Below are 58,579 nucleotides of genomic sequence, written 5' to 3' on the forward strand. Positions count from 1 at the left end.
ATTACTTACTTGTGATTTTGTTGAATAAAGTTGGTTGGATTTGGTTGTGTTTTTTAGAGAGATTTTGAGAGAAATTTGAAGAAATTATTTGGAAGATAAGATGAATAATGGATGAGAGGAAATTCTGCCAGATTTTGTAGAGCAGATCCTCGGCAGTTAACTACCGAGGTTTTCCTCGGCAGTTAACTGCAGCCGGATTTTTCAAAATTTCGGCAGTTAACTGCCGAAGAAAACCTCGGTGGTTAACTGCCGAGGAAAACTGAACATCCAAAACTTCACAAAATTCTCAATTTCTCTCCAATCTTCGCCAAATCTTCTTTCACGAATTGCAAGCAAATCAACGGGACACTTATATTATATAGTAGTGTGTAGGTTTGACTAGACAACTAAAACTTTGTCATTAGTAATAAAATACTACTTCTACACTCTAGAAAAAAAAATAACAATCACGTCTCATTGAAAATTGCTTATTATCAATACATAAAGTTACAAGAACAAACTTTAATTTTCATGCCGATTAAATCTTCATCATTCTAAAAAACATTTCAATATAATTCTAAATTATTTTGAAAGCCGGATTTTTACACAAACGTTTAAAATTCATCATAACGGTTCAAATAGCAAAAAAATATTGGTGCAAATGCACAACTTAATTAAACCAACATTTTTGTACATTAAACAAAGTAAAAAAAGCCCATAAAATTAAAAATAATGTCATCAAAGTAGAAATATACAAATATACAAATATACATAACTCAATGTGATCAAAAGACTAAAACTAAAAAATAAGTCCTAAAAAAGAAAAATAGTACTACTGGTCCTGATCCTGCTGATGGTGCCTCCTCCTCGGCCTCTGGGCTCTCCTCCTGGTCAAAATCGGCGCGATCTGCTCCCTCATATGGGTCATGGCCTCAAACCACTGCTAAGGGGTCATGCTCATGACCTCCTCCTGGCCTAACTGCGCATCAGCGTAGGCAACAGCGCCACTAACCATGTCATAGGTGTCAGGCGAGCTTCTCGCCTCATACCGCTCCCATTGGTCTGCAATGATCTGCTCTTCATTTGCAGGCCTCGGAAGATCTCCTGGAATAGGTGGCAAGATCTGAGGGTGAGACACCCTAGTGTACCATATGACATAGCCATCCGCCACCCGCCATGTATCCTCTCCTGCGTGTGAGTGCGGAGAAACAGGTAAGAAATATGTTTTTGCAAGGAAAATACAACATCCAAATGCATTTTGCAATTATAGAATCCCTCAATTATCCATTTCACTACGCTTCAAAATCACACAACCTATCCATGTTCTATCAAGGCAAACAACAGACAATAATAAAGTCAGAGACAGGTTTATCCTATCTATTCCAAACATATAGGTTTTTTACCGTCTAATTTAATTCCAGAAGAAATAATCAAACAGAACTTAAGAAGTTAAATAACCCTATAACTATTACCCTTTTCAATCCCATCTTTAGCAAAGCTCCAGACCACAAAAAGAACCCGAGCAATTCTGATTTTGAATAACCCTTCCATTGAAACAAACAAACACAGCCAACCTGAAAAAGAGACATTCCAACTATTACGTCATAAGGAGTACTTTGAGGCTTAAGGTGCAATTAAAATTACAAACACAATAGTGAGACATTATAAGGTAGAACTCGTATGGAAAGGATTTTCACTACCATCTCAGAAACTATCAATCATATTCGGACCATTTTACCAATGTTATGAATTGTACAATGTGCTGCATGTGTTAAGAATTTAAAAATATTATTTACACAACAATATAATGAATATATCTTTGAAGCAGAATTTTAAAACGCCTGCAAATGAAACACCAAAATATAAAAAATTCATTTTCAGATTAATCATTCAACAAGAAGAAACCGTTATCTTGTGAATTTCAATCCCACAAATATTATCAAAAAAGCAAGAGCTAAAACATAAAAACCATAATACGCTCCTTGTCAGTTTGAAATAGTGCATACTATTAATGTTATCAAAATCGCGATTTAGATCCAGATCTTATACAAGATCATTTGCATCTCGAAAAATTGAAGTCAAGATTGTAAAAGTAAATTGTGTTTTTTGTGCAAGGAGGAAGTGTAGCCTCTCATTCTGTCTCTCTCAGTCACATGCAACAGTGCGGCCATTTTTCTGTAAATTGTGAGTCGTGACGCTCTGTCTCTCCCTTCTTATGATTCATTCAGTTTCTTTCCTCGCTTCCGTAATGCGTCACTAACACATCGCTCTACCAACACACCAGACATTAAATACTAAGCAGCTCGGAAATAAATGCAAGGCATAAATCATATTGGCATTTCAACTCAGCCAATCAGAAAACTAGACACCACTAAGCAGTAACAACAAACAAAAAAAAATCAATCATCATATGCACAATTAAAAGATCAAATATTGCATCAAAACAGAAACCAAAATGTTTGCAATTATAATTACCCTCAAAACAAACATAGTGGGAATGGTAACCCTTAATTGAACACTGAATGCACTATATGATAAATTAAGCACCAGCAAGGCATAAAGTTACCAAGAAATTAATAACATGTAAACTTCTTTAGAAAATTGATGATAAGCATATGCAGCGTTCCTTCTTAATCTCAAAACCAGATAAGTAAAAATGAGGCATAGAATTGCATTTCAATCTCACCAATGGTGCAAGAACCTGATGCTCACAAAAAACAGTGTTTGGTGATTTTAAATTTGCAAGGTCTAGAGAAATTATTAGCCAAAAAGTAGCATGATATGAAACAAGTTTAAATTAACCAACATATGCAAGAGAGTCAAACCATTGCAATACTAGAAACTAGCATTTCTAGAAGGTTAACTAATATTGAAAGAAAACCTGTTAAACAATAAGAAAAAAAGGATTCTAAAATCTAAGAAAATGAATCTTCTACTCCTATCTTTGTTGTCTCGTTCCATATAATTAAACCCAACCAAACTCATATTGTCCTAAGCAAACATGCAACTCAACTGTACTATGAGTCGTATATACTTTTTATTTATTTATTTTATTTTATTTTTTAGAAACAGAAAATTTATTCTTGTCGAGTAAATGCAAGACACAAAAACCCTCGTGGCAGACAGAAAATTACAATAGGTACTGATATACCGGAAAAACCTACGACCCACTCCACCCCACAAAACCTCTCGGCCCAAACAACCCAGCTGACAGTAAACCAAGAGCACCCTTCAGCAGAAAACCAGAAGGTGGCTGCCAAACACTGCAAACCAACAGCAGGACAAGCCCTCTTGGCCAAACCACCCAGATGGCAAAACATAAAAACACCCTGCAGAGTCTAGTGGGTACCTCTTCTGCACTTGAGAACATTTGCAGAAGGTCTGCACTATAGCGTACCTCTTCTGCTGATGGGAGATTGCCACGAGTTTGGCTACCAACAACATGAGATTTCGCCTGTACGGATGATACCGTTGCAAGAGCCAACAATATCAAGTCTATCAAAATCGGTGAAAGGATAAGTGTGTTGACTTACATTGGTGGTTAAGTCGTTGGTGAAAGCAGAGTCTAGTGGGTAGCGTGAGTGCACTTGGCGAGTGGTTGACAGGGAAAGATTTTCATGATGAATTTGTGATCGGAGATAAGAGAATTCCATGGCTTGCAGACACATCGAAGTTGAAAGAGGAGCTTTACCGGTAACCTACGTAGAATTTCTTGAATAAGGTCGAAAGGAAGAGTGGGCAGTGGCGGTGATGTCAGTGTTAGCTGGTTGTTGACAGCGGTAGATGTTTCCTCCATCAATCTGTAAACAAAGATAGTTTTCAGCTAATTTAACGTGAGAGAACGATATATAATTTCCCTAATAACATGGTTCCGGGAGTATTGTGTGTAATTTCATTAATAATAAGAAGAATATGAGAAACACTTAATGAAGATTAATTTGATGATGATTCTCGTTTGTTCAAAGTTGATAAAACCAAGCTGGTGGGTTCAAAGGTTATTAATCTGAAAGAGATAGATAGAATTGACAGGGGTGGCGGCTGGCTTGAAGAAGAAGAAAAGGAGAACTAGGGTTTAGTTTGAATGATTTGTTGTGATTAAAACAAAACAATATAAATAGTGGCCGAGGGAGAAGTTAAATAAATAGTCTGGTCTGGCCCATCTTTTTTTTTTTTTTTTTTTGAGAGAAAGTGAATTATATCATTTCATTAAAAATCAAATCAGTAATACATGCAGGAGTATCATCAAAGACCTGGAAGCTAGTACTAGATGTGGCTGCCCTAGCTAGTGTATGTGCAACCTCATTCGTTTGCCTCCTAATAAACTCGACATGAGAGTTTGTTAAATAAGTGTTAGAAAAGTAAATATTGTTGTCCATAATAGAGCCAAATTCGGTAGCATCTCCGCGGCCTTTGTTGAAATAATCAGCTACTCTTTTATAGTCAACTTCAAAATCAACAATTGTAAGTTGAAGTTCTTGTATCCACCGAATTGCGTGGTGTAGACCCAGGGCCTAAACATGGTTTTAGACCGGACATGATTCCCATCAGAATCTCGGATGCACATCCCAAAACCTACTTTATTGGAGTTGTTTGGAAAGGATGCATCAACATTGCATTTATATCTGCCAATACTCGGCTTCCTCCAACGAACATTCATGTCCCGATTATGTTGAGGGGCATTCAACGTGGAAACTGAACTATCGTGCCTTAAAAGAGGTTTATTGCGATTAGCACTACGCCAGCCTTCCAGAAGATGTTTTGCTCTTTCTGGCTTGGCCCATCTTGTAAATTTATAAATCAGTTTTTTTTTTTTAATTCTACTTTTTACCCAAACTGTTTTGCTCGTTTCCAAAGTAAATGTCTATATTGCCCCTACGTAAGTTAACTTGCGCTGCGTGAGTTAACTCACGCTAGTGTTAAATTTGCATGACTTAACTCACGCAACGTGAGTTAAGTCACGCCGCTGAAAATTCATACTAAACCCCAACCCAACGTGAGTTAACTCACGTTGGTTTTTTTATTTTTATTTAACTTCTTCAGTAGTGTTGTCATTTATAATGATATGCTTACTTTCAAATGAAGTGACATTTCTTTATTGGTATTTGTGCTATTCAACTTCAGAATATATGGCTAGAGGTATTTTATTATGGCTAGAGTTATTTTATTATGATAGGGTTGCTTCATGATATAATAAAAAATGTATAACCAATGTGTAAGGCTAGGTACTTTATTATGATAGGGTTGCTTCAGAATATATTAAAAAATGTACAACCAATGTGTAAGAGAAAGAATATTGCCGACACTCATAATGAAGCTTTGAAGGAAGCTAAATAAAAGTAAGAAAACCAGCGTGAGTACTCACACTGGAGTTCAGTGTGTGTTTTTCAGTGTGAGTTAACTCATACAACGTGAATTAACATGCGTAGGGGTATTTTGATCATTTACTTTGGGAATAGGCAAAACTATTTGAGTAGAGACTAGATTTTTTTTTTAGCATTCTATCTAACAAATAAAAACAATAACTATCAAAAACTTGATGGGACAGACAATGTTGAGGAAGGAGAAGTCACATAAGCTAAAATATTACCTTTCTATTTTGCTTCAATTTCCTAAGAAACAACACTACCCAGACCAGAAAACACATTTCACTCTGTGTGACTACCAACTTGGATGTCTTGCTTAGACACACTCAAAACACCTTAGGCTCAGCAACATCACAAACGTCAATCCCATCATAGTATAAACATTCTCAACTGAATACAACTTCAAATGTCTGTCATTTTTCGTGAATCATAGATGATTCAATTTTGTAAAATAACACAACATTCTATCTGAACAAGAAAAAACTGAACGTTGGAAAGGATCCTGCTATAAATTACCATAGTGAGTAATATGAAGGAAAGAGAAGAACATAGGAAGGGAGTAGCAAACAAAAGTTATATTGCAATTTGAAATGAATTAATTTTCATTTAACAGAAAATTTAAAGTCACAAATTGAAGTTACTTAGTCTGTTGTAATCATTGATTACATATCCACAAAAAATAAATTGATAAAATAGAAATAACATCAATCTAGCTATTCCAATTGAGTTATAAATGTTTACTGCTTACATAATTAAAATCCTAAATCTAAAACATCAAGTAAGGATTTGAGAAGATGCAATTTGAAGCAACATTGAGATATAGATATATATGCACAAGCAATATACAGAATCTTTGTTTAAATACCGCCTATCTATCATTTTCTGCAGATTTCAAACACCGTTTTATGTCTTAAAAATTTACAGATTCCGCAAGGAAAGTGACCAAATAATAAACATACTGAAGTTTCCAACTTTTGGACTTGAATTCCTCATTGTGGAAGACAAAAAAATCTTGTACAAAGGGTCCTTAATTTGTTTTTATTGTATCTTTCTTATTATAAATCTGCGGAAATGAGATTTTGCTGAGCTCAATTAAATTAGGAAAAAGATGCAGTTTCTCTCATTAACTCTTAGTCATTAGTATGTACGTTGCAATGTTTGCTATAAGATGCACAAATTTCATACTGTTTTCCTCATATCTTGCACAAAACAATATGAATTGAACATAACTTTATCATGGATGTGGTACTTAATGAAGGTTACGATCGCTTTGAGTGGTATCACGGTGGTCACTATGTCTATATAAAGAATTACCACGCCATAGGAACGTCAAAAGAACCGCTGGCAGACATCAAAATTCTAATTATGATTTCGAAAATACAAGTAGTTACCCTCTAATGCAGTGCATGATTGTGAATTATATAAATGTAATACAATATTAGGGACCAAACAACTCTAATAAACAGATAATACAAGTAAAAATAACACCAATTTCTCAAGCTTCAGATTTATGATCATTAATTAACAATAATCCATGAAGCCACTTATAATCAGTGCAAAAACATAATAAAAAACATATAGGTTGTGGCTAAATTTAATGCTCAAGTGATATTAAGCTGTCAACGCTTGCTTCTAGGGCACATTGAAATATAGTAAACTTTAAAGTACCATTCTTTGAATCGTAAACAACCACATTCTTTTTCTGATTTTCTACATACTCCAGCAACACTTGGTCAAGCGATAAGACTTGGCAGGATCTGGGATGTTAGAGAAAGTGAACATTATGTTCTTGAGCCTGCAGTTACACTATGTTCTGATTCACGCACTCTGAAATCAAGTTTTGTTTTAGGCTCTATTATCGTATTTGGTTATTATTATATCATGTCAATAAAGTTGTGCCTTTTTAATTACTCAAATGTCTAAAAAATGGGTTCCCTCCTCCCTATGCTTTGGGAGAGTTTGTAATATTGCAGATATAATTAGCATCATAACTTGAATAATATTCACACTGATCCATTCAATGAGTTGATATAATTTTCCAAACACTTTATGTAAACCATATATAATCTAGTGAGACCTGATGGATTAAACCATAATCTAGTAATAGTTTCTTTTTTTAATGTTTCATACTCATTAGAAACTTCCTTACAATTGAACACCAGAGAGAATTTGAACATCTTAATTATTCTGCACCAAAAGCAGAACCATTCAATGCCCCTTCCTCAACTAAATATATGTAAATAAGAAAACTCACGAAGAAAATAAGAGAACCATTTTTCAGGAAAATATCACCAAAGGAATCAAAACTTTACCACCAAAATTTTCTCTATTTTTCACAACATGATTTCATGAATCTAAAGACAAGACCGGTTTCACCGCAATGCTTCTGAGACCATTAAGAATAATAATAAGACATCAAATCACATCTTACATAGGTCCTAGGCGATCAAGACCGGTTTCACCATTTTTTTGAGTGAAGGTAAGGAAGTTTTAGAATCGGTGTTGAGTTTTGTATTGGAGAAACTCTATTTGCAACCCATACATAGGTCCTAGGCGATCAAAAAATTCATCTTACATGCATCAGTGCCATTGCGATAAAAAAATTAGGAAAATACCTGGGACTCTCAAACACAAGGTGTGCAAAGACATATCAAAGCTTTCACCATAGTTAATAAATCTGCCGTGGGTATTTTTTGTGGGTGATCATTGAGCTTGGGTCCAATTTCCATCCCTAATCGGGACAAGGTAGGGATGGACCTTTCTACCTAAGGTATGAGTTACCGCATTCATTTGTCTTTAAAGAGTTTACAAAATATAAATTGCCACATCTTTTGCATTCATCGTTTGCCCGTGCCAAAATTTTGTTGCAACTTTCATTTGGTTGGTACCATACACGCAAGTTTCGACTTTTGCTTTTATTTAAACCCTAAACATTTAACTCCTCAACTCTTTAATCTCTTAAGTCAAACCACTTGAACTACCCAACCACTATTTGAACACCCATAAACATGTAGAATTACACATACACATAAATAGCAGCAATTTGACTATTTCTATTGGAAATTCTAATTTGTATATAAAAATAAAATAAAAATTTTAGACAAAAAAAAAACCCAAAAACAAAAAAAAACAAAAAATTAATCACTAGCACAAGACATGCTAGCGACAATCATCACACAATAATTAATAACAGTTCACAGGCTTAAACAAGTCATCACCCCTTAATAATATCAAAAACATATCTCAAGCTTTAGAATTAGACAATAAGATCAATCACAATTGTAATTAGAATAAGCACCATCACAAAGACTTCACATTATCTTGGACTCACAAGAAGAAATTGGCAATGACGTATCAGCCTCCAAAGACTTCACATTATCAATTGTAATTAGAATAAGCACCATCTTTTTCTTATTCCACCACTTCTTCCAATCTTTAACTTTGTAAGGCCTATTTTTGTATTCAAGTGATCGTGTTTCTGCAGCACCTCTTTTTGGTGCTTTATTCCCTTCTGTATTTGAAGATTATTGCATAGGTGTATACATGCCTCAAAAGTGATAGCATTGTCTTGATCATGTTGGAAACATTTCTTCACATTTTACTATATAAATTCAAGGTGGGGAAAAAAGAACCCTTAAATAGAACTTGAAAGCCCAAAAGAAAATGAGTAAAGGATTAAGCAGGAGATCTAAATGTCCAATTGATCACAAAAACTTTCAAGAGACTCTTTCAACTTATTTCTTGACTCAGTTGACTTAACTTATTTATTTAGCATGAATAAAAATCACAGATACAAGGTCACTTTCATGTTAAGCTAAACCCACTCAACCTGCATAATTTTGCAGGTCACTCTAAATAATGATCGTTTCATGTTTCTTTTATATAAGAGGCCATTCCTTTCCTTCCTTTCCTTTCTCCATTCCCACAAAAAAAAAATTAAACTAAACCAACAGATTTCCTTTCCTTCCTTTCCCCATTCCCCACAAACAAGGCCAACTACATAGGAATAAAATAGAAGCTTTTAAATAGATATTGGATAAGAGAGTGATTTCATCTAAGAAAATGAAAGCCATCAATATTTATATGGGCACAGAACGAACTCTTTACCTTGTACACAATTCAACCAAAACAAAATAATTAAAACAAACACACAGACAATAGTAAAATAATGCACAAACAAGAATTCTTTCAGAACTGAAAACACGCAGAAATAGAACTGCAAAACCACCAGAATGCTGCAGCAAAGTATAATCAAGGTATTGTTATAAAACTGATAAAGACAATAATGATAAGTGCAACAAAATAATAAAACCAATACGACATTTCCTACACAAGTTTTTTGCTAAATTATAAAAGTATTAAACATTCTAATGATAAAAGTAGGATAGAGATTGAACGCAAGATATTCAGAAACAGAAAGTATTAAACATTCTAATTATGACAAGGATTGATTCCTCTGACTGCAATAAATTTACAAGGATGGCTGAAAACAGAGAGCCCAGCCCGAATTCATTGAAAAAACAAGGCATTCCTCCTACAGCTGAGGTTGAATAGACTCCGAAAAGACCTGCTGAAATAACAAGCCAAAATAACTTATTCATTGAAGAAATAAATCCAGAACATGACAACTAACAAGTTCAACAAATCTGAAAAATAAAATGTAAACAAACATACAATGTTAACAAAGTCAAGGCAAACAATAGTTAGAATCTAACCACTATTGTGTCTAGTCTAGCATTAAGAACAGGCATGTAAGACATGAAAATATATCGATAACATAATACATACGTGCCATTTAAATTGCAAATCTAAAATAAATGCAGCCATCAAAAGATTATCATATAACTGCAATCCTACATGAAATAATAAAATCCAGAGTCAAATAAGGCATAATAGTTAATAATTTTATCTGTAACGAGTAATTACCAACACAACCTTATTCAATTTATTACTACTATAATCAGCCAATACATCAGATTCTTGTATCAATACATATTCCAGTAGTCACTACTAATAGGATATAAATAATGTACATAAAAAAATGGCTTTGAAGTCAAACTCATAAACTGAGTGCTCATCTTTATCTTTTACTTTAGTTCTATATTCACATTCTGCAGTGCACAGGATGTAGACCGAGACTTATGTTTTGCACGGTTTAGCATAAGTTTTCCCTTCCAATAAGGATAACCGAAACAGTAAGAAAATTAAAACAGAATCAAACGTCCTTGTATATCACCAACAAAATCTTTCAACTGTGTCTTATGAATCAACATTAAACCCTTTAGAGTATTTCATCACTAATTTATCCCTACCACTTCAAATCAAGACTTCTCAAAAATAAAATAAAATCAGTGTCAGTGTCATTCAGAATAAAATAACTGAAAACAAATCAAATACCCTCTTCCACCTGGAGGATCAAGTAATGAAAATGTGGGATATACATAACTATAAGATAACTATCCATTTACAAATCAACACTTTGGTACATTGGTTATTTGCATATGTTATAGTCTAAAAAACAGTTCACACCATCAGTGGGAAAATTAACTAGGTTGAAAGTGAAGATCCAATTTGTCAAAAGGCTACATCTAGTACTATATAACTTATGTGGAGAATCATCGGCGGCATGAGATCATTCAACTGTGTCTCTTTTTCAGTATAGCGTGTCTTTTTGTTACAAGTTCTACAATAATTATCTTCTTTAAAAAAATTACATCACAATAGTGTTATATAACATATTCAGTTTGGTTCATAATGCAGTGTGCAAGATTTGAAGCAAACATTAAAACATTTGTGCAACACTAAGCAGACATTATTACATCTAATTCATAACGCAAATCTTAGAAAAATCCAATGACAAACCATTTAATGTAATTCATGACTAACCAAAAAATAAAAAGCAATGTTCAACCTATAGATTCCATCAACCATTAATTAACAATGATCTAACAAGTCACCAAAATCAGAGCAGGCATAACATATAAATAACACAAACAAAAACTAACCATATATATGTTGCAGTTGAATCAATGCTTAAGGTGATATGAGACTCTCAATGTAGACTTCGGCATGTGTATGTTTATAGTTGTTTCGAAACACAGGAAAATTCAATGTGCCAGCTTTAGAATCATAAACAACCAACTTCATATCGTCACATTCAGCCCAATCCTGATGACATTGTACCAATAGTTGGTCATCCTCTGAAATATATAAAGCTCTATCGGCTTCTAAATCCTGATCTTGCAGGTTAGGAATAGTGTACAATTTAGTCCAAGACTCTTGATTTCCATACTCCTTCATAATCCAAACATCCCAATATTCATCACTACTTGCAAAGACACACAAGCAATCCCTCACCACACCCACGTCCCACGAATTATTTTCATTGTCGAAATCAGGTAGCCGAAGCTTTTGATACGACTCCTTCTCTAAATCAAGAGATATAATGACATCATATGCAAACCAATTAACAGTGCCACTAACAAATAGTCCATGTCCAGAAATGGGGTTAGAATATGGAATGTCCTTTATTCTTCTCCAATAATCAGTCCCCAAAGTATTAACACTAATCACTTTTTTGAAAGAATGGGCAACAACCTTATAATTATCAATAAAATGATCATATCCAAAGCTTAGTAATGACCATTTGTGATTCCGCAAAGGAGGCAATAACTTAAACTTTCTAATGGAAGGGTTCCATAAGAAATAAGAACCATTATTGAGCTTACCACAAAATATGCCATCGCAAGAGCTCATCATCAGGTCGATGCAGTGATGTCCATTTGTGAGAGTATTAGGAATGTAAAGTTGTGTTTGTGTAACAACGGTAGAAGTAGAGAAAATTGAAGGGATTGGAGAATCGCACATAACTATGTCACGATCATAATAATAATCATAATCACAAGAATTTGTTAGCATGAGGTGGTGGCGCTTGGTTGACATACGAAGATGCTTCTTTGCGAAATTAGGATCAGAAATAAGAGAATTGAAAAACTTACAAACGCATCGAAGCTGTACGAGTAATTTCACCGGAAGCCTACACAGAATCTCAGGCAGGAGATCAAAAGGAAGAGCTGGAAGCTCCGGCTCCGGTGGGCATGTTAGGGTTCCGGCGGCCAATCGCTGCCTCTGAGTGTTGGTTGTTTCCACCACGAGTGAGTCAGAAGAATCGACGGCGTTTCGGTTGTCCTCACCTTCGTTTCCTTGCGCCATTTCTCTAACTCAAATGTAAAGTGAATTGTTTGCTCGCGAGAGAAATAAAGCAGAAACAGACGCTCCACCCTAGTTTCACGTATCTCGAATTTTTTTTGTAGATTTTTTTTAGACTACCTCAAATTCGTCCTTGAATTTTGAAAAATCGACCAATTTCGTCCCTGAATTTTGCGAAATATCAAATTAGTCCTTGAATTTTACAGACGTCCATCAAATTCGTCCCTCCGTCCAAAAGGTCTGTTAATAACGATGATGTGGCTTCTTGCATGCTTTGTTGTCCTCTACACGTGTCAGCAAGTCAGCCACTTGTACAAGGACTAAATTGATGGAAATTGTCAAAATTTGATATTTAACATTTCAGTCTCTTTTTTCCTGTGTTTTCAATTATACCCCTCTATTACATGTGTTGTCCTGGATCGATTTGAGACTTACTGTCATAATTTGAGGATTAATTTGATGGATTTTGTTATAATTTAAGGGCTCATGTGATTGATTTTTATTTGCAGAGAATGAGTACAAGGAGATATGGCATGAGAGGACCAATGATTTCAAATGACATGCATAAACAAACACCACTTAGGGGTCCTGCTCCACAAGATCCAACTGCTCTTGGAGTTATTAGAATTCTAAATCCAAATTACGGGTCATCCGCTTCTACTCAACCCCAATACATGGAGTTTATCTCAACTCCAGGATTTCCAAAGCATTGATGCATGTTTAAATTATATTTTTGGACTAGTTTAATTAATGTTTTTTGGACTTGTTTAGTTTACGCTTTTTTGGATAAGTAATCACTTAAGAACATCAAATGATTTGATGTCTTGATGACTATGTAATGTTATTTTTTTTGGCTATGTAATGACTTATGAACATCAAATATATGACTTATGATGGTATGAAAATGTCTGTCTTTTTATAATCAAAGTGTCTGTCTTTTACTTTTTACTTTGTTCAGCAAATGTATGCACCAAGGATCACAGTGATATCTGTTGTGAAAATTCAAGGACCTATTTGATGGTATTTAAACCAATTTGAGGATCGATATGATGAATATGTATATAATTCAAGGACCAATTTGATTAAAATATTTTGACAGAAAGGTTTGGTTCATTCATTGACAACCTCTTTTCATTACAACATTACATGGACATGGCACAATACAATATCATTTTAAACAACTCAATCAAACAAAATACCCCTATCAATATCTTAATCAACCTAAGCTCACTTCCTACACAATCAACTTTATCCATCAACCTTGTCCTCCAAAATACACCTAGAGCTTGAAGATGAATACCAGTTGTTGTAGTTGTTTTTGCCCATTCGCGCACCAGCCATCAATCCTGAACACCGAATCTACAAGGCAGACCACTTAATTTATGAATTTCGAATTTAATAAAAAAAAATTAGGGTTCTAAGTTTTTTGAATTGGGGAAGAAATTTGACATCAATTCATGGAAGAAATTTTGGGGATTTTGAACTCTATGTAAGGAATTATAACATTAGGGTTCCAAATTTATATATTTGGGGAAGACATAGCCCTTAACGAGGAAGAGGAGAAAGAACCGTTACTCACAAAGAAGGGAAAGAGCCGTTGCCAATTTTCTGAAAATCCATCAATTTGGTCCTTGGAAATTTTGTGTAAATCCATCAATTTGGTCCTTGGAAATTTTGTGTAAATCAATTAGTTTGGTCCCTGCTTGCATGGCATATGACGTGGTAAGCTTTGTCAGAGGTTAACGTTACACGTCACCTCTGTTAACAGACCAACTTAATGGAGGGACTGATTTGATTGACATTTTGTAAATTCATGGACTAATTTGATATTTCGCAAAATTCACGGACGAAATTGGTCGATTTTTCAAAATTCAAGGACGAATTTGAGGTATAAAAGTTTGAACGAAATTTTTCAAGGACTAAAAATAAAAGTTAATATATTTAGAGTGGCAAAAATTACAACTTAATTAGATGTTATGGGCATAGTCCTCATAAGTTTAGCTCAGTTGGTAAAGACAATGCATAATATATGCAAGGTTCGAAGTTTAAACTCCGGCCACCACCAAAAGATGTTATGGGCATAAGTTCGACCATAGAAAAATATTATACCTTAATTAGATGTTATGGGCATAAGTTAAATCTTAAGAAAAATAGTTGTTACCCATTGTGGCAATGCACCGTTCGAGGGATTAGTCTATGCAGAAGCTCGTAGAGAAAACCGATTCATATAAAAAATAAATAAAAATATTTATAAAGTATAAATTTTAAATAAGTTTAAATAAAATAAAATGTGTCTGCAAAAACTTAATCCCTCCATTTTAAAATGAGTGTCGCTTTAACCCATTGCACAGATTAAAGAATCAAATGAAATAATCATTAGACATAACACTTTTACTAAATTGCCCTTATTTTATAAGAAAAAGACAAATTTAAAGTTGCATTGAAAATTGTGTGAGAGAAAAAAGTTGAAAGAAAAAAATTAAAGTTGTATTGAAAATATAAAGCGACAGCCGACATTCATTTTAAAACAAATCTTTTTGGCTAAAGCGACACTCATTTTAAAACGGAGCGAGTACTAGCGAAGTCTTTCAATTTTTTTTTTCTAGCCAACTTAAATTTTAATTTAAATCTAGAAAATGGAGTACTGTAGTAGCTTCCTTGAAAAATTTGATGAAGACAATTAAGAACCATTTAAATGATTTCTATGTATCCCTAAAAAAATGATTTCTAAGTAATTCTTTAAAAAAATTGATTTCTATTAATGAGAGTACAATCAGATGATTTTTCCTTAAAAAAAATATCTGATATGATCTGCTTTTAATTATACAGTTTTGAATGCATTCTTATGTTCTCATTACTTTATTTATTTTGTATTAAATTTATATTAAAAAATAATTAACTACTTGAACTCTTTTTAGTGATTAGATTCATATATTTGTGTTATTGTAAGTTTAACTCAATTGATATAAACAATGCACATATATGCAAATTACATGATTCAAACCCCGTTACCAAAAAAAAAAAAAATCATACATTTGCGCAGAGAAGTCACAAATTTTAGGTTCAAATTCAACCCTACAAATGTCATGACAATAACGTTACAATTTGTGCATATAAATATGAGATATTCTTGTATGAACTCTCACTCAACACATCATTCTTACACCAAACCAATAAAAAATGACATATGTTATTAACTTTAAAAAAAGTGTGATTTTAATTAAGGAAATGGAAACATAAATGGTGGTGGGTGGTTCTTGTAGGTTAAAAAAAGTGGAAAAAAGGAGAGAGAAATATTAAAAATAACGAAAAAAAATTCTGATATTAATTCTTTTTATTATTTTAATGAGATGTTAGATTTTAATTGGTTGGGTGTAAGAGATCACCTAATAATTTCTTTGTAAATATACAACCTTTTCATAAGATTTATTTATTTTATTTAAATATTAATGATATATCAATTATTTCAATAAGCAAATGATCGTTTTTTCTATTAGTTTCAAAATAAAATTGACGTACCAATATTCAGAAAACAATTTTTTTTTGACAAAGAAAACATTTGTTTATTAAACAATATTATTATTTTTTTTTTGGTCAAGATTAAACAATATTATTTAAATCGACATTATATATTTTTTTGGAAAGATCACGTTAAATATTGATAAAACACTGATCATTACCAATTAACATTAATTAGTACCATTAACGTTTATTTCAGAATAATTTTTTTGGTTTCCTTTGGTTTTAACTGAATTATTTGTAAACTTTTGAGCTCTTTGTTGGCACACCTTGTATTTAATTTTAAGGGCTCTCTGCATGGTGTTAATATTACCTTGTTAAAAAAATTAATTAGACTATTATGACGGAAAAGGGGAATACTCTCCTGCTATCAAGCATAGTTTTTGGGCATTTCACTTCATTTCTTTTATGTAAGGGAATGTATGCATTAATTGTTTTTAAATTTACTTTATATATCATGCGAAATTATAGCCGGGCCTTCCTACAAATTTCCGTAGTCACACAATAGTAAAAAAATTGGTTTAAATATTTTAAAATTGGATTAACTTAATGACGTAACATCACTTAGTATAATTTCTAAAATATTCTATATTTTTATGATAACTAAAATAAACTAATCTTAACTGATGAGCTTTTTCTTTAAAAAAAAAAAACTAATGAATTTTCCTCAAAAGAAAAAAAAAAAAAAACTAATGAACTAATCCTTCAAAACAAAAACTAATGAACTAATAACATATAATGAGGCAGTATACTTTTGAGTTTATCCAAAAAAAAAAAAAAACAGATGGATTTTTAGAATGTGCTCGTTTTTTTTACATTTCAGCATTCCCTTCCCAAAACTTGCTTATATTATTTCGTTGCAGTAAAATGCATAAAAAAAGAAACAATTTTATTTACAATTCTACTTTAATATTTTTATTATTGTTTACTACACATTAACATAAACTCCTATGATTATGCACATTAACACCTATAAATAAATCAACCTCAAACTAACACTCTCACAACATCTCAAAACATCTCACACCACCAACATCACTTCCTCTCCCTGTGTTTCAAGGTTACTTTATCTTGCACAGAAAAATGATCAAATTTTTAGCATTGGTGTTATTATTACTCCAACTAATCTTTCTCACCACATTTGCTCAAGAGCTTGAACCTGTTCTTTATGAAACCGATGGTTTTAGATTTAAGCCTTTTGTCCCCTCTAAGCCTTTTATTCCTTCTAAGCCTGGCCTTTTTAGGCCTAATCCAATTTCCGTCGATGTCCCTATTGTTATGCCCATTCCTGTTACTCCTGTCCCTATTACGCCTGTCGTTGTTACTCCTCCTGCCCCTGTTACGGTTCCCCCAATTGACCCTCTTGTTCCTGTACCACCTGCCCCTGTTGAGCCCACTGTCCCTGTTGAGTCTTCTAATCCTGTTATGCCCTCCCCTGTTGAACCTTCTACCCCTGTCCCTATTACGCCTGTAGTTGTTACTCCTCCTTCCCCTGTTACGCTTTCCCCAATTATCCCCCTTGTCCCTGCTACGCCTGCACCTGTTGAGCCCCCTGTAGACCCTTCTGCCCCTATTATTGCCCCTGTTGAGCCTCCGGTTATTCCAACATTCCCCCCATTGGATGTAGCTGCTCCTTCTTACTCATCATTGCCACTGCGCCCCACTTACATCTCTAGAAGATTGATGGCTGTTCACTTTTAAGTCTCTTGCAATTGAGCCTATGTTCGTTCATTAAGAAAATAATTTAAAAAATTTCGAGATTATATAGATTTGTTGCCTTTTAGTGTTTAGGGCTTGATTTTCACTTTAATGTGAAAATATGGTGTTGAAAGCTTGAAAATGTAAACAAAAAAAAATCTTGAATTATATGAGTAGTAATTAAAGAGTGACATTATGTGTAATTGATGGTTATTGTAAGAGTTCAAAAATAAATAAATAAATAAATGATATTTATCGTTTTTGTTTAATTTTCTTAATGATGTATTCTTTATTGCGTGAATAATATGTCTGTTAGTATTATGGATGCTACGCATGGTATATACAAAACAGAGCCAATATAATACATCTTGTTGAATTTTAATATTCTAAAATTTTAATGTTATTTGTGTGGAAAAAGTATACGTTAAAATTTTAAGTGTATTATAAAAATCTATTTTGTTCATTTTTTTAATAGACATTTTTGTATAAAGGATAAATAGACATTGAACACTGTAAAAAGTAAAAAAATAATAACAAATCGATTGTTTTATGATGTGGTTTTGGTGCTGTATTTTGGGTATAGTGGCTATTTTTGTTAAATTCTTTTATGTTGTGTTATTTGGGGTTGGACTTGTATTTTGCCCACGGTTTTCCTTGGAAACTGTTTCAATATAGTATTGGTTTTTTCTAGATTACCTTTGAAGAATGGTGGGTAATTTACCCACCAACCAATGAAAATGAGCAATTTGTTGGTGGGGTCAAGATAGTTCATGGATACCACTTAAAACTGTGCTTATGTGGCTAATGTGTATTGGTTATGGTAAATTACCCACTATTCTTTCATGGGTACTCTAGTTGTCACCTATAGTATTTGTTAAAAAATAATCGATAGGATCCAGAAGTCCTCACACAACTGGCAAAATCTTGAAATTGTTAGGCCGTATATCATGAATGGGGTTCAAATCCCGATACCTCCACTTGTGTGTGAGTTTATAATGGCTTTGCCATTTCGTCTATCTACCAAAAAAAATTAAAAATAATCGATAAGAATATGTTTTGATCTAATCTTAAAAATGATTAATATTTTTTTTTTTTGTGTTAACACTTTGATTTTTAGAGGAATGGGTTCCTAGAAATCCAAAGTTTGACGCTAAAGTAAGTGCAGTAAAAAGTTATTGAACCTACGAATTGAACCCGGATTCTTCCAAAATATTTGTCTTTTGGTGAACTTACTTGAGTTCAATCAATTGGTTTAATTAAAATGGTAATAAACTAATCAAATGAAAAACTCTTGTTTCTCAAATATAATTTTCTTAGCAAGTTTTGAAATGTAAAACAATGATAATAGATATATAAAAAATATTTTAAAGAGGAAAACTTACTTATTTTATAAAAAACTAAAGTATGCCCTCAAAAGTAATAATAATTGTCTTTTTAACAAGGTAAATCCTTTTGCACACCTTGTGTTAGTTGAGGTCCCATTATTATTAATATATATCATTTTGGTTTGTTCAAACAAAAACAATATTATTATTATGTTTTTGATAAATCAAGAGCACAATAACATCAAAAAAGGAATAGAAGATATTCCAATAGTAATAAAATATTAATCACTCATTAATCAAGTAATAACTTTTTATTTCTTGTAAAAACTTTTTTTTTTTATCAAATAGTCTAATTGATAGAAATTTACATTTTAAAGATGAATAAGTTAGGTGTCAAGATTCGACCCCGACTTCAATATATATTATACAATATCTGAACTAAACTCGACTAAATCTAAATAATAAATTATCGGCTAAACTCAAAAACACCAAATATAAAGAAATGAGAAATTTCCATAAAAGAAAAAAAGAAGAGAAATTACAAGTTTTTATTTTTTATTTTTTTATTTTTATTTTTTATTTTTTTTATAGATTAGAAACTACAAGTTGGAAATTGAGCACAACATATCATACATCTCTGAAATCTTTTATCATCTCTTTATTGTATTATCAGACCATCAAGTCATAACCGTTTGCAATTATAATAATTAATGTCGTATATTTTATACTTAAAGTTGAATTGATGATGGACAATAATAATTTATCACTGCTACATCCATAAGCCGCGTAAATCTAGCCATTTAAACTTGGATGTTTTATGGTTTGCTTAATGACATTAAGGCAAATTCTATGGTACACCCAATAAATTAGGGTGTATCGGTACACCAAGTCATAAAATTAATAATAAATGAGTTGTTTTTTTGAAGAAAAATTATTATTTTCTATCATTGACAACTAAGATAATTAAATTTTATATACCAAAAGCTTCGACGAAATAAAATTTAATTTTTAAGAATTTTTATTACTCATAACAATGAATATTGATTATTTTTTATGATAAAATGTAAATTTTGTAATATTATCCTTATAAATAATGAAATGATGATTTTTCTTATGAAATGATGTTTTCTAAAATATAAATATTGACAATTACCTTTTTATTTCATTAAAGTGATCTTTAATTTATATATTTTGTGAAACAAGAGTACCGGTACACTAACTCATTTGGGTTGGCCTGGTGGTATTGGCTTGGGATCTGGGAGTGTGCTCTTCCTCGAGGTCTCAGGTTCGATTATCTCTAGTGTCAATTTAGGTGGGCTAGTTTAGCTTCTTCAAAAAAAAAAGAGTACCGGTACACTCAAAATTGCGAGTGTACCGTAGAAGTTCCCTGACATTAATTGTGAATATTATTGCAATCATAATTATATATTTTTGTTAAGAAACAACACTTGGCCAGTGCGCATGCCTCTACGCAAGAGCTGGATTAGTCGCTCACCTTTAGTGGGTTGGAAATCAGTGCGAAAGCAAAAAAAAAAAAAATTAGGCCACGACACCTCGAGGTTAATTGTAATCTCTAACCAATCATAATTATATTTTGTTTTTCAGATCTCAAACCAACACCTTCCTGCTAACCGTAATCATAATTATAACTACAATTAGTATTCCCTTAGATGAGATTTCTTTGAGTTTAATTAGTATTTTATGTGAGTGTATAATTATTTTGCTAGTTTACTCATTTGTATGGTTTATATTTATTATTGGAGCATATAATTGATGCATGTCATAGAAGTAGAATAATATATATTTTTTGTCATAGAAACCAATTTATTTGATTAGTATCAGTTTCAAGAGGCATTTTGCACATAATTGTAAAATTTTAAAGGCGGTATTTGCTCATAACTGTAAAAGAAATTCAGTTTTTTTACCTTATGTGATGTGGCATAACACATCATACACGTTGCAGTGTCACATAGATAGTAAAATGTTATGTCATATTGGCTAATAGATGAAATTGATAAAGAGGACGAATTGACTAACGTTTGACAATTTTTGAGGGGGGTTTGATGTTTTGCAAAATTCAAAAATATTTTTTTTACGAAAGTTGCAATTTTGAAAGGGTGTGCATAGATATATTAAAAAAAAGTCCTCTCCATTTGGAATTAAACCTGGTTCACAAAAAGGTTGCAGTTCTTGTCCATGTCCAACAACCAATTGCAGAGTCGTCCTTCGTTGTCTTGTTTTTTTGTTTAACCAAAATGGTTTGCCCTAGGAGGACAGTGACCTAAATATATTGAAGAGAAAAATACATCACTCTTTATTTTATGGAAAAGAAAATAAAGAGTAATGACATAGTTGTCATTTCACAAACATAAGTTTCTATACTTAAGACTAAGTCAACAATTGGGTGAGAAAATCTCTCACAACTTCTCCATGTTCTGATTCACATTAGCATAATCAAACCCCACCCCCCCCCCCCCCCCCCCCCCCCCCTTCCATTTGACCTCTCTAAGAACAACAAGAAGAATCCCAATCTTTCTCTTCATTTGTTAACTCTCTTAACAAGGTGAGTTCTAATCAAGTATTATTTTCTGGAATGTGTCGATATGCTATTTTACTGATGAACTATGAATTAATTATATATATATATTGATATTTAATCCACTGTTTCCATTATGTCGTGGTTATATGGGTTAATCGGTTACTCTGTCTATGTGATTTGTGGACTGTGAATTGATGCCCTGCCACTTATACACCGTGTATGTATATATGTTTGATCGTTGAGAAATTACTACTACCTCCAATTGCTACTTGATGCATTATAGTGTAGTAGTAAGTCTCTAGTTAAATGATATGGATCCTGATGGTGTTTCACGGATAGTGGACATTCTCATTATTAATATGATGATTTGGTTCTTTGTTTTAATTTCATTTCATTTCTTCATATTATAAATTCAATTAATTATGGAAAGATAGTTTTGGATTTGTTTGTGGATTTATAACTAGTGAAGGATAGGTGCTACTACAATTGCATATGAGTATATATATAATTTATGTTTCAGTTGAATCATCACTAGGGCCGTCCCTATATATTTGGAGGCTCGGCTCTCAATCAAAAATAGATCCCTAATAAAATAAAAATGTAATTTTTTTAAAAGAGCAGTCATCTATTTAAATTGAAAATAAGATTCGTAAAAATAAAAACACAGCTTCAAGCTAATATCTTTATTGATCTTTTAGATTGTTAATTTCCCTAATTAATTTGCACACATGTAAAAATAAAAGGTTTATAAAGGATGATTTGACTTGAAGCATTTGCATATCTTTGAAAGAATTGAGATAGAGTTTGCATGTTAGCAGCGGTTCCTTTGCAAAACACATCACATCATCTGCATAAAGGATGTGAGAAGGGATTGGAGCAGCTCTAGTACCTTTTATAAGTTTCAGTTTTCCCTGATTAAACTAATTTGGTGAGCCCCCTACTCAAAACTTCTTCTGCAAGGCAAAACAATAGAGGTGATAGAGGATCACTTTGTCTGACCCCTCTTTTGTAACTGAAAAAACCTTCTTGTTTGCCATTAATGGAAATTGAAAGCTTGGCTGATTGTAATATGGTGTGGATGCACTTACAAAAAAATTCATTAAAACCAAAAGTGTTGAGAACTTTTAGCAAGAAATTCCAGTCAATGGTATCAAAAGCTTTTGCAATATCTATTTTGATAGTCAGATTTCCACCAAAAGATTTTTTATGCAACAAATTAATGGCTTCTGAAGAACTTGTGCTAATATGTCTGCAAGATTTTAAACTGGAAATTGGTCATTGCAATTGGTCTATATTGACCAATAGAGTCAACATTTGGAACCTTAGGAATGAGCACAACAATGTTGGAGATGAAAGTTGGCATGATCCAATTATTTGTGAAGAATTCAAGAACTGCATTACAAACATCCTCTTTGATAATGCTCCAATAGGTCTGGTAAAAGAAAGGTCCAAAGCCATCAGGGCCCGGCACTGTCTTTATTCATTGAAAATACTGCATTGTGAATCTCATCAATTGAAGATAGCAAAGTCAGAAGCTTGTTGGTATCTTCAGTCACCAAAGAGGAAATGATCTCATTAGTGATCCCATCATCATGAACTACATTCTCATTAGAAAATAAATTAATGAAATGAGAAACAACATGATGTGTAATCTGATCTTGATCAGTGATTAAGCTATCATTAATTCTAAGAGTATTGATCTTCTTGTATGCGTGTTTGATCTTGGCAGTTCTATGAAAGTGAGCAGTATTCCTGTCTCCATCACTATGCCATTTGATTATAGCTTTCTCACCACCAATAAGCTTCTTCCATATTCAATTCAGCTTCTAATTCAATTTTTGCATCTTTTTCTTGCTTCATAAGAGTATCATCGTAGCCAAATATGTTTATAGCTTCTTGTATGGTATCTAACTTCTGAACTGAATTCTTCACATGAATGTGACACGATTTTGGCATCGTGACATGATTTCAAGGTGCCGTGAGCTAGTTTGCAGGATGCCAAATCGTGGCACGATCTTGGGAAATCGTGACACGATTTAGAAACTTGCTCGTTAAGTATCCTTGATAAGGACTGGTCATACCTTGGGTTGTACGCAAATCGTGACACGATTTCTTCAGAGGAAGACTAGTATATATTGTGTTCTTGTGCAGATTTGTGAAAGAGCTTGGAAGAGCTTAGAGAGAGAAACTTGGATTACAAAGGAGGGAACCAAAGGGTTGAGTGTCTTTGTAGAGAGTGTCTCTTGGGTTGGGAAAAACATTGTAATCACCTTGGGTAGTGAGGAGTTCATTAGTTGGAAGGATCTAAAGCTTCCTCTAGTGTCTTCTCTTTTAGGGTTCATATTGTGAGAGTGGGGAAACACATATGGGTAGAATCTAGGGCTTGGTCTTGTGTAAGCTTGCAATCTATTGTTTCTTGTAACCCTTTGTAACACTTTCATCATATTGGATTGGAGAGCTGCTCTCTCCCCCAGATTAGGCCATATTGGCTGAACTGGGTCAACAATCTTCTTGGTGTTTTGTTCTTCCTTTCTTGCTTATCTTGTTTTGCTTTGTTATCTCTTTGTGTGGTTTTTCTCTACACTAGACTAGGGCTGTTTTTGTTGTTGTTTGCTTGGAGACCATTTGGCTCATAGATTACCACTATCTCTTGCTCCACACATCTTTGTTTTCATTGGTGTGAGTTTTAACCGGATTCACAACAATCTAGAGAGTTTTTTTTTTTTATCAAGAATTGATCAAGAAAAGGTGTCAGCCAATTAAATTTGTTATTGGCTGAAAATCAGAGGAGATAATGATGTGTAATTAAGGAAAGATGTTAACAAATACACTGTCTTAAAATTTTCTTGATACATTTTGTCACTTTATCAAGCATTTCCCTGTAATTAATTGACCATATCATGAATGATGACATTTACATATTTCACAATGCAATTCAAATTCTTTTGACAACTTGTCATTAGTTACTTAAGTTAATTGAGAACTTCATATATTAGCATAAGAGTTAAATGTGCATTAAAACATTGTGCCCAGCAAAAGACTCAGTGACAATGACAGGCATTATATGTGAGATTTGGCACCATAGTTTGAAAGAAACATTTTATCTTAACTAATGTGTTAAAATCGAAAACCAATTCAGTTATAAGAATTAATTCCTATAAATTGGTATTGGTGCAGTCAAATCTCAGTTACATTAATCCTTATTATTTTTCACTTTTATGAGAATGTTGATTTTCTCAAAAATTGTTGGAATTTGGCTTCAAATTTGTGGTCTGGAAGAACAGAGGAATCGTGTCACGATTTTGTAATCGTGACACGATCGGAGATGCCGGGAGCCAAGTTTGCTGGAAGCAAAATCGTGCCACGATCTTGGGAAATCGTGACACGATTCAGAAACTTGCTGGTTAAGTATCTCTGATAAGGACTGGTCAACCTGGGGACCGTTGCAGATCGTGACACGATCTAGGGAAATCGTGGCACGATTTCTTCAGGGCAGGACTAGTATTTAAAGTGTTCTTGTGCTTTTTTGAAGAGAACCTTAAGACAACCTTGAGAGAACTTAAGAGAGAAAACTTGGAGGTCAAAGAGGGGATCCTTTGGGGTGTGTTCCTTTGATGAGAGTGTTTCTTAGGTTGGGAAAACAACATTGTAATCACCTTGGGATTTAAGGTTCATAGTGTGAGGATGGGAAAATACCAAAGGGTAGATCTAGGGTTTTGTCATGTGTAAAGCTTGATAAGCTAGATTCTTGTAACTCTTTTGTAACACATTCACATATTGGATTGGAGAGCTGCTCTCTCCCCCAGATTAGGCCACATTGGCTGAACTGGGTCAACAATCTTGCTTGGTGTTTGTTCTTTTCTTTTCATGGTTTATCTTGTTATGCTTGTTAGCTCTTAGTGTGGTTTTGCTATACATTAGGCTTAGGCTGTTTTGTTGTTGTTAGCTTGGAGGCCATTTACTCTCATAGATTATCTCTATCACTTGCTCCACACATCATTGGTTTATTCTCATTGGTGTGAAGGTTTCATTAGTTGAGCCGGATTCACAACAAAAATAATATCATCAAACAAGTGAAAATATGTACGGCACATCCTAGGGAAAATGCATTTGAAATAGAAAAGTCATGCTACATATCTAGTTTTTCTACGGTTCAAGTTGCGGAGGCTTCGAATGAAGAAGGTTATGAGAGTGCGGGTGCGCTAGTGGTAACAAGTTGGGAACCGGAGAAGAGTTAGGTTTTGGACTCGGGATGCTCTTATCACATGAGCCCTAGAAAGGAATATTTTGAGACTTTGATTCTAAAAGAAGGAGGAGTTGTTCGACTCGGAAATAACAAAGCTTGCAAAGTCCAAGGCATGGGCAACGTTCGTCTAAAGATGTTTGATGGCCGTGAATTCCTTTTAAGGGATGTGAGGTTTTTTCCCGAACTTAAGCGAAATTTAATTTCCATAAGCATGTTTGATAATCTAGGTTATTGCACTAGAATAGAGCATGGGGTTTGTAAAATTTCGCATGGTGCATTGATTACGGTAAAGGGGTCTAGAATGAATGGTTTATACATTTTAGATGGTTCCATAGTAATTGGTAATGCATCGGTAGCTAGTGTTGCATCTCATAATAATTCTGAATTGTGGCATTTGAGATTGGGGCATGTTAGTGAGAGGGGTTTAGTTGAACTAGCTAAACAAGGTTTGCTAGGGAAAGATAAATTGGACAAGCTAGAATTTTGTGAACATTGCATACTAGGCAAACAACATAGGGTGAAGTTTGGGAGTGGCATGCATCATTCTAGTAGACCTTTTGAGTATGTGCATTCGGATCTTTGGGGTCCTTCTAAGACTCCTACTCATGGGGGAGGTTCCTATTTTCTTTCTATCATTGATGATTATTCTAGGAGAGTGTGGGTCTTTGTTTTGAAAAACAAAAGTGATACCTTTGAAAAGTTCAAAGAATGGCACACTCTCATAGAAAATCAAATGGGAACTAAACTAAAAGGTTTAAGAACTGACAATGGCCTGGAGTTTGTTTCAGAGCAGTTTAATGAGTTTTGCAGGTTGAAAGGAATCAAGAGGCATAGAACCGTACCAAGAACACCGCAACAAAATGGTCTTGCGGAACGCATGAATAGGACTCTTTTGGAGCGTGTGAGGTGTATGATTCTAGGAGCTGGGTTACCTAAGAGTTTCTGGGGTGAAGCCGTGACAACGGCTGCTTATTTGATCAATAGATGTCAATCAACGAGAATAAACTTCTAGACACCTATGGAGGTATGGAGTGGGAAACCGGCGGATTACTCCTCTTTGAAGGTTTTCGGAGCTTTGGCATATGCGCATATCAAGCAAGACAAGCTTGAGCCTAGAGCTTTGAAATGTGTCTTCATTGGTTATCCGGAAGGTGTGAAGGGATAAGAGTTGTGGAAATTGGAATCTAGTGGAAGATCAAGAGTCTTGATAAGTAGGGATGTTACCTTCGATGAGACCCGAATGGGGATGAAGTGTAAAGACTTAGAGACTCAAGTACCGGAAACTATGGTGGAGAAAACTCAGTTTGAGGTGGAGCTTCCAAATGAAGAAGAAGAAGATGTAGAAGATGAAGCTTCGACATCGGATACAAGTGGAACTCAACCGGTAGTGGATCCTGAGTATCTATTGGCAAGAGATAGAGAAAGAAGGACCATTACGGCTCCTAAGAGATTCGGTTATGCGGACTTGGTGTGTTTTGCTCTAAATGCGGCGGAAGATGTGCAAGACTCGGAGCCTAGAAACTTCAAGGAGGCATTTGAGAGCAAAGAGAGCAAGTATTGGTTGAAGGCGGTGAATGAAGAAATGGATTCATTGGAAAGGAACCAAACTTGGAAACTTGTGAAGCTACCTAATCACCAAAGGGTAGTTGGATGCAAGTGGATCTTCAAGAAAAAGGATGGCATTCCGGGTGTTGAAGGTCCAAGGTACAAAGCAAGACTTGTGGCAAAGGGTTTCACTCAAGTGGAGGGGATCGACTACAACGAGATCTTTTCACCGGTGGTGAAGCATTGTTCCATAAGGATACTTATGGCTATAGTGAATCAATTCGATCTTGAGTTGGAACAAATGGATGTGAAGACCGCTTTCTTACATGGTGACCTTGAAGAGACAATCTACATGGAGCAACCGGAAGGTTTTGTGGAGGACAAGTCTAAGGTGTGTCTTTTGAAGAAATCTTTGTATGGGTTGAAGCAAAGCCTTAGGCAATGGTATGGTCGGTTTGATGAGTTTCTTTTGAAGACCGGTTTTGTGAGAAGCGGATATGACTCTTGCGTGTACATGTTGAAGAAGAGTGAGAAAGTCATTCTCTATCTTCTTTTATATGTGGATGATATCTTGATGGCGAGCTCTAGCAAGGATGAGATTATGAAGCTCAAGGAGAGGCTAAATGGTGAATTTGAGATGAAGGATCTTGGTCCGGCAAAGAGAGTTCTTGGGATTGATATCAAGAGGAATCGTGACAAAGGCGAACTTTTCTTATCTCAACTTGGGTATTTGAAGAAGGTGGTGGAGCGGTTTAGAATGTCAAACTCTAAAACCGTGAGCACTCCCTTGGGACACCACACAAAGTTGTCCATACAACAATGTCCTCAATCCGAGGATGAGAAGCAATTGATGGAAGGTACTCCCTATGCAAGTGGGGTTGGAAGCATCATGTATGGAATGGTTTGTAGTAGGCCGGACTTGGCTTATGCGGTTAGCATTGTGAGTCGGTTTATGGCAAATCCGGGAATTGTGCATTGGCAAGCTTTGAAGTGGGTTTTGAGGTATTTGAATGGGTCGTTGAAAGGCGGTTTGAAGTACACAAGGGCAGCTCAAGATGAAGACGCTTTGGAGGGGTATGTTGATGCGGATTATGCGGGCAACGTGGACACTAGAAAATCCTTGTCGGGTTTCGTGTTCACTCTTTATGGCACGGCGATTAGTTGGAAGGCAAATCAACAATCCGTGGTGGCATTATCTACAACTCAAGCGGAGTACATCGCACTTGTTGAAGGTGTGAAGGAGGCCATATGGTTGAAAGGGATGATTGGTGAGTTAGGAATTACTCAAGAATGTGTAAGGATACATTGTGATAGTCAAAGTGCCATTCACTTGGCAAATCATCAAGTGTATCATGAAAGGACAAAGCACATTGACATTCGCCTGCACTTTGTTAGAGACATGATTGAAACAAAAGAGATTGTGGTTGAGAAAGTGGCATCGGAGGAGAATCCGGCGGATGTGTTCACCAAGTCATTGCCTCGATCAAGATTCAAGCATTGCTTGGACTTGATCAAGTTTGTCGAAGAGTAATTCCCTTTTGGAGAGAGCAGCATGGTGGTTGATGGTTAAATTGACATCACCACCAAATTAGAAGTCAAGGTGGAGAAATGTTGGAATTTGGCTTCAAATTTGTGGTCTGGAAGAACAGAGGAATCGTGTCACGATTTTGTAATCGTGACACGATCGGAGATGTCGGGAGCCAAGTTTGCTGGAAGCAAAATCGTGCCACGATCTTGGGAAATCGTGACACGATTCAGAAACTTGCTGGTTAAGAATCTCTGATAAGGACTGGTCAACCTGGGGACCGTTGCAGATCGTGACACGATCTAGGGAAATCGTGGCACGATTTCTTCAGGGCAGGACTAGTATTTAAAGTGTTCTTGTGCTTTTTTGAAGAGAACCTTAAGACAACCTTGAGAGAACTTAAGAGAGAAAACTTGGAGGTCAAAGAGGGGATCCTTTGGGGTGTGTTCCTTTGATGAGAGTGTTTCTTAGGTTGGGAAAACAACATTGTAATCACCTTGGGATTTAGGGTTCATAGTGTGAGGATGGGAAAATACCAAAGGGTAGATCTAGGGTTTTGTCATGTGTAAAGCTTGATAAGCTAGATTCTTGTAACTCTTTTGTAACACATTCACATATTGGATTGGAGAGCTGCTCTCTCCCCCAGATTAGGCCACATTGGCTGAACTGGGTCAACAATCTTGCTTGGTGTTTGTTCTTTTCTTTTCATGGTTTATCTTGTTATGCTTGTTAGCTCTTAGTGTGGTTTTGCTATACATTAGGCTTAGGCTGTTTTGTTGTTGTTAGCTTGGAGGCCATTTGCTCTCATAGATTATCTCTATCACTTGCTCCACACATCATTGGTTTATTCTCATTGGTGTGAAGGTTTCATTAGTTGAGCCGGATTCACAACAAAAATAATATCATCAAACAAGTGAAAATATGTACGGCACATCCTAGGGAAAATGCATTTGAAATAGAAAAGTCATGCTACATATCTAGTTTTTCATAATTTCTTTACCTAAGAACTCCTTTGGTCATTACTTTTCTTACAAAACTTCATCCATTTCTAGTTTGTTTTATCTTTAAAATTATAAATATAAAGATTCTCTTAAATTTTGCTGAACTAAATTAAAATGGAAAAAAAAAAAAAAAACAGGATCGTGCTCACATTCATATAATTTTGCAATTATGTGTGACCATTGTGATGCCTTTCAACTTATTCTAACCTTCACAACGAACAACATGTGTGATAAGAAAAATAGATTGTTCATTTAATAATCTACTGTGCAAGATTTGAAGTAAACATTATAAAATTTGTGCATCCTTAAGCATACATCTAAAAAAAGTTTGATTTTGCAAAACATCTAAATCATAATAATTAGGACCATAGAAACTCAAATGGGAAACCACATCTAAATCATAATACATCATTGTGAGCTATATAATATCCAACTCAGCATGTCATCCAAAACTCACCCAAATAGCAGGAGGTGAACACTATTTAACCGAAAACCTATAACAAACATAATAATGATGCAAGAAGTTTTAGTAACAATGACAAATTAAAAATATAAATAAATAACATAAAAAAACTAATATAAGTTTATCAGTTTAATCTGAAAGGATGTATCAGTTGAATCTCACGCTCAAGTGACATAAAATTAAGAACAGCACTTGATCATACTCAAAAAATTAAGAACTACATCCTAGCATTAAGAACAAGGCCATATTAAACTCTCAATACAGACTTCTGGATTGTTTTTAAGATTTGTAGACTTAAGAGTACCATTTTTATAATTGTAGAGAATCAAATTCAATCCCAAAGCACCTAAAATGTGCAACATCACCACTTCATCATCCTCAAAAACATATATTACCTTGGCGTACATGTAGAATCTATTAGGATCACGCTCGTAAGGAATAGTGAACAATTTAGTCCATGACTCTTTTTTTCCATATTGTTTCATAACCCAAACATCATCACCACAAGTCAAGCACAAGCAATCCTTCAAAACACCCAAGGTAGGCATTTTACCCACATTTGCCCCTCCATAACTAGGAGGTGATAGCTTTTGATAAGACTCTTTTGCCAAATCAAAAGAAACAATAAAATGGTTACATCCCGGATAGAATTTTCTGGAAGCCAACCAATTAATAGTGCCACTAACAAATTTTCCCGATCTTCCAAAAGGGAAAACACCAAAAGGAAACTCTTGAATGTTTCTCCAAATATTAGAACCCAAAGTATGAACTTTTACTTCAGATTTGCGGACCAAATTATCACTACCTGTTCTATCATGAATAAAGTAGTCTAGAACAACAATTACCTTGTAATTATCAGTAAGAGAATCGGAACCGAAACCAAAAGTCTTTCTAAGGTGATCAGTAGACACCTTTGGCTTTTCAAAAACGGGCAACTATTTAAACTTTCGTAAAGAGGGGTTCCACAATATAACTAAGCCTTTATAACCACCTCCTATACAAAGGATTCCATTGCAAGAGTCAATGAAGTAACGGATACTATCACGAGGATAATCTCCATCAAAATTGTTTGCAAAATACTCAAACCGTGTGAAGTTAGTGTTAGTGCTTGCTAAATTAGAGTGGAGTGGGTAAGACTTGAGAACATACTCGCGAAGTGAGCCTTCTTCGTAGTTTACGAAGTGCAGACGTCGGATGGTTGACACGCTAAGGTGCTTCTTAGCAAATTTTGGATCGGAGATCAGAGATTTCCATGACTTGCAGACACATCGGAGTTGAAGGAGGAATTTCACCTGTAACCTAGACAGTATATCTGGGATGAGGTCGAAAGGAAGAGTGGGAAGTGGCTGCGAGTGAAATGAAGGGCCAGATGAGAGTAATTTTAGGGTTTGACGACTCTCTCTACTGAAAGCCATATTGATGGTTCGTCTCTCTCTAACCTAAATTAAATAAATATACGCCATTTTCCATAACGAAAATATGTTGTTGCTTTGCGGTTCTGACGGCGCTACATAAGAACAGGTTTCGACGGTCCTTCAAAAAATAAAAAAATAAGAGGTTTCGGTGGAGAAAAACAGAAAAGATGAAATTTTTTTTTTTTTTTGATGATGTATCAACTGTCACCATACATATAGGGTTATAGACAAGCTTCTTCAAAAAAAAATAATAATAATAATTCCGTAGGCTTCATAAGAAGAGAGGGTTTCCGTTGAGAAAAACGAAAAGGTGATAATTTTGTTTTGATGATGTGTCAGTCGTCATATATATATAGTAAATATTTTTTCTAAAGAAAATAAATCATTAAACTATTCATTTAAATACACGGGTGTACCGGTACACTCAAAATTATCGAGTGTACCATAGAAATTGCCATCTTTCTCAAATCTATGGTACACTTTCAGATTAAAAATATATGCCTTTAATTTATTCTTTTTGAACCTTTAAAATGCAATTTCAGTTTTAATTTTAACTTCACCACCATTGAAGCAGTACGGAAGAAGATTGGAACGTGATGGAAGAAGGAGGTTTAAGATGAAATTGAAGCTTGTATATTCATCAGATCTGTATTTTGTCATATTATTTTTTTAAGGGTTAATGGTGCTTTCCCCCTGTAATATAGGTCATTTTTTGTTTTTTCCCTGTAAAATATTTTTTTTGATTTACCCCCCTGTAAATTTTATTTTTTTTGGAATACCCCCTAATAGGTCATAAAAAGACGAAAAATTCTGCAAAAAAAATAAATAAAGTCGTAAAGCAACACCCTGCATAAATCCTCATTTTCAAGGACTGATATATGAGCAGATTTGCGCATCAACTGGCCAACAGCAAACACCCTGTAGTCGAAATCCCTTCGGAGTTTGGAATGCAATATCAACATTGCACTTTAACCATCCATGATATGGCTTTTCCCACCGAATTTGCGCGGGCAATGGGGAACTGCACTCCTCCCCGGACTGTTCATCTCTTGGGCAAGTTTCCATTGCTGCAAATTGATCAGCGCCAACCCCCCAATTCCCAAAGGTGTATCACGACTAGAGTTCCAAACAACATCATTCCTTGCTACCTATAACTGCCATAACAGAATTGCGACACATCCATCCGTATCAGCACTCTCCTTGCGACAAATATAAAAAATAAGCTCCGACATGGACTGAAATGAAATCATTTTTTTTTTAATTTTAAAAGTTGTAATTTTCAATTTAAACCTACTACTTTTAACTTCCTTAACAAATGCCCTTATGACACTTGTTAACATAGACGTGTGTGTGAACGATTTAAGAATGGTGATGTTACATCTAAATGATATAGGAGTCAGTTTCTTCCACAAGCTATTGCCACAATCATTCTGACAGTATTGAGTCTTGCCACAAGTACTTAAACTTCTGAGTAATCAAACCCATGCTTTTTATAAAACCTCTAGCAACTAATCTTGTTTGAAGCTTAGATATCTCTCCATTTGGTTTCAATTTCAACTTGAAAGTCCATTTTACATCTATAGCTTTCTTATTTGTCGGAAATTTGGTGGGTTCTCATGTATTGTTTTTATTCATATCGTATAATTCTTCAATCGTAACATTTTTCCAAACTTCATCGGACAATGCAATCTCATAGTTAACATGTTGAGAATCGATTAATAATGCAAAATGTAGAAATTCCCCTTCATCATTCACTTTACTTTTAGGTATTACTTCATGACTAGCTAGTCTTGTTGACACATACCTTTGTCTTGATGAATTTATGAAACCTTCATTAACTACAATGGGTTGTTCTTCATATGTGTTTCATCAGTTTTCTCAGCTTGTTCTTCTTCAAATACCATTAAAATGATGGGATTTTAGAAGGTTTCTTTCTTGTTTCAATCCTAAGCTTCTGATTCACATACTATAACATCTATATAATAATGGTTATACAATGATTCATAGGATTATAATGTCGTTATTTCAAAAAAAAAAAAAAAGATTATAATGTCGTTAGGCACCTGTCTCATGATAACTAACAAGAATCGTTGGTTCACTTCTATTACCCAATTTCTTTCACTTTGCTTCAGGAGCATACTTATAGCATAAGGAACCAAACACCCTTTAGTGTTTTTGCAGATGACTTCCTATCTTTCCACACTTCTTCTGGCATTTTGTTAAGTTGTCTTGTTGGACATCTATTTAGAACTTATGTTGTGTTGTCACAACTTATCTCCAAAATGTATTTGGTACTTTCTTCATTTTCAACATGCTTCTTGTTATATCCACAAGGGTTATATTCCTCCTTTCATCCAAACCATTGTGTTGTTGAGTGTAAGGTGTTGTAACTCCATGCACTATAAAATTTTAATCACAAAATTGCACAAATTCCTTGGAAGTATACTCTCCATCTCAATTGTTCTCAATATCTTTATTGACTTGCCACTTTCCTTCTCCGCCAGAGACTTAAATCTCTTGAATATGAATACACTAAAATCTTCATTCATAGTTTCAATCAGAAATAACCAAGTCTTTCTGCTAAGTTCTTCCACGAATATGATGAAATACTTGTTTTTTTCTTAATGAAGGAGGATGCAGAGGGCCACATACATCTCAATGAATTACATTCAACACATCAGTTGATCTTTGAGATGTATGTGAACTGAATGAATTCCTTGGTTACTTGCCAATCAAGCAAATGAATTTCACAAACTTTATCTAGCATAGTCAATTTTACTACTCCTAATTTCAATTCATTTTCAATTAATTCAATAATACTTTTAAAATTTAAAGGACCAACTAATAGTGCCAAAGCAAATTATCATCATAATTTATAGTTGTTGACAAACACTTCAACTCTATAGCTTTCATATAAGCTTGAAATGTTCTATTCTCTCCAAGTGGAGTTTTCAATAATAAGCTTTGATTTTTATGAACCAGTTTTAGAGAATTATCCTTCAAAGACATTGAATAACCCTTCTCCATACAAGTAGTTCTGTAACAATCCAATTTTAATTAACAAATGAAGTACGAATTAATTAAAATTAGGATAAACTAGTTAAGAATGATTAAGAGAGGATAAGATGGTCAACTCAAGTAAATAGAAGGTTAGAAATGTCAAATTCCCTATTAGTGGCAGTTTCTAATAATTAGAAAAATGAGGGCAGTTTGGTAATTTGGACAAAGCTGTGTACAAGGGAAAAAAAATCTCTCTCTTCTTCTCTAACCAGCAAAACTTTCTTCTTCTCCCCAACCATCACAAGTTCTCCAATTTAATCATGATTGAAGCTCTGCATATGTTACTTTTTGAACCATGCTGGATTGAAAAGAGTAGTTGAATTTGAATTAAGGGCTGAAGTTGGAAGCTTGGAGGAGAATGAACCAAAGAAAGATCGAAAGAAGCATGTTAAGATGGAAGCCTATCCGGAACAGTAAAATTGACATCAATTCTGCTCTTTATCAAGTCAGTAAATACTTTTACAGGTGGGGAGCCTGAACTATTAAAATTATGTTGAAGTTATATCTCATTTAAATAGTTGATCTTTATGATTTATTATAGGCTTAAATGCACTTTTGGTCCTCTATGTTTGCTACTGTAGTAATTTTCCCCCCCTAACAAAAGAAATGCAATTTTGACCCTTTAATTTTGTCATGTGTTAGGAAAATATGCTCTTTTCGTCCCTTATCTTTACAAAAAAATTGCGATTATGGCCCCTTTTTTGGGACACGCGGTGGCTTCTCAACATAGTTGGGAAAATTAGGGGGTCAAAATTGCATTGTTTTTGTTAGGGGGCCAAAATTGCTACGGTGGCAAATATAGGGGGCCAAAAGTGCATTTAAGCCTTTATTATAACAAGCGGGGAGGCTGCACTATTATAGTTATGCTTGACTAGTGTCTCATTTAAAGAGTTGAACTTACAACTTTATATAACTTATTTAATGAAATTCTAATTTGTCATTTATTCCGTTAACTAATTTTATATTTTCTCCTTGATTGTGTTCCAAGAGATCTCTGCTTCTCTCATATCAGAACTAGAGGCTCATGATGTGATCGTAAGGTACTCTCCCACGACAAGAATAATAAAATCATTTTGGAATAAAAAAATCAAATTAATTTTTGTTCAAAGTGTTATTTTTGTAGATCATAACATGTCTGTCTTATTTTATCTATATCTAGGACTTTGAATGTCCGATTCAAATGATCTTTAATTCGTTGAAATGATTACAAAATTATCTATATTTCGTCTGTCGTATTCAAGAAAAAATTCGGCTTATTACACAGTCAGAATTCGGCTTGAAGCTTCAGACGTGATGCAAGTAAAAGGAAGGGACAATTGTGCTTGTTATTTTCAATTTTCGTGTGAACTATCTCCTTTCATGCATATAATTCTTAGACAAATCAAGTGGAAAGAATCATGAAGAATCTGGAGAGAAAAACGTGGGGCGCACAATAAAAAGGAAGTTCAGACAAGATAGTCCACCTCTAATTTTATGTTTATTTTTTAACCTCTTTTGTAAAATTCAGCCACCAAAACATTATTGAAATTAGCTGCATTTCCGTTCATTTTCTAAGAGTTTCAGAATCTAAACCTGCATCATGTACTAAGCCCGCATAAACGGGACACGGAGATGATATTGAAGGCTGAATATTTAGGTTGAGAAAAATTTACACTATGTGTATTTTGACAGAGATTTATCTCTTCTATGAGTTCTTGGATTAAAACTTGTTTATCGAATCTTATCAATGACTTCCTTACCATTGTGACGATTCCTCATGGCTTAACATTCCTTTTTGGATTAGAAGTGAATATGATGTCTTATTTACCATTCCTTTCCCATTTCCATCTTTTATTTACCTTTTTATTCCTATACATTCTGTGTACTTCATCAAGTGGTATTCAAAGCACGGTTTCGTTATGACAGAGAACACGTAAACTATTTTCTCAAATTATTAGCGGTGCCGACATTTCAATGTCCGTGTCGTGTCTGGTGTCCGTGTGCATATCCGTTCTTCATATGTTGTGGATATAGTTATTGAACTCCTCCTTCAATCTCATTTTGTGATTAGTGTCCGGAAATTTCCTCTGATCTAAAATTAGGTGAACCATCTGCACAACAAAGATAAGATCAAATTGAGAGCAAGCAACAAAAGAACCAACGCTTGTTCCATAGATTCAGAACCAACACTGCCGCTTGAAAACATCTCAACGAGCTACGAATCCTCACAGGATCTTCATAATTCTACGGTAGAATTCTACAAAATTGCAACCCTCTTTCATAATGGAAAGAAAAAATAGAAGAAAGTTAAAAAAACACTAACATCAGATTTTTGCCACTTAAAGTACAAAAAATGACGAAAGGAAATGAATGGATCATAAAATACTTCAGTATAGAAGCAATTTCCGATTATGAGTACGTAGAAGAAGATATCTTCAACGAAAGCTCTCCCCATTTGGAATGGAACCCGTTCACAAGAAGGTTCCAGTTCTTGTCCATGCCCAAAAACCAATTCCAGAGTCATTCATTATCTTTGAATACATTGATGAAGCATGACAGCAATATCAATTTTTGCCTCACCATCCTTATCAAGGAACTCTTTCTCATTTTGGGCTAATCGTGCTGAACAAAAGGTAGTTGATACTTGATATACTAAATCCCTTTTTCGTTATCCCTTTTTCTTTTATACCATTTATTTTCAGTTAAAATTTCATCAAGGATGTATTGTACCACACTCAATATCTCTTTCGAGTTGTTTATGTGAAGGTTTTAGATGTTGAAATGAGACTTTGTCCATGTATAAATCAAATTAATGTTGTGCCATACACAAGTTTTACTTTTCACCATTGGATGAATAAATTTCATAATTTCTTATTTGTTCTTTGGTAGGAACACTATTGGGTACCTTGACATTGCATTTGGATTTCTTACTGGTTTTCTGTTTTTGAGGAAGTTTGGTCTATGTAGATAATAGACCAACTGAAATGTTCAGCCATCACTAATGAGACAAGATTCTTGTTTCGCAAGTCGCAATGTGTATCTTAATGTGACTGTGATAAATTATAAAATGTATGGTAAGTTAATTTCAAATCATTTTAGATATTATAATTGACCATGATGAGTGATTAAAATTTCATCTTTCAGAATTCAATTTAAATTCTTTTGCAAGAAACACAACCCATGGAAGACACTAAACCTTTATCACTAACTTGTTGACTGTATGGTAGACTGGTAGAATAGTAGTGACGACACAATTCAACCACCATCAAGTAGATTCTTCTACAAATTTGACCAGTTTATTCAGCAGAGTTGTAGATCTCCAATAAAATTGGAACATCCACTGTTGCCAAATTAATTATCATCTTGGTCATCTGTTGATTGATTGTAAAAATATACTAATTTTGTGCCTCAATTTGTTCTTGAGTGAATATACCAACATGTCATCTTAGGTGCATTTTAAGCAATAATGCTTCATAATTTTAGTCATTCTAGAAAGACATACATAATTTTCTGTGTTAAAGCAAAGCTGATATAGCACAGAGTTGAATTTAATCTGACAATATGTGAAACAATAAGTCTGCCGTAACAAAGACAAATTAAAAAAATAAATAAATAACATAAACAGAAACTAATATATGTGTATCAGTTTTTTCCTGAAAGATGTATCAGTTGAATCTCATGCTCAAGTGACATAACATTAAGAACAAGGCCATATTAAACTCTCAATGCAGACTTCTGGAATGTCTATAAAATTAATAGACTTATGAGTACCATTTTTGGAATTGTAAAGAATCAATGCCGAATCACTTAAATCTTTTAGCAGCACTTGATCATCCTCAAAAACATATATTACCTTGGTGTAGATACTATATCTACCACGATACAGCATATAAGGAATAGTGAACAATTTATTCCAAGACTCTTTTTTTCCATATTCCTTCATAATAACCCAAACATCATCACCACAGATCAAGCACAAACAATCCCTCAAAACACCCAAGGTAAGCATGTTACAGACATCTACCCCTCCATAACTAGGAGGGGATATCTTTTGATAAGACTCTTTTGCCAAATCAAAAGAAACAATAGAACGGGTACATGGATGGAATTGTCTGGAGGCCAACCAATTAATAGTGCCACTGACAAATTTACCTGATCTTGCAACAGGGAAAACACCAAAAGGAAACTCATGGATGTTTTTCCAAATATTAGAACCCAAAGTATGAACCTTTACTTCAGATTTGTGAACCCAATTATCACTACCTGTACTATCACGAATAAGGTAGTGTAGAACAACAATCACCTTGTAATTCTCCTTAAAAGAATCGTAGCCGAAGCCAAACGACATTCTAAGATGAGTAACCTTTGGCTTTTCAAAAAGGGGCAACTCTTTAAATTTTCGTAAAGAAGGGTTCCACAATATAACTAAGCCTTTATAACTACCTCCAATACAAAGAATTCCATCACAAGAGTCAATAAAGTATCGGAAACTGTCAGCAAGATAATCTCCGTCAAAATTGTTTGCAAAATACTCAAACTGTGTGAAGTTAGTGTTTATGTTCTTTAGGATAGAGTGGAGTGGGTAAGACTTTAGAACGTACTTGCCAAGGGAGTGTTGTTTGTAGCCTACGAAGTGCAGGCTTCGCATGGTTGACAATCTAAGGTGCTTCTTAGCAAATTTTGGATCGGAGATCAGAGATTTCCATGACTTGCAGACACATCGGAGTTGAAGGAGGAATTTCACCTGCAACCTAGACAGTATATCTGGGATGAGGTCGAAAGGAAGGGTGGGAAGGGGCTGCGAGTGAAGTGAATGGCCAGATGAGAGTAATTTTAGGGTTTGACGGCCCTCTCTACTAGAATCCATATGTGATGGTTCCTTTCTCTCTAACCTAAATGAAATCAATATATTGCCGTTTTCCATAACAAAAGTTCCTATTTCTATGTTCTTGCTTTGCGCTTCTGTCGGAGCTACATAAGGTTTGGGTGGAGAAAAACAAAAATGGTGATAATTTTTTTTTTTTAGTTGAATGTTTGGGTGGGCAAAACCAAAAACGCTGATAAATATTTTTTTAAGGTGATGTGTCATATATGTTGTCTATAGACAAGCTTTTCATTTGTTTTAATAATTAATAATATACCCAGACTTATCCAGAAGTCCTAGCTCAACTGGCAAAATGCCGAAATTGTTAGGCCGGATGGCATGATCGGGGTTCGAACCCTGATACCTCCACTTGTGTGTGTGAGTTACTTTATAATAGGTTGTAGTTTGTTTTTTCTTTTTTAAGGAATGGGTTGTAATTTGTTGAAAGTGTAAAACATCGAAAATGCTAACATGTAAAAATAGAAATTATGTATTAGAAACCGTCTCATTTTCTGTCTCAAAATATATATGTATATATTTTTTTTTTTTGAAAGAGTCTCAAAATATATATTGTGAATGTTTAATTTTTAGAGTTTAATGGTGGTGAGTTATTCACAAAAAAAAAAAAAAAATAGTGGTGAGTTGATAGTCCAAAACAACTTTGCACACACAGCCGATTAAAAAACACTCATAATTCACGTCAATCCATGTTTTTTAACCAAACCAACTAATGTGGCAATTCTGATTGTTTTGATTGGTTGTATGTGTAAAGTTGTGTTGGATGGTCAATCCAGTGCTTTCCCACGACAAGAATAATAAAATCATTTCGGACACTACAAAAAAACTCGGGAATTGCGGCGGTCTTGTTACGGCGGGTTCAGAACTATTTCTGAGATTTTGTTTAGTTAGTGATAAAAACAGTTTGTAGCTTCTCCTTATACTATTCGAAGAAGCTGATTGCTTTGTTCACCACATCCACAGGATAGTTCTGTATGTCCTGGAACTGCAACAAATTTCTATCACTCCATAAAGCCCATGAAACTACTAGCATCAGTTCCAGCTGCTCTTCAGCAAATTTCTGGATTGGCTATTGCATATTGCTACTTTATCTTGTAAGTTTCTTTAGATAATCATAGTTGAAAAGGTACCTAATTTTGTTCATTTGTATCCTTTGTCATGCCTTACTGTTCTAGAATTTTAATTCACAAATACATTATTGTTTACTACATTTATTATAGAGTGTTAATTCATCTCATGTTCAATGTCATGTTTTTTATATGAGTTACTTTTGGTATGGAATCAACATTTTCAGCAACGAACTTTGAGACTAACAGAGCACACTGCTATTGTGAAGGCATTGCTGGTCCCCTCACTATAGCATCCTTGTTTTTGGAGAAGGAATTGCTGATAGGTGTTTGCTCTTTTTATTTATTTATTTATTATTATTTTTTTTTATCAAGTTGTTGTTTTATGAATTAGCATTATGTGAACCTTATTTGATCTATATGTAAGTGTACATATATCAGAGAAGTTGAAGGATAACATTACATTAGGGAAATAAGAAGTCCATACATATTGGACCGTCATAATATTCCTAAAGGCTTAAAAGCCCTCCAGAAGGGTTTAGGCGCCTTATAGAAGGGACTTTGGAGGTCTAGGCGCGTCGTCCTCAGGACGCCGTCCACCTCGGCTTCTAGAAACCTCTAGAAGTCGCCCTAAACCGCCTAAATGAGCTAAAAAGACTAAAAACCCTGCTTTCTTAGAGCTTAAGTCACGCAGGAAAAAGCCCATTAGCAGGCTAGAAATAACCCTCTTGAGATCATTCTCAGGAGATCCATTATTCAGTCTAAAAACCCTAGTTTAGAACCCTAATCTACGATTCTTAACCCTAGAATCCTTACCGTACTTTTTCTACAAGTACAGTTGGCGCCGTCTGTGGGAAACGGTAAAACTTTCCTAAACCACTTTTTTGAATCGTAATCGTCGATTTAGAAAACCCTAACCCTTTTCAATTTTTCTCACTCTTTTGAATAAACCATAACCGGCATGGAACCAGAACGCCAACCACCAACCCTCACGGCTGTGCACGACGGAAGCGGCGACGAAGGTTTAGCCGCATTAGGCGAAGGCGGCAAAGGAGGTAGCGGCAGCAAAGTGAAAGGTCCTTGATCTCCTGAAGAAGACGCCATTCTCAGTCGTCTTGTTAGAGTTCGGTGAGAGAAACTGGAGTTTGTTTGCTCGTGGAATTGCTGGAAGATTGGAAAGTCGTGCCGGTTGCGATGGTATAGCCTCGGTTTAATTAAAGCTATGAAGGACTACAAGCCTTGGGAATATGAGCAAACTTCTTTCGTATTAAGTGGTTTCTCTCTCGTTGTTTTCACGGATACTAATAGTAGGGGATAGACATGTTTATGTGCTGAAGAAGCCAGGATTTGCACCACCCGCTGCTATGTCAAATCTGTGGATGGAGTGTATAAAAAAAAAATTGGCTGAAATTAAGCATGTCAAAGAGAAGCTTGTGGTTTTGTGTTAACTGGAACCATGTCACTATTTTGATGAAAACTGTGAGCGATGCAACGGGAGTTTCGTGAACTTGAATTTGCAGAAAATGGAGAATAAATTCTGAGCCATATATTTCTTTCAGGTTCTATCAATTTTGTCTCTTGGTGCAATTCTAATGCTAGGTTTACTTGTGAATATGGTATATGCTTTATTTGATAATAATTGAATTTATATGAGACTTTTGATTGATTTTTCAGCTTCCTAATGGTCTTAAAATTTATACAATGAATCTGAAATATGTGCACTTATTGCATGGTTAATTAAACTAGATGATACCAGTCCAAGTTTCTGATCTTGAGATTTATTTGAATCAACACTTGCATATAACCTATTTTGTTCATTATGTGAATATCATATTGAAATTGCTTGTTCATGATTTTAAGAGGTGAGCATGGTCAATCTCTTAAGCCAAAACTTTCACTGAGAATAATTACGCTTGAAATTATCTTTCTCTTTAAATTAAATTTTGGTTATTTCTTACATGCTTGGATAACTTACATATCCTTTTAACGTGTGTGTGTCATTTATTCTCAATAAGAGAATTTGCTTTTGATGGATGTGTGATTCTCAAAATGTGGGGGTTTTATGTGAAGTTGTTTTGTATTTAGTCTGACCTCATGACATTACTTGATTTCTCCATGCTCACTATTGCTCAATATCTTCAACTTTGTGATTAGCAACTACTACAAAGCATGCTATGTTTTAATGCTTTTGATATTGGATTATTGTTTTGGAAAAATTCACATATTGTTGAATATGAACAATTATTTAAAAATAATTTTAAGCTAGCTTCTTCTTTGCACACAAACATGAAAGGTAATGTGACTTTAGCCAACAACTGAGTTTAGAAAATGTATGTTAAATCCATGGTTGATAATGCATGCTGGTTTTATATAGAATGTCTATATTAATGTGGAGTATTTAGTTTGTGGCAATGTTAACAAAAATTTCTATACACTTTTCAATACTAAAAGTTCTTCTGTTAGTAAAATTTTTGTGTGACATGTCTACGTTAATTTGTCAGAAAGTTACTTAATTATATTTACTGTGGATGCATATAATATATTGATGACTGGGAGAATTTAGTGACATATGTATATATATGTTTTGTGAAACTAAATTGATTTGTGTATGCATGAATAAATACTGATTTGAGAATTTTTATTTGATTGTGAAATATCATTTAATTATATTATTGACAGAAAATTTGATAAACTCATAAGATACATATTGAGATACGTTTGAAAATATTGGTGACATATTGTGGATTGTCCATTATATTAAAACCTGTTGCTTATAAATTTAGAGACACAAGGTTAGTAAGGGTATGATTGCATATGATTAGGGACTCGTTTATTTATGATACTGATTACTTTGCAGTTTTGGAAGAATTGTTATATTTCAGATAAATCAAGGTTGGGATACTAACAAGCCCGCCAAGGGCTAGATGAATAAAAGGAGAGAACTCGCCAATCAACACGCCATAATTAAACGAGCATGGAAGCAATAGTCCCGCCATGGAAAACATAAAGATGAAACGCGGAGTTATATTCTAAAATAACCTTTTCGACCTTTGAGATTTGTTTTGCAGGTTTTTTTTTTTATAAGAAGAAGTATCGACAGATCGCCTACTAGTGGCGGCCTGATTCATTAAAATCAATAAGTCCGACCTATTAAAGGCGGCCTGATATTCAAATCAATAAGTCCGACCTGTTAAAGGCGGCCTGACATTCAAATCAATAAGTCCGACCTGTTAAAGGCGGCGGATATTCAAATCAATAAGTCCGACCTGTTAAAGGCGGCCTGACATTCAAATCAATAAGTCCGACCTGTTAAAGGCGGCCTGATATTCAAATCAATAAGTCCGACCTATTAAAGGCGGCCTGATATTCAAATCAATAAGTCCGACCTGTTAAAGGCGGCCTAATATTCAAATCAATAAGTCCGACCTGTTAAAGGTGGCTGATATTCAAATCAATAAGTCCGACCTGTTAAAGGCGGCCTGACATTCAAATCAATAAGTCCGACCTGTTAAAGGCGGCCTGACATTCAAATCAATAAGTCCGACCTGTTAAAGGCGGCTGATATTCAAATCAATAAGTCCGACCTGTTAAAGGCGGCCTAATATTCAAATCAATAAGTCCGACCTGTTAAAGGCGGCTGATATTCAAATCAATAAGTCCGACCTGTTAAAGGCGGCCCGATATTTTTAAACCAACAGAGCGCCCTTGAAAGGGTTAATTCTTTTTTAGGGCTCTAACTCGGCGACCCCGTGAAAGGGAGAAAAGAAGATGATTCATAAAAAGAAATCCAAGAGTTGTACTGTCAAGAGCTGATAGGCAAAGACTTATTATCATAGCAAACAAACATTTATTGTATGAGCAAATTTCCCTTAAAGGTTTAAACTTCATCAAAAGTTAAAAAGAAATAATAAAAAAAAGAGAACGAACAAGTTATCTGAGCTACGCAAACCAAACGGGTCAGGGACGGAAATGAACCATCCCGCCCAAATGTATCAAATTATCCAGATCGCCTTTAGAATTAAAAGCACCACGCCTTGTTCCAAGCCTCGTGCTTGGGGGGCTGTGGACCGTCATAATATTCCTAAAGGGCTAAAAGCCCTCCAGCAGGACCAAATCCACATTATTCATCACTTCGCCTTGTTCCAAGCCTCGTGCTTGGGGGGCTGTGGACCGTCATAATATTCCTAAAGGCTTAAAAGCCCTCCAGAAGGGTTTAGGCGCCTTATAGAAGGGACTTTGGAGGTCTAGGCGCGTCGTCCTCAGGACGCCGTCCACCTCGGCTTCTAGAAACCTCTAGAAGTCGCCCTAAACCGCCTAAATGAGCTAAAAAGACTAAAAACCCTGCTTTCTTAGAGCTTAAGTCACGCAGGAAAAAGCCCATTAGCAGGCTATAAATAACCCTCTTGAGATCATTCTCAGGAGATCCATTATTCAGTCTAAAAACCCTAGTTTAGAACCCTAATCTACGATTCTTAACCCTAGAATCCTTACCGTACTTTTTCTACAAGTACACATATATATAGAAGAGTTCCTATATAAACTTAAATTCTATTATACAATTGAATTCGTGAGGTTGTTGGACAATTATACACATTGTAATATTACAATTTATGTATAAAAATAATTTATATTCGTACTAATAAGTGCTATTTAGGTGATTTGTTCATATTTTATTTTTTTTGTTTAAAAAATGACAATTACGGCGGCTAAAACTGCCGCTATGCACATATATTATCTTTTAAAAAAGTGATCATTATGGCGTTTAAAACTGCCACTATGTACGTTTTTTTTTTTTGCTGAACTAGTGTCTATTCTGGCGGTCAAAACCGCTGCTTTAATCCAACAACTAGCCGCCGTATTAGACATCGCGTATTACGGCAGTTTACATGGCGGTCCTGCTTAAACTGCCGGTTTATACTTTGTGGCAGGAAAAATTTCTGCAGTTTTGAAACCGCCAGTTTTGTTTATAGTGGCGGCTAAAACTGCCGCAACAAGCAATTTTTAGCCGCCGGAATCCACGCGATTTTTTGTAGTGGGAATAAAAAAAATCGAATTAATTTTTGTTCAAAGTTTTATTTTCGTAGGGCTATGAATGTCCGATTCAGATGGCCTTTCATTCATTAGAAATCTTACAAAATTATCTACATTTCATCTTTCAGACTCAGGAGCAAATTCAGCTTATTTCGCAGTCAGAATTCGGCTTGATGCTTCAGATGTGATGCAAGCAAAAGGAAGGGACAATTGTGCTTATTTTTAATTTTCGTGTGAACTATTTCCATTCATGCAAATAATACAAAGACAGAACAAGTGCAAATAATCATGAAGCATCTGGAGAGACAAAATTCAGCAAGACATTGATTGCATTATTTAGTAGTCTGTCCACCTCTTATTTCATGTTTATTTTGTAACCTCTTTTGTAAAATTCAGTTACCAAAACATAATTGCAATTAGTGGTTGCATTTACTTTTATTTTCTAAGAGTTTCAGAATCAAAACCTGCATCATGTACTAAGCCCACATAAAGAGGACACGAAAATGATATGAAAGGGAGAATATTTTGGTTGGAAAAAATTTACACTGTATTTTGACTAAGATTTATCTCCTCTTTGAGTTCTTGGATTAGAACTTTTTTCCTGAATCTTCTCAATCACTTCCTTACCATATACTAGTGTAAAAACAAAAATAATAATAATAGGGAGAAGAATATGAGGCCGGGAGAAGAAGAGTGAGTCGAGGAGAAGAGGGAGGCGCTGGGAGGCTTCTGGCAGCTGAGAAGGAGATATTAAGTTCCATGCTTTAGTGATGAACTATCATGGTATCTTCTCATAATGAAACCTTTTATCATAGGATGGTAAAATAGCAGTGACAACAATTCACCGACCATCATGTAGACTCTTTCAATAATACGGCAAGTTGATCCTTTATGAGGGAGTTTGATTTACGTTGTAAAAGCATCATGAGAAAAGAATAACTTTCAATTTATAGGATGTTTACCATTTATTGCCATGAATCCAGCAGAGTTTCTGACTGCAATACCTTGCTAATGGAAACATAAAGGATGTTTGCTAATACCATCAGAGTTAGACGATGGTATAAGTTTGAGAAAACTATCAGTCCCGGCAATATAATTGAAAACAATCAGTTTAGGTATGGTAAATTTTGGTTCAAAACCAAAACTGAAGCGGAACCGTTCTGGTTCTGGTTCAGTCAGAGTTACACCAAACTGGTTCTAGACACCGAACAAGTTTCAATTTAACAATCAAAACTTGAGCTTTTGTAACCCCACGAAGGTCAAACCTTTGTCTAACAGTGTATTATACTAAAATTTATGTCTCTCAATCTGTGTAAACAGAAATTTTTCTGCAACACATTCAAAACACAGTAACTAACTTGTGTCAAATGATAAAAGTGTCAAGAAGTTGGTTTAGGGTCTTAAATATCAGATTACCTACTCCAAAAAGAAGTCTTGTGAAAAGGGGGATGGGACGCCTCATGGAAAATGTGAGCAATTGGTATCATACCTTCAAAAGCAATCGCAGCCACACCTAGACCATGTAAACAATCACCTGCTTTTTATGTCTCATGGCAACAGACAACAATGTCAAATTGAACAAAATTGCATTGGTCAGTGCAAAAGGAATACAGCATCATCATATGACACTTGAGTTCATTAACTTCTTTTTATGGCTCACCAAAGTTTCTGAATTCCCATTAATAATTGGAATTATAATATATGTCTCTCTCATATTTTCTTTTGAGATAAAGTTCAGCCAGGTTATGCCAATATGTAGATAAATGTGACATATTAGAGAGAATCATAACCTTTGGCGTGTGATCTTGACAGAGAGAAAGAGCAATTAGTTGGAGTTTCTTGCCTATTTGGTTTTACTATTTCACTTGATGATCTTCATAGGACTTAATTTTATTGATACCAACTTGCTGTGGATAGAAACAGTACATATATTTAGGATAAACTTATTTCAATTTAATAACAAAAATTCTATTTACAATGGCAAATAACTTAAATACATGGGTCAATCACTATTTATTGTCGGCATAGAAATCTTGAAACCATTAGTTCTCAGTTGGTTTTACAATTTCACTTGATGATCTTCATAACACTCCAGCACTCGAAACCTTTCGAACAATACCCCTTTAAGGTTCTAAGCATATTCCTCTCAGACAAAAGGAGCAAAATTTATGCAGAAAAAGTATTAAACCTATAACATGCACTTCTGATGCACTGTTTTTTCACTTTATTAGTTCTCAGCTTGGGAAAATTATCATAATTTAGTCCATTTTCCCAATGCTCATACCATTTCAATATTTCATTAATGAGTACGAAATTTAGTCATATTGTTTTGGAAATGAAAATTATGCAGCAAAACAAAACAAAAAATATGTACCAGTCATTCATTCTTGTTGTAACTCTAATTCCTTTCACTGTTCATTAGTAAATTCTACCAATAAGCTCTACTTAAATCACTATTTTCCGACAAATAAGCACTCATTCCATTCACCTCCTTATTTTAGTCTTTAAAGACTTTGCTATTTACAAATGACAAGCGTTGCAATTAAATTAAATAACGATAAAGAGGAAAACGGCTTACATTTTATTTTAAAATGACATGATAATCTTTAATTTCCATTAATCAAACATTAACACATCTTAGTTTGAAAATAAAAGGAGGCAACAGTTAAATTGATGAAAATAAGCTCACTTAAATCAAGACTGAGTGACATATCTCAAAGCTAATCATGGTACATATTTTGTTCACTTTATAATGTATTCTGAAAAACAAGAGGCAAGTATTAGAAAAATCATGTCGCTTAGACATTTCAAACATACCTAAATCATAATTTAGAACTTGGAACATCAAAACACAAATCATCTAAAAACTAAAAAAATGAAAGGCTAAAAGCCTCAAACAAACAAATAAATGAAAAATGTGTAGAAAAATACTAATAACTACAATTTCTCAAGAGGTAGACGCAATTGAACATTAACTAACAATGATCCATGAAATACATAGTAATCAGAACAAATGCAAAAAAAAAATAATAACATAAAGATTGTAGTTTAATCTCGTGCTCAAATAACATAACACCACATCTATATTTTAGCATTAAGACCAAGGTGATAACAAACTCTCAACATAGACCTCAGGAGCACCATCACTTAGGTTATAAGCACAGTTATATTGAAGCTTAAACATATCATCCTTTGGATCATAAACAACCAACTTCTTAGACCAACTCCCGTTAGATTCAAGCAACACTTGCTCATCCTCAAAAATATATACTACCTTGGTCAAAGCATAAGACTTACTAGGACCCCACATGTAAAATGGATCTTCCATGTAAGATACAGTGAACAATTTAATCCAAGACTCTTTATTTCCATATTCCTTCATAATCCAAACATCATGATCGGAAATCAAGCCCAAGCAATCCCTTAACACACCCAAAGTCAAGTAATTGAAATCTACCTCTCCAAATTCAGGTAGTAAAACCTCTTGGTAAGACACATTTCCCAAATCAAGAGAAACAATAAAACATGGACTTTCTCTTAGACCAACTTTAGAAGCCAACCAGTTAATAGTGCCACCCAAAAATTTCCCTGATAGCTCATACGGGATACAACCAAAAGGAAACTCTTGAATAGTTATCCAAAATTTTGTACCCAATGTATGAACCTTCACTTCAGTTTTGTCAACTACATCACCATTATTAAACCATACAGAGAATCCTAAAACAACCACCACCTTGTAATTATCCATAATAGGATCGTATCCGAAGCCAAATGTCATCCTAGTGTCACTAATTGCATTTGGCTTTTGAAAAGAGGGCAATTCCTTAAATTTTCTAATTGAAGGGTTCCACAATAGAATGAAACCTTCATCGTAGAAGTGTGCAAGACAGAGGATACCATGACAAGAACCAACAATGTAGCATGAACTGTTTGGAGTATAATTGTTCGGATGATACTCCATCCGCGTGACATTCGTGAACATGGTGGAGAAATTAGAGTGGAGCGGGTAAGATGTGAGAATGTACTTGTTAGAGGGATCGTAGTATCTTACAAAATGAATGTGACGCGTGGTTGACATGCTAAGGTGCTTCTTGGTAAAACTGGTATCAGTGATTAGAGAATTCCATGACTTACAGACGCATCGAAGTTGTAGGAGTAACTTCACTGGGAGCCAACAAAGTATTTCTTGAATGAGGTCAAAAGGAAGAGTGGGAAGTGGCAGCACGTGAAATGAATGGTTGGATGAGAGTGTAGGTGGCGATGATGTTATGGTTAATATTGAGAGCTGCTTGTTGATGGCATCTATTTCTTCACCTTGACTCTGAATTAAATGGAAATATATGTTAGAAGTTATTTTGAAAAAAAAAACACAACATCAACAATTTGGACATTACCACTTCATCCCAAGGTCGATCGGTCACTTGGTCCGTATATGTCTTAAGAATAGAAGTGTCATTGAGACAACCGGAAAATCCATTTACATCCGCATCATCTCTTATATCTTGAACAATATTCTGATGGGGATCCTCTATTTCCTGACATGACTCATCTACAACTTGCTGCTTTGAAGAAGTAGCATGTTTATATCCACGTCGACGTGCAGACGCGGTTGGTCTAACACGTACTTTTGTATATGGCCGCACTATACCTGCACATTTAGTTAAGGAAAATCAGATAAAGAAATTACATGTACATAATTCAGTTCACGTATTTATGTGAAATGAAATATTGCGGAAAAAAAACCAAAACTTATAGAAAACGAGCACATGATCAGAAATATTCAACAAAACGAAGTATAAATTATATAATAGTATATATAAAACACAAATTGCAAAAATAAAATAAAAATCATGAACAAGAATTGAGGAGTTACAGATTTTTTACCTTTCAAGGGGGAGAAAGCTAGCTCTACAATCGAGAGCTGCTTGTTGATGTCATCTCTTTCCTCACCTCGACTCTGAATTAAAAGAAAATATATTTGTTAAAGGTTATTTTGAAAACAAGCACAACAACAAATTTTGACAACGCATTACCACTTCATCCCAAAGTCCACCGGCCACATGGTCCGTATATGTCTTAAGAACAAGAGTGTCAATGGGACCATCAGGAAATCCGTTTACATCCACGTCATCAGCTCCAATATCTTGGATAACATACAGACGGGGATCCTCTAATTCTTGACACGGCTCCTCTACAACTTGCTGTTCTGAAGAAGTAGCATGTTTGTAGCCACGTCGACGTGCAGACGCAGTTGGCCTAATACGCTCTTTGTAAGTGGTATATCTGCGCACCATACCTGCAAGTTAAATTAAGCAAATCTGAAATATTTAACGTTCACCCTTGCGAAAAAATCCAGAAAACCAACACTTACAAAAAACGAATGCGAAAACATAATAAAAAAAAATCGATAAAGCCAAGTCTAAAACATAAAATCGCATAAATACACTTCAAATTGCCAAAAGAAACAAAAATAAAATCCGTGAAGGGAAATGATGATTTACACATTTGTTTACCTTTTTAAGGAGAGAAAGCTTGCTCTACGAAAGTGGGGTGTAAAATGATAAGATGAAAGGTGAAAGGGTTTGGGTTATACGTGATGAGAGAAGGAGATTGACATTTGGAAACTTAATATCAATTCAAGGGTTACATAGAAGATGGCCATGGCTACATGACGCCATTTCTGACCGTTACAAATCAGGGTTTCATTTCAAAAAAAGAGAGCACGTTTATAAAAAGGGTGCAAAGAGCGTCATGTATTTTTTTATTTTTTTTAAGTTTAATTACCAAAATTATCACTATTTTTTTTTTTAATGAAATTTTAATTCTTAATTTTTAAAAATCACTAGTAAAAAAAGACCTGTGTTTTTTAATCATAAGTAACATTGTGATAATTATATAAAAAATAATTACATCGTTAACATTGTACAATGTTTATAGATATTAAATGAAAATTATAAGTATTAATGTCATGTTTCTATTAAATATTTTTTGTATACTAGCAAAAAATATTTTTCTCTTACATACTAAAATTATAAGTATGAATATTTGTGATTCTCAAATGTAACAAACTCAATAAAGCATATTTATATTTTTCGATGACAACAATAATATAACAAAAATTCTTTTTTATTTTTATTTTTAATAACACCAACAATATAACATTATTATATAAAAATTTATATAAGGGTATAATTGAAATAATGAAAAAGTCAGCCAAAAATGCCTTATTTTCTTTATATATAAAATATACAAAAATTTGTTAAATAGTTGAGAAAGTCGATATGAAGATCGGTGAGTTTTTCAGGTTGTAAATTTGGGAGGAACGAAGGCAGGAGAGGGAGGAGGGTCAGGTGTAAGCCGTAATGAGGCACCGGTGGCAGTGTTGGTGAATACGAAACAACAACAGCATCAGCCTGGTTCTAAACACAACTATGTTCCAGTTTTTAATACTCGGAAGATCGACAGTGGGCCAAAATGGGTATGGCAGCGACCGTGCAGGCAGGTGAATCGACATTGGCTTTGCAATAGAGAGCTGTCGATGTTGGGTTTCCTCATGTAGTCGTGATTCCAATGGGGGGGGGGGGGGGGGGGGGATAGAGTGTTTTTACATTGTTCTAATGGAGGGGATATTTGGGAGGTCTTTAATGACGCGGTGATTCCAATGGGGGGGATAGAGGAGCTTTCTAATCATCCCCCCCCCCCCCCCACTACCTTGTGCTTGCCGGTTACCAAAAAACTATGTTGCTGAGCCAACTAGCCTGGTCCCGATCACGTTCACAACCAAAGACTCCCTTCTATGGTCTCAGGCGCTAGTTTACCAAACAAACTATCAAACATGGCAACAACGTTTGCACGCTGTGCTAGTGGTTTTACTTTCATCGCTACTTGGAACCGATAAACCGCACAGAGACGTTCTCGAACACTCTCTCTACGTCATTTTCAAGCGGGTATCCAGGTAAATCCAGCTTCAAGACTGGCTCGAGGAAAGGACCTAGCTAACATCACTTCAATGAAGATTAGCTGCCTAACTAAGATAGAAGTAGTTTGACGGCGAGGAAGAGCTTGAAGAAGGAAGAAGTACCATTGGCGAAGTAGCTTCCTCCAGTCTTAGTATGGGGTGTACCCGAGAAAGATACAAAGCAGCTGAGATCAGAGTGAGTAGCATTGATCTCTCCGTTTGGTCCGACTAATTAATGTAAAAAAGATTCCATCGATCGGTGAAGCACATTAACGGAAGTGTGCACGCTAGCGCTCTACTCTAAGCTTCTAGTTAGCTCAAAAAAACGGAGCTAGAAAGAAAAGGTAGGTTGAATCTTAAAAGTACTCTGTGGGGGTAACTATGTTAAGTTAATATGCTTACTTAATATGCCAGAAACAATCGAAACAAGCCAGACCTGTACGGTCTCTCTTTGAATCCTTACTTAATATGTATGCTTAATATGGTGATACCCCCGATTGTACCAACCTACATATGTCTCTCCTCCATCAATCGGTACTAGTTATTGTAATTTTTATTCCTTGATTTGTCCGATGAGAAATGCGAAACGAAAGAAGGATCCTCCTGCTGGGAATTAGATCCCCCCCCTACAGAGATGAATTGATCGATTCATCGGATCCTAAGTCGATACGGTCAAGAGGGGAAATAGTTTTAATAGTTGCTTCAAGTGGTATAGCTGCATTATTAATACCAGGATGTAGAACCGCATATTCGAGATTTGGCCTTCCCTTTATTATCGATGAATGCTCCACGTGTAATGTCAATACCACGTTGGTAGTCCAAGCAAGATTAGTAATATGGGACGAGGCTCCGATGATGCACAAATTTTGCTTTGAAGCACTTTATCATTCTTTCAGATACGTTACGAAGGAGGTGGACAAGAGAAACAAATACATCCCTTTTGGACGTAAAGTCGTTGTATTTGTTGGAGATTTTAGGCAGATATTACCTGTAATTCCTAAAGGCACAAGACCAAAAATCGTTCATGCTACTATCAATTCTTCAAAACTATGGAGTTATTGTGAGGTTCTTACCTTGACTAAGAACATGAGGCTTTTGTCTGGTGCGTCGGTATTAGACATTGAAGCAAAGAGACAATTTTCAGATTGGGTTTTAAGTATAGGCGATGGACGAATAGGGGAAGACAATGAAGTGGACAAGACCATTGCTCTTCCGTCAGATTTGCTCATAGAAAGCGCAGGAGATCCTCTTGCTGCTATTGTTGAAAGCACGTATCCTAACATCTTGGAGAGCATGAGTGACATTAGTTACTTTCTAAATAGAGCTATATTGACAACAAAAAATTTAATAGTTGAGAAGATCAACGACTATATGTTGGACATGGTTCCAGGTGAGGAGAAGCTTTATTTGAGTTATGATTCACCTATTCATCGTAACAGAAACGGTGATCATATTGACGATGTTCATATACCCGAATTCCTCAACACCATCACTGCTTCTGGACTGCCTAATCACAATGTAAGGTTAAAGGTTGGTGTGTCAGTTATGTTGTTGAGAAATATAGATACACGATATGGATTATGCAATGGAACCAAATTGTTTATCACTAGGATGGGAAGATACATCATTGAGGGGAGGGTCATTTTCGAAAGTAATGTTGGTGATCAGATTTTTGTATCCAGGCTATCTATATCGCCTTCAGATGTCATGATTCCCTTTAAGTTTCGACAAAGACAATTTCCTTTGACTGTATCATTTGCAATGACAATTATCAAAAGTCAAGGGCAGTCGCTTATTAAACATGTTGATGTATATCTACCAACACCTGTATTTTCTCACGGACAGTTGTATGTTGCTGTTTCAAGAGTTACATCTAGAGAAGGACTAAAGATATTGATTGCTAATGAAGATGGTCAAGATACCAATGTAACGTCTAATGTGGTATAGGAGGAAGTATTTCGCAATGTGTGATGAAATTACATGCCAATGTACTAAGAATTTCATATTCTTTTACCGAATTATTGATAGAATTATCGAATTTTCTTTTATAATATTTTCAGATTTCATACATTTTATGAAGTGTTTTATTTTGTCTACTATGGATTATCACGTGTTAGTTTTTTCACCGTTACCAATTATATATTGTATTTTATTATTCGTATGGTAATCCCTTTACCATAAACTCAGAGCACGGGTCAAAAATCTAATATAGACTTAATTTTATAGTTTTTATAGTTCATTTGCCGACTAAATTATTAATAAAAAGTTTAAAAAAACTAAAAATTGAAAGGTAACGTTTTTTTTGTTCGAGAGATTTTGAAAGGTAAAGTTAGAACGATTAGAAAAGTATTTTACTACAGCGAAGAATTAGGGACTTCAAATATTGCTAGTTTTGTCTTGATATTTCTCACCGACATATTTCTCACCGCATCAACTTTCCTTTGCAACCATTTCACCTTCAGTTTCATCTGCTTTGCACAAGAGAACTCTATCTGTTGCTATGGCTCCAACAATTGAGAAGGAGGTTAGTAGTAAATATATACCTGATGATATTGTTTTCTCTATTTTATCTAAACTTTCCGTTAAATCTATCAAGAGGTTTTCCTGCGCCTGCAAATCATGGTCTTCTTTGTTTGAAAACCCTAATTTCATAAACAAGTTCCGCAACAATCTGTTGTCCAAATCTCATCCTTTGTACGATGATGCATGTCTCATTCTAAACCATTTTTCGGGTCCTGATTATCATTGGAATGTTTATTTGCTTTCTGGTGATAGATTTGAGAATAAAGTGAAATTGGATTTGCCACCTTCATTACCCATTGAAAATGGTTTTGATTATATTCGTATATTAGGCTATGCTATTAATGGTACTCTTTGTATATTTGACTATCATACAAATACAAGAGTTGCATTATGGAACCCTGCTACTCAAGAAGTTAAGGCCATTCCTCCTAGCCATGGAGTCATTCCAAAGGTTACAACTCAATTTCAACTTCATGGATTTGGTTATGACCATGTTAGGGATGACTATAAAGTCATTCAACATGTGAATTATTTTACATTTAATGATGATCCTTGTGATGGTCTAGGCCATGAGCGTTTTTGGGAAATATATAGTCTAAAAAGCAACTCATGGAAGAAAATCAATTTTGATATGCCAACTCGTTACCAGGATTTTGATACTGATGTGTATTTGAATGGGATGTGTCATTGGTGGGGAGGAACAACTGCTGAGGCATATATGGTGTCCTTTAACTGGTGCAATGAGGACTACTTTATTACACCTTCACCCTTAGAAGATTTACCTGGTTGTTTTGATGTTAGCTTGGTTGTGTTAAATGGGTTTGTGGCTATGATATCTAATTATAGAGAGACTAATTCATTCCAAATTTCAATTTTGGGTGAACTTGGTGTCAAGGAATCATGGATTAAACTCTTTGATGTTGAACCCTTGTCTTGCATTGATAGTCCTATTGGAGCATGGAAGAAGGGCAATATATTCTTCAGAAAAGAAAACGGCCAACTGGCTTTATTTGATTTAACTACTGGAGTGACGGAGGAGATTGGTGTCAAAGGAGAAAGGTTTTGGTGTCAGATGGTAATGTACAATTAATTGCTTTTGCAGATGATGACATGTGAAGTTTTCACAGGTTTGTGACTCCAGCTCTTATTGTCAAGTGGAACTTTATCAAGTTATCAATATGCTTGAAAATTGTTCGTATTATATCTATTATCATGTATAAGAGGAAGAAGCATTTGTCTTGCAGATGTAAATGTTGAAATGAACTTGAAATATCGAACCTGTCATGTTAATTTTGTTTATGGACCTGTGTGTATTTGTTTTGATTTTATTTGTAAAAATACTGGATATCTTTAGGTTGCCTCAACTATCTAGTTGTTCTTGGTTTATGGGTCAGGAAATTCCATGTTTTGTAGACTTTAGTGAAAAATACCGAATCCAATGTACTGCAAACATTTTGGTGCCATAAGGCTTGGTGAGTTGGTGTCTCAAAAGATGACAGTCGCATCACTTTTGTTAAATATATTAATCTGGATGTTGTAATCTTCATGGTTGGTGAATCTATGTTGCTATTTGATTAAAGTTTATTTAAGACCAATATTCTAAATAACGCCAACCCTGGCTAACACAATTTGAGTTGGCGAGTAGAAGCTATGCACTGGACAACGATTAGTCATTGATTAAAAACTATGTAATACACTGAATCTCAACGATTAGTTGCATTCTATGGTGCAACACACAGTACAAACTTCAAAGTCATCAGAACTGCTACAATTGCTTTGATAAGTAAAAACTACTGCACTATTTTAAAAAGAAAAAAAAAGTGACAGAAAAGTTACACTCTTGTAAGTAAGGTTAAATTTTAGAATTGTCACACCCATGTTTATTCATTGAAACAAATGTTGTGTGTGATCTTGGCAATAAAATACATATCTGTATCAATATGCTCATTGCATGTCCACTGATGGAAAAAGTAACTTGCAATCAAGTACATTATTAATTTACTACTATATATTATGACACAGTTAATTTTGAGAATTTAACTAAAAAATTTAACTTAAAAACCATTAAGTATGATTCTACTGTGAAAGAGAACATTCTGATATAGGTCTACAGCTTAAAAAATAAAAACAAAAAAAGCAGATATGTGCACAATAAAAAAAAAAAATCAATCAATTCAGACTCTATATAGAAATATATATAATAACCTGCTGATAATAAATTTGTTTTTGAGATTGACTTGCTGAAAATAAACGTGTAGAATACCCTTGAAGTTCGTCATTTACAAGTTTGATATTATCTTGGTGGTGTTATAGAAAAAATGGGCTTTTCCACTCAATGGATTTCTTCGATCATTATGTCAATTACTCTGTTATTGTTAATCGACCGTGTCCACACACATCATAATTGATCCAACCTTTATGTGGTGGAGTATTTGCAGTGCTAAATTTGTTCTTCGTCTTTCAAACATTTTGTGCATGCAAAAGGAAATGGAGCATATTCAGTAAAAGTGCATATCGATTATGCATGCAAGAATTGATTGACATGTCGCATTTACGTGTTCCTAGGCAGTGACATCTGATTTGGCAACTCCGTATACCTCCAAAAATAAAGAATTTACTGTGGCATAGTTGCCGATGTTGCTTACCTACACACTTTTACCTTTAGCAGAGAATAGTTAATTGCCCTATATAAACTGTATTTTCTGTACGGATGCAGTAGAGGATAGCCATCACGTTTTGTTTGAGTGTTGTAGTGCTGCGACAAAAGTGTTTTTTTTCCAGACTGTTTTTTCTGCTATAACCCTCAGAAATTCAGCAAAAGAGGAGGGTTTTTTCATGACTGCAGCATATATCTGGCACACACTCAGCTCTTTTTGTATCAATTATGTTTGGAACAACACTTTGGATCCTCAAAATCATGTTTTTACTCGCGCAGAAGAGTTGTTGAGTGCCTGATCTGCTGTTTGAACAATCATTGGAGAAAATTCAATCACATGGTGGAGCGAGAAACATAACATATATTCAAGGTCAACTTGTGAGTTTGCATGGCTAACACAATTACTCTAACTTGTCATCAAAATGTATTAAGAGGATGAGGTTTGGATGTGGTGTTGGTGTTGATGCTCAAATGAACGCTTTTGCCTATGGACATTGGAGGAAGTTCGGTGTGAACCAATTTGTGTCTCTTCAGCTTATTTCATTTAATAATTGAAATCTAGATTCAGCTATAGTTATGTGTATTTCATATCATAG

General features: G+C 34.7%; 5 protein-coding genes across 6 annotated transcripts; 2 read left to right on the plus strand and 3 right to left on the minus strand.

Annotated features, from left to right (window-relative positions):
• Positions 1-1,218: 1,218 nt before the first annotated feature.
• LOC11408532 (F-box/kelch-repeat protein At3g23880) lies at positions 1,219-12,614 on the minus strand. Of its 2 annotated transcripts, none has more exons than XM_003598334.3 (2): positions 11,348-12,614; positions 1,219-1,553 (listed from the first exon to the last, which is right to left on the minus strand). In XM_003598334.3, the coding sequence occupies exon 1, from the start codon at positions 12,552-12,554 to the stop codon at positions 11,376-11,378; it is 1,179 nt and encodes a 392-aa protein (XP_003598382.3). In that variant the 5' UTR covers positions 12,555-12,614; the 3' UTR covers positions 1,219-1,553; positions 11,348-11,375. The 2 variants fall into 2 exon arrangements, with proteins under 2 accessions (XP_003598382.3, XP_039687292.1); XM_039831358.1 differs by lacking the exon at positions 1,219-1,553 and adding an exon at positions 9,589-9,909.
• A 4,539-nt stretch (positions 12,615-17,153) lies between these two features.
• On the plus strand, positions 17,154-17,771 carry LOC11410566 (actin cytoskeleton-regulatory complex protein PAN1). The gene has a single exon (XM_003598336.1). It carries the CDS (start codon positions 17,154-17,156, stop codon positions 17,769-17,771), a length of 618 nt encoding a protein of 205 aa, XP_003598384.1.
• Positions 17,772-30,642: 12,871 nt separating this feature from the next.
• LOC11410567 (F-box/kelch-repeat protein At3g23880) lies at positions 30,643-31,827 on the minus strand. The gene is made up of 2 exons (XM_024777779.1): positions 31,404-31,827; positions 30,643-31,241 (listed from the first exon to the last, which is right to left on the minus strand). Exons 1-2 carry the CDS (start codon positions 31,825-31,827, stop codon positions 30,643-30,645), a joined length of 1,023 nt encoding a protein of 340 aa, XP_024633547.1.
• A 6,736-nt stretch (positions 31,828-38,563) lies between these two features.
• On the minus strand, positions 38,564-39,733 carry LOC11419443 (F-box/kelch-repeat protein At3g23880). The gene has a single exon (XM_003598340.1). The coding sequence runs from the start codon at positions 39,731-39,733 to the stop codon at positions 38,564-38,566; it is 1,170 nt and encodes a 389-aa protein (XP_003598388.1).
• A 13,926-nt stretch (positions 39,734-53,659) lies between these two features.
• On the plus strand, positions 53,660-54,751 carry LOC112419825 (ATP-dependent DNA helicase PIF1-like). Its single transcript, XM_024777784.1, has one exon. The coding sequence runs from the start codon at positions 53,660-53,662 to the stop codon at positions 54,749-54,751; it is 1,092 nt and encodes a 363-aa protein (XP_024633552.1).
• The last annotated feature ends 3,828 nt before the right edge of the window (positions 54,752-58,579 follow it).

Source organism: Medicago truncatula, chromosome 3 (genome assembly GCF_003473485.1).
Source record: "Medicago truncatula cultivar Jemalong A17 chromosome 3, MtrunA17r5.0-ANR, whole genome shotgun sequence".
Lineage (NCBI taxonomy): Eukaryota > Viridiplantae > Streptophyta > Magnoliopsida > Fabales > Fabaceae > Medicago > Medicago truncatula.

Excerpts from the sequence above, each read along its gene's own strand:
- LOC11408532 (XM_003598334.3), bottom strand. The coding sequence starts at position 12,554 with ATGGCGCAAGGAAACGAAGGTGAGGACAACCGAAACGCCGTCGATTCT.
- LOC11410566 (XM_003598336.1), top strand. The coding sequence starts at position 17,154 with ATGATCAAATTTTTAGCATTGGTGTTATTATTACTCCAACTAATCTTT.
- LOC11410567 (XM_024777779.1), bottom strand. The coding sequence starts at position 31,827 with ATGGCTTTCAGTAGAGAGAGTCGTCAAACCCTAAAATTACTCTCATCT. Across the intron at positions 31,242-31,403 it reads TGGAATCCTTTGTATAGGAG|ACTACTTTATTCATGATAGA; the intron begins GTGGTTATAAAG and ends TTGTTGTTCTAG.
- LOC11419443 (XM_003598340.1), bottom strand. The coding sequence starts at position 39,733 with ATGGATTCTAGTAGAGAGGGCCGTCAAACCCTAAAATTACTCTCATCT.
- LOC112419825 (XM_024777784.1), top strand. The coding sequence starts at position 53,660 with ATGCACAAATTTTGCTTTGAAGCACTTTATCATTCTTTCAGATACGTT.